General features: G+C 37.7%; 1 long non-coding RNA gene across 1 annotated transcript; it reads left to right on the top strand.

Moving 5' to 3' along the window:
- The first annotated feature begins 23,971 nt into the window (after positions 1–23,971).
- On the top strand, positions 23,972–35,700 carry LOC142164314 (uncharacterized). The gene is made up of 2 exons (XR_012695096.1): positions 23,972–24,666; positions 35,409–35,700. It is a non-coding gene; the product is annotated as an uncharacterized LOC142164314 (long non-coding RNA).
- Positions 35,701–72,089: the final 36,389 nt, after the last annotated feature.

A 72,089-nucleotide genomic window follows, 5' to 3' on the forward strand; every position in this document is an offset into this window, starting at 1 on the left:
TAGACAGCTTTCTTGAGGGAAGTAAGTCTAGAGAAATATTTTTGGTATTTTGTAGGTAGTGTAGTAATTCCCCCTTGGTTTTTCTTTGGGCCGCGGTTCTTTTCCAAGGGCTTTTAGTTGAACTGGGTGTAATTAGTTTTAAATTTTAGGAGTAGGAACCACAGGGCTATGCATTTAATTGCAGTAATATCTCTAAGGTTTGTTATGCCTTGAGAATAGTTATTACTATGGTTGTGACACTTAGGCTCGGTTTTTTACTTAAGTATAAGTACATTAAATCATAGATTTTTAATTTTTCTTAACTGCTTGGACTGGAGTGTCACGATGAAACCAATCCTGAGTGAGTTATGTGCCATGTCTGTGTGAGTTATTGTATGTATTCTGTGCATTGCATTTTATATCTATAACATGCCCCGTATGTGTGCAAAGCGAAAAAGTAGTCTTGTTCAGTCTAGAAAGTGATATAGGCGTTTCTTTGTTAAGCCAGATATATATTGTTTATCCACCTAAATGTTATATATCGTAGTTAACCCCTTTGAGCCCATAATCATGTTTCTTTGGTAACTACATTACAAGCCGTACCCTTTTGTTTGAATCAACCATATATTTAAACCTTGTCACCTCTCATGAGCACTTGAATTGTGATGAATTATGAAAAAGTTAAAGTGTGGGGTGGGGACTTGGTTTTTGAGTGGAACAATTGAAATAAGGAGAAATGTGCACCGTTTGAAAGAAAAAAAAAATATCAATAAAAGCCACTTGGATTAAGAGAAAAGAAAAAAAATATAAATAGCTGTATTGTAAGAAACTTAATGCTTGATGGTGGTGGCTAGTGATATACCGGTGCTTAAAGAAGTAGGGGATAATATAAAGTGAAGTTAAGGTGGAGTTTTGCTTTGGCATAAGTATGGGCTTGAATGTTAAAGTGTATGTATTAAAGTGCTTAAGGTAGGTGTAGTCACTTATATCCAAATGTATCCTACCCGACGCGCATCCTACATTACAACCAATCAAAGTTCTACTTGATCTTAGACTGGATGAGCTCGATTAGTAGAGTATTACACTACGAGCACGCCTATGGTGCATCATTTGTGGCATATGAATGTTATTTCTGAGAGCGAGTGAATATTTCCTATCTTGAGTTCCTACGTTCTTAAAATTCATTATGTGTGAAACTGAGCTCTTTGTTGGTGCTTAGACTATTTTAAATATTCTTGGTATAATGAGTTAAGGGAATTGCTTAGTGAGGTTGTGTTTGAAAGTGTAGTTTGATTGCGCGAGGACGCCCAATGTTTAAGTGTGGGGTATTGATGTGTGGCTATACTTCAATAGTTTCGTACAATATTTGCCTTGCATTTTATATGCTTTAACGATAAACTATACTGTAATTGTGTGTAACGGGGTTTATTTTTTATGTAGGTGAATTGGAGATGAAAATAGAGAAAAAGGAATACTTAAAGTATAAAGTGTGCTCGAAAACAGCTGAAAAAAAGAAAGAAAGAAGTGAGCAGCCTATGAATGGGGAAGCTGGCGAAACCAGGCCTAAAGTGGGCGTTAGAGCAGGCAATGCAAGGCCTTTAGCACGTGTTGGAGCAGGCCAGGCGAAGGGTAACGCGAGGTCCACCAGATTTTGGAGTTGGCGACGCCAGGCATGGGGTGAGCTCAAGCTGGAAGTAGACCTCGCGAGGCCAGGTCTGGGCGTGCACATTCCGAGTTTTAAAGACTTATTTCGTCTCCTGGTTTGACTAGGACTTGGCCTACACGTTTAGCTATTTTCCTACACATATAAATAGACCTAAAAATGCCGCTTTGGAGGATTTTTGCAACCGGAGGCAAGGATAGCTCGTGGAACAACCGTTGGAAGTTAGACTCATCGATTTCTACATCCCTTTATCCTTACTTTGTTATTTAATTATGTAAAATACTTTGGATATTGTGACTATGAGTATGAGTAGCTAAACTTATAATCTAGGGTTTTGATGGAACCTATTGGAGGATGATTTTCATGTTATGTTAATATAGATTTACCATAGTATTTTCTTTATTTGTTCAACTATATTATTATTGTTGTTGATTGAAGGGCCCTCAATCGACTGTGCCTATTTAGTATCTATTACTCGGGAGAGAGTACATATTTAGGTAGTGGTTGAACAACATCACTCCTAACGTATATGAGGGATCAATACGAAGGGTTTAAAAGTGGGATTAGACATAACGAAACCTTGGTGCGATCCGAGTGAGCCGTAATTAATGTCAGCTAGCATAATTCGGGAGAATATGTCTAGTAAATTATGGTAATTATTCGAGAGAGAGTTACGACAGTCAGAGTGCTCATGATCGATAGAGAAGACTTAGGCAAATTTATAGAAGACGCAGCGGAAAGGATTCCGACAATAGGGGAAATCATAACCTTAGATCATTCCAATTCGTGTCTATAAACCATAGTAGTTAGTTATTAATTGTTGCACTTTCATTACGTAATATTTAGTTCGTAAACATTCAAATTATTATTTAAATATTTCTGAAGATTGATGGCGTGAGTTCGTGCGAGTCTAATAGCTGTGTTTGATATGTTAATTCCCTGTGAAATTCGACTCCGAGCTTATTAGCTGGAATATATTTGTAACGACCACTTAATCCTTTTTATAAATCATAGTTGGGCGTGATCATTATCCTCGTTGAATAGTCAAGACGTCGAATATGACTAAACTTCGGCAATTGCCATCAATGATATATTTCCCCACTCCATTAATAAAGGAGAGTTCTTAAGTTCTAACTTCTAAATGACGTTAAGAATGACGCCTTCAAAGTGACATTCTTGTCCCCTTGCATTCACTTTTAACCACTTTCTTAGTCCACATTTATTGGTGGTTTCTTGTTCGGTGTCCTATACCCTTCTTGGAGCTATTTGGATTCGCGCCGTGCATGGTATTATTCGGGGAGAAGGGCTCCCTACTAAGGATTTTTTAATATACAGTCCTCGAACTCGAGACCTCTGATTGACGGAAGAGCAGCCCATCTGTTACAACACACACACACACGCATATTTATATATCATATCATATTATATTAAAAGTAGGAAGCTCCTACTTTCGAAGTTGGATTACAATTTTGCCCTTGTTGTAAATTAATTTTAAATATAATGTAATAAAATATTAAACATTTTTATATAATAAATAAATTACATGAAGGTTAATCACGTTCAGGGCATTTAATCCTAATTAAAAAGGATGAGTGAATAAGAAGCTCATAAGGCCTATTTTAATGTTCCACATTCACTTCTCTCTAAACATGTGCAACTAATTCCTAATTAAATATTTAATTTAGCCCATTTCACCTCCTTGGTTTAACGTAAATTGAATCTGAGCACACAAACTTACAATTTCAAGTATTCAAAACCGTATTAGAGATCAGTTATTATTTCAGTTTTCTAATCATTTAATTAAATTAAATGATGCAATAAAACCCAAAAAAAACTCATTGATCCTTTAGCTTTCATCTGTTACGAATTTTGACAGCTAATTCCTTTATATACATATATTGTGGATTGGTAATCATTTCTTTACCTCCTGACCTTTTGTAGTTCTCTTTCTTGCACTTGCTTTGCTCTAATATAGTATGGAATTTTCTTGACTTTTGTTTACTAACTAATTCTTATTTGTTTCATTTTATTTCAGATTTTACTTTGCAGTGGTGCAGTTTTCACTTCTCAATCACATCATCAGGTACATAATAATATGATGTTTACAGTATTCCTTTTCTTTTAAAAAATTTCATAGAAATATATGATGTATGAAACTTTTGAGAAATATAAAAGATATAGACTTAAGATGCAATACATAATTATTAGTTTTTTGAGCAATCGTTTGGATGCTTTTTTTAGATATTTACATCCATTATTTTTAAACAACTTTTACATATTTGAACAGTTTATATCAAGTTCTTGTATGCGTGTATAGGGATCGATTTTGTCATATTTCGTAATATAATTATATTTAAACAATTCAACTCATATTCTTCTATCAAAATCAGACGAAAGTATTCATAATCGAATCAAACAATGTATACTTGTACATGAAAATTTTATTTTTATAGATCGATTAAATTTTCTAATATCAATAGTATAATTATTAACTATCTTTATCACGAATAACTACTATTTTTTTCAAAGTGAACACCATGGAACTAATAATGATATACTAGACATCTCAAAGGAGACGTATGTAGGTCAAAGTTTTGTACAACCTTTACAAAATACTACGACTTTTATTTCGCAGCATCTTCTGATAGGTATGTGACCGTGAAAAGGAGGATGCTACAGTTTCTTAAAGACAAGATGGAAGCTTTAAGACATGAAGCATTTATAAACATAGATGACGTTATTCATATTCACATCTATACTATGTGTTGTTAAAATATCAAAAAAGAAAATGTCACACTGAATTTTTGATATATTTGAACTACATAAGAAAAAGGTTATACCAATTCAATTGATTGTGTGTGACTACATACTATTGTACTTTTCTTTCAAATTTCAGTTACTTTTTACTTACATATGTTTTGATAATATCTATATAGTATAAAAGTTATACAAATTTATATGGGACACACGTACAACGCACGTGTCCAGAGACTAGTTATACTAAAAGTGGGAAGCCACAAATGTCAAGATTGAATTACCAAAATAACCATGTAAAATTGATGGACCCATTTACCCTTTCAAAAATCAGATAACTCTTCTGCATTAAACTACAAATATGTAATTTGAGATGTTAGCTATTGGATTTTAAAGTCTTGACTTGACATGATAAGAAAATTTATTATGGTTACTTCAACATTAAAAGTATATTCATTGTATAAAGTGTTCTTTGGGAACGTTACTATCTTTCTCTATTGGAATTTATAACGTGAGATAATAAAATATTAATGTGGCAATTAATAGTTCCATTTTCAGCATAAGAAAATACAAGGGGAGCAAAGGGACAGAGGTTACGTTGAGGAAGAAAGGAAAAGAAAAGGCCAAGGATTGTTTTGATCAACTCATGGCTATAAAGTCTTTCGTTCATGTGAGTTCATTCATTCCCATAATTAGTTTTGCAATGACATTTTTAATTTTTTCTTTTTGTCGGTCTCGATTTTGTTGCATGCATTTGACTGTTTGATGTGCGTCAACGTCAAATTAACCACTTTGGGATCTGGAATATAAATAGCTGACAAGTCATAGAAAGAAACATTCGCGGTGTAGACAGGTAAATGCAATTAGGAGTTTCATCTGAGTAAGTTAAGGGCAATTATTGTTTTTTTATTTCATATTATTCGTCTTCTTTTTGGTAATTTTTGTGTATTTGGAACCTATAAAATTACATCTTGGCCGCTTCAATTGTCTCTATTTAGCTTTCTTTTGTTATCTTCCTCACTGTCGTAAAAGTTTATTTGGTTCTTCAAAGAATTTATCCGCTAAGTGCAGGGAAGCGTTAGTTGTTTAGGGAAAGAATATGTTCATGATATAATTAACTTGAACTTAAGAAGTCTAGCACAACGTTAGATTTTTAAGGCCAATAATCGTTGTTGTTTTATTTCATATTATTTGTTTAGTATTTTCTGTGTATTTGGAGAACCTATTAAATTATATCTTGGCGTTTTAATTGTTTCTATTTAGCTATCTTTTGTTATCTTCGTCAACATCATGTTAGAAGTTTGTTTGGTTCCTTTAAGGATTTATCCGCTAAGTGCAGGAGAATGTTAACTGTTTAGGGGAAGAAAATATTCATGATATAATTTTTTTTCTTCTAACTAGAACTTAAGAAGTCTAGCACAACATTAGTTTTAAGGCCAAAAATCTTTATATTGTTTAAACGTACATATTACATTATTATAGCACATAATAGTATTTTTGTTTTTTCATTCAAATATTTTTTTGTGCTTTAATCGATTATTTCTACTTTAAAAAAATAATTTCTACTTTATATTAAGAGAACATTATATTGGTAAATCTTATTTTATTTTTTAAGTGGGAAGGTGTTTTTTATTCCTTAAAAGTTTTATTTCACAAGATTGGTACTTATTGTCACTTTTTAATGAGGGAAAGAATAGGATTTTATATACCAACAATTTGCTCTAAAGATATACAATCTTTTAATTAATAATTGACTGGTTTAGATTTTATTTTTGTTAAAGAAAAAAAACAATTAGATTTTATCATATCAACAACAACAATAACAACATACCCAGTGCAGTCCCACAAGTCAAAAATTTTATCATATCATATACAATATTTTGTATCTGATAAGATAACAATTACTCTCATGACACATTGTATATTTGTATCCACTATAACTAAATGTAATTGTTCAAATTTACACATTCAGACGATATCTAATTATTTTAGAGTCAATTGTCAAATTGGTCGAATACACTCACTATTCATGAGCTCGTATTTTTTCCTTCAAATTTCATGTTGATCACACATGTATTTCAATAACGTATGTGCCATTTAAAGAAGTTTGTTCTAATTATATTGGGAAACTGTGCTTAGAAACTAGTATATTAAAATACTTGTGTGAGGTATTACACAAAATTTGAAGGGACAAAAATGCAAGTTCAAAATGTTTTACTTGTTTAAGTGAAATCGTAATCTTACATAATAATTTTTTATAATTTATGTAATAAAAAAACATAGTTTCTTAATTTAACCAAACTTTATATAAAGCTCAAAGAAGAAATGCGGAAAATAATCGAATACCAAGAGGCCTTTGTGGTACCAAAATATCTCAAGATTAGGTGTTTCTACTTAGTCAACTGATATTGAAGTCCTAAAATGTCTCGCCACAGAAGGTTATCACTGAAATATTGGTCGCTATTACAATGACGACATATAGCACAACATTTGGTGGCGACGTTTGAAGTCGCCACTAATTCAGTCACCAAAAACTTTATTTCATCTTGTTCTCTAACAGTAATAATCATGAAAGTGAGTAGATTTCTTTAAAGTATTACTTTTCTCATAATAAAATATTTGGCTAATCCAAATTATTTTAATTTTAAATTTTTTTACATATAATATTTGTAAATGTTTTCCGCTAAGGCTTGGATGTGAATGTGCTCTCGCTCCTATTGCACTATCATTAATTTTTTTATTATCTTTTGTGGTGACCATGATCATCACAAATAGCATTAAAATGCACCACAAAATAAATTTTAGGCATTGTGGGAAAGGTCGCCATTAATGTTGTCGACAAAAACATTATTTCATGTAGTGCTCTATCTAACAGTAAATACTATAATGGACGACATTACGGAAGCTTTAGTGGCGACAAAAGGTTATCAGTGAAATGTAGCGTTACTACAATTGGCGACATACATAACCTTTAGTGGTGACTACAGAAGTCGCGCAAAAGGTTTTCAGTAAAATGTAGGCTGCTAATACAATTGGCGACAATAGGACCTTTAGTCGCGATTGTAGTAGGCACAAACAGTTGTCAGTGAAATTTAGGTCCCTACTACAATTGTCGAAACACGGCACTCTTTTTGGGTCGATTGTAGAAGTCGCTACGAAAGTCACTGAAATATTGGTTGGCAACATATGGTATAACAATTGGGGGCGACTATATGTCACGATCCAAAATCCGCATATCGTGATAGCGCTTATCTCAAAACTAGGCAAGCCGACAACCTCAATAAACCACAATTTCTTTTAAATTTAAAAACATAATATTTAAATTCAATATAAAAATCTCACAAATATATATATAAATACCCTCCCAAAACCTGGCATCACTGAGTACATGAGCATAAAAATAATAACAAAGTCTGACTGATACAAACACTGTCTGGAAATGTAGAACAGTACAAATAACTGAAAGGAAAGAGAGTCAAGGTCTGAGGACGCCAACCAACTACCTCGATAGTCTCCAACAGATAAAACTCTGAAATCTAGCAGTCGTCGTATCCAGAAGTACCTGGATCTGCACAAAAATTGCAGAGTGTAGTATGAGTACAACCAACCGCATATACTCAATAAGTAACAAAGACTAACCTTTGGGATAAAAGTAGTGAGGAGCTCCAAAGGTAAAGTCCAATAAGAAAATAACAATACAGAAATGTAGGCATGCTTTCAAGTTCAACAGTTAAACTCAATACAAGAAAAATAGATCAAATCTGAATGATATGAGGAATATAACATCTCTATGTCTACATGCCAATGTACATGCCATAGGTGATACAACATAATGAAAATCTCACGTACTCACACTCTCAGAGTACTCAACCACTCAGTACCGTATGACAAATCCAGTCCAGGGAAGATCCATCCCTCATATAAGTAAATAAATAAGGCAACTACGTGCCATGGGAAGTCCATTCCAAATATAAACATCAACTGCGCTCACTATGGGGGTTGCAGACTCCAGAGGGGCTCCTTCAACCCAAGCACTATATAAAACCAATATGGTCTAATGCGGCGTGCAGTCCGATCCCATAATAATAAAGCCTATGAGGCCTGCTGCGACGTGCAGCCCCGATCCATATAATAACATATATAAAGCCAATATGTCATGTTGTGACATGCAGTCCGATCCCATAAATATTCTCACAATTAGGCCCTCGGTCTAACTCAGCCATCAATCTCTCCAGTCTCTTAGGCTCAAAATGTATAAAAATCAGCCCAAAATGATAATATGATAATATATATATATATATATATATATATATATATATATATATATATATATATATAATAGAAACAGAGACTGAGATATGATATGAAATGAATGAACATGATTGAGTATGAAATTATAATTTAAAATAATTAATTCAACAACAACACGACCCTGTGGGTCCCAAAATATCGGTACGTAGCCTAAACATGATCTTTAATACGAGCCCTGGCTCAATTTCTCTAACACGTGGGGAACATGTGAATAATGACATGATTCTTTGATTATGCAACTCTACGGAATTTATTTAAGTCACAATTTCTATGGTGCACGCCCACACGCCCGTCACCTAGCATGTGCGTCACCTCCAAATAATTCATATAACACGAAATTCAGTGATTCATACCCTTAGAACCAAGTTTAGAAGTATTACTTACCTCAAACCGTAAAAGTTTTTTATTCCAATATGTCTTTGCCTCGCAAATTGGCCTCTGAATGGCTCGAATCTAGTCACAATTAATTTGATACAATCAACACAAATTATAGGAATTAATTCCATATAAAAATACTAAATTTCCAACAAAATCTAAAATTCAACTCAAAAATCGTCAACGGGGCCCATGTATTGGAACCCGACAAAAATTATAAAATATGAACGCTCATTCAACCACGAGTCCAACCATACCAAATTTACCAGATTCTAACATCAACTCGACCTCAGAATCTTAAATTCTTATTTTGAAATCCCTAGGCCCAAATCCTCAAATTACACCTGAAAAATACGTAATCTAGTAGAAATAATCAATGATAATTCAATATTATTAACTAACAATGATCACAAGTGACTTACCTCAAGGTTTTCCGTGAAATGCCTCTGAAAGATCGCCTCAACCCGTGTTGGAAATGTTCAAAAATGCCAAAATCCTACAACCCCTCTGATTTTATTTTGTCCAAGGCTTTTCGCATCTGCGACTCACTAAGCAGCATATGCGGTCACGCAGATGCGAGGGCTTCAACGCTTCACGACTTAGGGCACTTCTGCGGACTCGCTTCTACAACGAGGCTGCACCTTCCCCTTTTCCGCTTACGCGATGGATGTGTCGCTTCTGCGGACTTGCTTCTGTGAGGTCTCGTCCACTTCTGCGGACCACATGCTTCTGCAATTCCAAGCTTGTTTCTGCGAGTTTGCACTTGTGAGAAAACGTCTGTAGGTGCGATTGCACCAGAAGGCCAAATTTTCAGATTTTCCTAAGTCCAAATTTGATCCGTTATCCATCTGAAACTCACCCGAGTCCTTCCGGACCTCAACCAAATATACCAACAAGTCCTAAAACATCATACGAACTTTATCGAGGCCTCAAATTACATCAAACAACACTGAAAACACGAATCATACCCCAATTCAAGCTTAATGAAACTAAAAAAATTCTAACTTCTATATTCGATGTCGCAACCTATCAAATCAAGTCCGATTAACCTCAAATTTTGCACACAAGTCATAAATGATATAGCAGACCTATAAAAATTTTCAGAAGTGGATTCCGACCCCGATATCAAAAAGTCAACCCCCCTGTCAAACTTCCAAACTTTCAATTTTCTATTTTTTCCATTTCAAAGCCTAGTTTAACTACAGACTTCCAAATAATTATCTGGATACACTCCTAAGTCCAAAATCACCATACAGAGCTATTGGAATCATCAAATCTCTATTCCGGGGTCCTTTACATATATGTCAACATTCGGTCAACTATTTGAACTTAAGCTTTCATCCTTGAGACTAAGTGTCTCAATTCATTCCGAAACCTCACCGGACCCAAACCAATTATCCCAGCAAATCACGTAACAACTGTAAAGCACAAATTGAGTAGTAAATAGGGGAACTGGGAGGTACTACTCAAAATGACAGGTCGGCTCGTTACATTCTCCCCCTCTTAAACAATCGTCCGTCTTCGAACGGGTTTAGAGTCATACCTGGAGTCTCAAATAGGTGTGGATATTTGCTCCGCATCTCCCCGCTCAATCTCCCAGGTAGCTTCTCCGACTGACTAGCCTCTCCACTGCACTTTCACTAAAGTTATGTTCTTTGACTTCAACTTTTGAACATACCAATCCAAAATGGCCACCAGCTCCACATCATAAGTCAATTTACCATCCAACTACACTGTACTAAAATCTAAAATATGAGACGGATCTCCCACATACTTTCGGAGCATAGATACATGAAACAAGGGATGAACACCCGATAGACTAGGCGACAATGCAAGTTCATAAGCCACTTCTCCAATCATTTTAAATATTTTTAAAGGCCCGGTATACCGAGGATTCAACTTGCCCTTATTCTCGAATCTCATAACACCCTTCAAAGGCAAAAATCGGAGTAGTACCTTCTCTCCTACCATGTAAGCAACATCGCGAACCTTCCGGCTGGTATAATGGGGGAACGGGGATGTACTACTCAAAATAATAGACCGGATCGTTACATTCTCCCCCTGTTAAATAATCGTTCGTACTCGAACGGGTTTAGAGTCATACCTGGAGTCTCAAATAGGTGTGGATATTTGCTCCGCATCTCCCCGCTCAATCTCCCAGGTAGCTTCTTCGACTGACTAGCCTCTCCACTGCACTTTCACTAAAGTTATGTTCTTTGACCTTAACCTTTGAACCTATCGAATCTCCCACATACTTTCGGAGCATAGATACATGAAACACGGGATGAACACCTGATAGACTAGGCGACAATGCAAGTTCATAAGCCACCTCTCCAATTTTTTTAAATATTTCGAAAGGCCCGGTATACCGAGGATTCAACTTGCCTTTATTCTCGAATCTCATAACACCCTTCAAAGGCGAAACTCGGAGTAGTACCTTCTATCCTACCATGTAAGCAACATCGCGAACCTTCCAGCTGGCATAACTCTTCTATCTAGATTGTGCCGTGCAAAGTCGATCTTGGATCAATTTAACCCTTTCTAATGCATCTTGAACTAAATTAGTACCCAATAGCCTAGCCTCACCCGGCTCAAACCAACCCACCGAAGACCGACACCGTCTCCCATATAAAGCCTCATATGGAGCCATCCGAATACTCGAATTGGTAGCTGTTGTTATAGGCAAACTCTACAAGCGGCAGAACCTGATCACAAGAACCCCTAAAATCTATAACACAAGTGTGTAGCATATCTTCAAATTTCTTAATAGTGCTCTTGGACTGTCTTTCTGTCTGAGGGTGAAATGTTGTACTCAACTGAACCTGTGTGCCTAATTCTCATTGCACTCCTCTCCAAAACTGTGATGTAAACTACGTCCCCCGATCTGAAATGATGGACATTGGCACACCCTGTAGGAAGACAATCTCGTGGATATAAATCTCAGCTAATCGCTCCGAAGAATAAGTAGTACATACTAGAATAAAATGGGCGGACTTGGTCAACCGATCAACAATCACCCAATTAGCATCAAACTTCCTCAAAGTCCGTGGGAGTCCAACTACGAAGTCCATGGTAATACGCTCCCATTTCTATTCTGGCATTTCAAGTCTCTGAAGCAATCTGCCCAATCTCTGTTGCTCGTACTTCACCTGTTGACAAATTAAACATTGAGCTACAAATCCCACTATATCGTTCTTCATTATTCTCCACCAATAGTGTCATCTCAAGTAGTGATACATCTTTGCGGCACTCGGATGAATAGAGTACCGCGAACGGTGGGCCTCCTCAAGAATCAACTCCCGTAGTCCATCTACATTTCGCACACAAATCCGATCGTGCATTCCTAATATCCCATCGATCTCTGATGCGGTCATATAAGAAAGACCGAGAAACCACACAAGCTAGAACCCGTCTGGCTTTGAAATATCTAATCTCACAAACTGATTGACGAAGGCCTGAACATCAACTCCAAGAAGCCTCTCACCAACAGGAATGAATGCAAGGCTACCCATACTCACCGCCTTTCTACTCAAGGCACTGGCCACCACTTTGGCCTTCCCGTGAAAGTTCCTGAAGTTGTTCTTTCAATTCCTTCAACTCAGATGGTGCCATACGATACAAAGAAATAGAAATGGGCTAAGTACCCGACACCAAGTCAGTACCAAAGTCAATATCCCTGTCGGGTGGCATACCCGACAGGTCTGCAGAAAATACATCCGGAAAGTCTCGCACTACTGGTACAGAATCAATAGTAGGAGTGTCTGCACCAACATCTCTCACAAAGGCCAAATATGACAAATACCCCTTTCCAACCATCCGTTGGGCCTTCAAGTAAGAAATTACCCTATTGGGAACATAATCTAGAGAACCTCTCCACTCGACCTTCGGCAATTCCGGTATAGCCAACGTCATGGTTTTTGCATGACAAACCAGAATAACATGACATGGAGACAACCAATCCATACCCAAGATTACATCGAAATCAACCATACTAAGCAATAAGAGATCAATTCTAGTCTGTAATTCCCCAATAGTTACCACACACAACCGATACACACGGTCCACAATAATAGTATCACCCACCGACGTAGATACACAAACATGTGAAACTAAGGACTCACAGGACATATCCAAATAACAAAAAAAATATGATGATACATACGAATATGTAGAATCAGAGCCAAATAATATAGAAGCTTCCCTGTGGCATACGGAAGCAATACCTGTGATTACTGCATCTTAAGCAACGACATATGTGTCACGACCCAAAATCCAAATAGTCATGATGACACTTAACCTCACCTGCTAGATAAGCCAAATAACAACAATCCGATTCAATTAATATTTAACTGACTCTAATACACTCCCCAAGGATTAGTAGTACAAATCATGAGCTTCTAAATTTTAGAATTTGCAAAGCTGATATGAGATAAAATATATCATCTGTTTGAAATATACATGAATAGATTAATAATTCTAAAGTTAGGAAAAGCAATTGAGTAGTACAACCGACCCCATGTACTCAGTAAGTATTTTGTCTAACCTCGTCAAAGTACTAACGTGGATTTTTAGTAAAATGATACTCACTGTTATAACCTATGCAGTATACTAACAATAGAAACAATTATAGAACATAACAGATAAGGGTACAATGAAACAACTATGTGAGGCAGAAAATGATTACTAGGAGAAATCACTATAGCAAATTCGTAATTTTTCTGGTGTGAGAAATATATTCATGATATAACATTGAATGGCACGGTGATACCTTCGTGCACTTGTCTCATTCTCACCCTATATATATATATATATATATATATATATATATATATATGAAATAAATTAGCACGACAACACCCTTTGTGCATTTATCTCTTTCTCATCGGAGCATACATATAACAATACCGACTAGGTGGGAGAAATGCCAATAATAATAAAAAAATAAAGTGGGAGGCACACAGGAAGCAACAACGAACAAAGCTATACATATAGACCACGGAAACAGGCTAGGAAAAAGGGGCATAGAAATTATGACAGCAATTAGGAAGGAAAAATATAAATTTCACTAATTAGCATGGTAGAAGGCTTAGATGCAAATATAACAAACAAGAAGAAAATTATAATATTTGCAAGTTAAACAGATAGAAGGCATGGATAACACAACAACACTTGGGGTAAAGGACGCAGAAAGAACAACGACTACAAGTCACATAGAAAATATAAGTTCACAATAACAGCTCAAAATAAAGGCATGAATGTATACACAATGAAACGATATCACAATATAATGTATGTCTATTGTCCTCGCCTGCGGGGACAATATTTCCTCACATGACCCAGCTCTCCACACTCATAGCAATCCCTATCGAAAAATGGTGGCAAGTTCAGAGGTAGACCTCGAGAACTAGAATAACTACCAGAAGAACATGGTACAGATGAACCCTGAACTGATGGTGCACGAGATGAACTCTGAGCTGAAAGTGCACTAAGAGAAGACTGGCTCGGTCAAGCACTGTATGAACCATGGCTGGCTGATGTGCCACGATGAGATGGACGGACCATCTGAGCGGGCCTATAAGATCGACCCCTGTTGTGATAGGACTGTCCCCCAGAAGGAACATCGCCGGAATTACCCAGACCACGAGACCTCTTAGCCTCCCTCTCCTCACGCTCCTGAGTATGGACTATTTCTAGCCGTCGAGCACTTTCAACCACCTCGTCGAATTTAGCACCTACTACATTTCCCACAGTCATAACAAAACGGAACTCCTGGTAAAGGTTATTAATGAACCTCCTGATCTTCTCCCTCTTAGTGGAAACCAACCAAACTACATGACGAGCTAATTCTGAAAACTGCATCTCATACTGGGTCACAGACAGGTCCTCCTGACGTAAATACTCCAACTTCCTGCGCAGTTCCTCTCTGTGGGTCTGTGGAACAAACTTCTCCAGAAATAATATGGAGAACTCATGCCATGAAAGTGGTGTTTCACCAACTGGTATGCTCCTCTCATAAGACTCCCACCATCTGAAGGTTGCTCCGGTGAGCTGAAAAGTAGTAAATGAGACCCCACTGATCTCCAGAATACCCAATGTACGAAGCATCCACTGACATCTGTTCAAGAAATCTTGAGCATCCTCTGACTCAGTTCCACTAAAAGTTGGAGGATGAAGTCTCCCAACAATGAACTCAAGACATGTCATCTTCTTCATATATTTGGTGGCAACGGTGGAAGTCACCACTAATACGATCACCAAAAACTTTATTTCATCTTGTGCTCTAACAGTTATAAACATGAAAGTGACTAGATTATTCTTTAAAGTATTACTTTTCTCGTAAGAAAATATTTGCCTAATCCATACTATTTTATTTATATTTATTTTTACATATAAATTTTGTGAATATTTTCCGCTAAAGCTTGGATGTGAATGTGCGTCCGCTCCTGTTGCATCACTGTTAAAAAAATTATTATATTTTACAGCGATCGTGATCATCATAAATAGTAAACAAATCCGCCACAAAATGAATTTTAGGCATATATAGTACCACTTTTGGTGACGACTACTAAGGCTGCCACAAATGAGATTGAGATGAACCATTGGTCAGAATATGTAGGTATTAACTTTTATTTTTCTTCTCTATTTTCTTTGTAAGTCTTTTCCCTTTAATAACGATCACTTTTGTTGGATGTAACGTTCTAAGACTTGTACTAGCATAACATTCCAAGCCATTACTATGGAAATTGAAGGCAATTCCAAGTCTCACCTATTCAAACTAGTCATTGATATGTTTAAGACGGGAAAATAAAGACCTTTAGAGCCAAAAATTAGTACTGGTTATACAAATATTCAGCAGAAGTTATTGCAATAAGAGTCGACTTGTTAATTCAATAAAGATGCCATAACACAAAAAAGGCAGTTGAAAATGCCCCGCTCTCTACACTAGTTTATACGGAAAAGGGTCAAAACAGCCTCTGAACAATAGGCTTAGGTCTAAATATACCCTCCATCCACCTATTGCGCTAAAATTTTCCTCGACGTTTTCATTTCGGCTCAAGCCTACCCTTCAGACTAACAACCATTTCCACCAAAAAAAAATATTTATTTAATAATGACGTGGCAGCTTCTCATTGGCTGAATTTAAAACACATGTTCCCATTAACAAGACCCATCCATATGTATCTATTTTCGGACTAACCCGCCCCAAACTGCAGTTACCCAACATGAAATGTCTAATATTTTATTATCAAATCCAAAACAAAACAAAAAATCAGAAAATTAAAATATAGTATCACTATTTGATCAAATACACTTGAGTTCATGCTTTGTTTCTGAGTTTACGAATTTCATTGGCATGAGCATTTGAAAAAACAACTGAGTTCTTTGGTGGAATTGAGAAAGGATGATTCTTTACTGAAGTGAAGAGTTTTAGTGCTTAAAAATTTCCTTGATCACTCTACTGATTATGATGGCCAAATTCGTGCCTTGAAATTGTCAAAAGTTGTTGAGAGAGTTTAGTTTTGAAAGTCGAGATTGTTGCTTGGAACCTGCTGATTGTTATTATTTGAAGCTAAAATCAAGTTTATCTGCTGTCTTAGTTGCTCGAAAATGCAAGGAACAAAGTTGTTCGCCATTGAAGCTAGTCAAAATTTTCAGATCTGAAATTTTAGAGGGTATTTAGTGATTTGTGGATGTTTGTTTATGTCCAAAATTTGTTGTTCTCTACAGATTTGAACTGATTTTCTTGTCAAATAAGCTAAAAGTTTTATTGCAGCCATTGACACGACTCTTCTTTCTTTGAAGAGCCCTAATTTGAAGAAAAGACACTTAGAAAAGAAAGAAGAAGAGTCCTGTGGGGGTGGTTATTCCCTTTTATCTGTTAGAGTTTTGGTTCGGGGCGGGTTATTTTGAAAATCGTAGATATTGGTAGGTCATTTCAATGGGGACAAGTGTTTTAAATTCGACAAATGAGAAGCTGCCACATCATTATAATTTTTTTTTTTTTGGAAATTGTCGTTAGTCATAAGGTTATACTTGAGCTAAAAAGAAAACGTCAGGGGCAAATTTAGCACAATAGGTGGACGGAGGTTATATTTGACCCTAAGCCTATAGTTCGAGGGTAGTTTTGACCCTTTTTCCGTAGTTTATATCTTGCATCAAATGTAATGAATTGGAGGTTTGAGTAATTCAAAAAAGAAAAGAGAAAGGAAAAGGTCAAACCACTCTATGGTACACTCTTAAACTCAGTAATTTTTTTTTATATATATATATAACGCGTTGAGAATGAGATTGTTCTTATGCTTGTTTTCGTTAATCAGAGAGGAATTCTTGCCTAAGTTTTATTAATTTGGAAGATAAAAATTCATAAAGATGCTTTGCTCATATTAAAAAATTCATACTCTCAAGAGGACAACTACTTGCATTCAAGAGGTTTGTGTCAAGTTGCTAATAAAGGATAACACATCAAGTTGCTAATAAAGGATAACACATCAAGTTGGTCAATACCATTTGTAAAGCACTACATACCACTTATTCAGTGATTGTGTACAAGTTATAATTTCACATTTTGAAGCTGTTGTAATGAAACATTCACAGTAACCACCACACAATAAGTATCTGTTTAATCACTAAAATTATACAATATTAACCACAAGACAATTTGGAGTGAAATGTTTTGCTTTAATGGCCACAAATTTGCATCCTGGACTCAAGGCCAATAATCAGATATTGCAACATGCAGATATGAACGAAGTAAATGTGGAAAGCAAATATTTATTACATCCTTGGTGTTAAGAGTCCACAAGCTGATGATGAGCAGTGGCGTAACCACATACAATGAAGGGTGGTCAATTGAAAACTCCGAATCGAAAAAGTATTCTGTGATATTATACTGGGTATATAAATAAAAAATTATTTTTTATACATATATATTAATTCTTGAACATCCTTAGTGTAATTCCTGACTTCACCACTGATGATGAGACTACTATAATGAGGGAACTAGCTAGCTTTCATGCTTATCCAGGTTCGACAAGAGTCTGAATATGGGTTTTGATATAATATTTCTTGAAATTTCAGTGTATTGCGGCAATTATATATCTTATTCTGAAAATTCGGAAAACTATAAAGATGATAAATCTGATCAAAATTTGTTCTTCCGGTTCAAGTTTTTACAATTCTGATACAAGATCTGTTACTTTAATGTGAAAAGAAATAGTTTTATAGTTGCGTTATTATAGTGAATAAAGTTCAGTTACTTTAATGAGATATAAAGTAGTTTTGTGACTTTGCCGTTAAAAATGATAAAATTCAATGGCCATTTTTGAAGATGACCCTATTATTTTTAATGTATTATTCTAGATAAATGCATTTTAAATGAATAAAATAAAAACCATGAATTTTAGGAGTTGACCCTCAAAAAATGATTTTTTTCTATTTCCTTATGAGTACTTGCGGGATCATACAACCTTGTTACATGAAATGCATCAAACCGAAGCAAGCCAATCATGAGAGAAATAAATGAATTTCAAATATCTTTGGCAAATTCAAATAGGATTTTTTGTCCCTCGAGCCCAACAAATACTAGACGATTCACTTTCCCTTAATTGACTACGCTTTTCAACATGATCTTAAGTGGTATTCGTTCATTCTGTTAATTCCAAAGAAAATTAATAATTCAAGGGTATGAAGATTATTTTTTAAATTTTCGAGTGAATTCGATATCAAGTTCTTTTGCTCTTAAAATAAAACTTACAAATCTAAAAAGATTATACGAAAATGCAATAAATCACAATTTATTGTTTAAGTGTCTCAAAATACGATTTTAAATCTTAACATAAAATTACTTCTAGATATGAAGGGACACACATCACATTATGAAAAGGTTGGGGGGCCAATTTAATTCCAGGAAGCTCACCTAGTCATTTTCATTCAAATTTAGAGTTGTCAATTACATTCTGTGGTGAAGCTTTAATGGGAAGAATTTTTTAGAGCGCTAAGACTTATTCAGTGATAGTGTATATATTTTTCCATGGTGAAGTTGTTCTAATGAAAAAAAACATAATTAATTGTTCATCATATTATGCCATATTAACTGCAAGAACAAATACTGAAATGTAATGGCCTCGTCAACAGTCAAGATTCATACAGCTGGCTCGAACTACCTTGGGACTGAAACATAGTCATTATTATAAATGTATTGAATTAAATCCTATATTGTAGAACTATCTACTATGGAGAATATTAACTTTATCTAACGGTGGTCAAGTAAGAAGCAGTTATTTATTCAACATACATTCAATTTAGAGGAAAAAGAAAAGTCTACAAGCGTATTAATTGGTGTATAGACCCTGGCAAAAACATTTTAAGTCGAAAATTCAAAAAGAGTTTGATTAGTTAGAATAACGTATTACTTGGTGTGTAGACCTTGACAAAAACATTTCAAGTCAATATTCCATTTTATTTTTGATTGGTTAGGATAAGAGTGTTACTTGGTGTATAGACCTTGACTTAAAGGTTAAAAATTATATTCATAATAATTGATGTTGATTATAATAAAAGATGTAGTTATTTGGGTTACTTTCTAATAGTTGTAATGAATTTACATATTCTAATTTTTTTTTAATAACTTAGAATGTCCTGCAGAAGTTGAGTTCGGTGATTTAGTGTTATAGAGTCGTGAGTCTTTAACATTTTCAATAACTTAGGATATGTTGTTGATATTATGGCAGATTTTGATATTATCTGGAGTGACGAATTTTTACTGCCATCTTTGGTGTTAGTCCACAAGCTAAAATGGTATAACTCTAAGCAGCAATGAACACAACAAATGTCATCTTCTTCATATATTCAGTAGCACTGAGCTAGGAAGGGATATCAATTAAAGCTAGGAAGGAATTGCAGAAAAAAGTGAAATGCTTTAGAAAAAAGAAGATAAAAATGAAAATTTTCATGACTTTATTAAGCTGAACATGAAAAAGAATTGTTTCTACTGTATCATTTATGATACATTTGAGATCGCACAAGCCTGTACATGAAATGTAACAAAACCAAATCAAGCTACCCTTGAGAAAATAATAAATGAATTCCAAAGATCTTTGGAAAATTCAAAGAGGATTTTCCGTGGTTGGGACCAGTGATTTAAAAGGCGTTTTCGGGGCTTGCCCCGGGAAGGCGTACCAAAAACGCTCCGGAACGATGGTGAGGGGCGAAAATTTCAAAAGACGTACACTCCGGGGCGATGGTTGGGTAGTACAGCAATAGTCACTTGTCCATTAACTACAAACTCAGCATGATCTTAGGCCAGCTCTATTCATTCTGCCTCGTTCCAGAGAAAATTAATAATTCGAAGTATGAAGTTTACTTTACTTTTTTTAGTTCCAAAAGCATAGTAGAGAAACCCCATTTGGCTAAAATTCAACCATCTGCAACTTAAAGGTAACTTCTTTTTTGAAAGTGTATCTAGTCACAAATGAGCCAACTGTATGTCTTTCTTTGACTTGTATAATGAGTTGTTTTTTTAAAATTCTTTAATTTGAAAGTGAAAGGGCTGAATCTTGATACTCAATACTAGCCTCTTTTATTTTCTTGCAAATTTTTGTGGGAAAAAGTTCGTTTGAACTTTAATTAGAAAGATTTGATTCTTGCTTCAAGTTAGAAACTTTTTTGCATTCGATGAAATTGGAGGATTTGCAGCCGTATCCTATATTTGTGTCACCTTTTAACATGTACCCTATTTTTAAAAATTATTAATTTAGTAGCCAGTTGACAAAAAATTCGTAATAATATGACAATTACACCCCTGATGATCGCGTGATTTGCAATCTTCCTCCTCTTCTCTCATCAGCTTTATCAAATAACCAGAAACTTGTCCAGATTCATTTTCAGAATCACACTTGCATGAAGTTGTTTCACCTTGAAGCTAAAAACTTCATGCTAATGTAGCATGCAGTTGTTTCATGTTGAAGCTAAAACTTCATGCTAATATAGCATGAATTTATTTTACATTGAATCCAAAACCTCATGCTAATGCATGCTGAAGTTATTTATCCTGCAGTCTACAGTTTTGTCATGAGTTTTATCTGAAACTTCAGTCTAAACATGCTGAAGTTATTTAGTTAATTTACGAAAACTTCAGACTAAACATGCTTAAGTTTTTGTCTTGCGGTATGTAATTTTCTAATGAGTTTTTGCTAATGCATGCTGAAGTTATTTAGTTCATTTGCTAAAACTTCAGACTAAACATCCTTAAGTTATTTAGTTCATTTGCTAAATTTTCATACTAAACATGCTTAAGTTATTTAGTTCATTTGCTAAAATTTCATACTAAACATGCTTAAGTTATTTAGTTCATTTGCTAAAATTTCTGACTAAACATGCTTAAGTTATTTAGTTTATTTGCTAAAACTTCATGCCAAAATATGCTGAACTTTTGTCCTGCAGTCTACAGTTTTGTCAATAGTCCTAAAGGGCAAAATCGTCTTTTTAAAACACTATTAACAAAAAAATGTGTACGGATGCAAATGAAAAAACAAAAAGGGTATAAGTTAAAAGGGGGCGACCAAATAGGGAGCCCCATGCAATTTGTACGATGAAATTCTATGGTTTTATATGCTTGTTTTCTTTGCTAATATCATCTTTAACAAACAGAGTAGCTGTATATCAACTGATATGCCCTCAGAGATAGTTAACTAATAAATAGGTTGAATATATTCATTTCTACATAGTATTGATAAGTGAAAACAAAATCTTGTTGAATCGCAAAGGAGAAAGCTCATGTATTTTTTCATAGGGTAACAAACACCTTAAGAAACATTACAAACTAGGAAAGTAAAGGCTCGTATTTGCAGCCCCAGCAACTTATTAGGGACTCGAGACCTGCAATTTCCAAAAATCAAGAACTTAAGTTAAGAGCATTAAGGATGAAGGATACAGATCTATACAAAATAATCTTCTCAACTATAAGATGGATAGATTATAAAACATCTACAACCTTTAAATAGCACAGTGGTTTACGTTTAGCTCAAAGCTTCAATAAGTCAACAAGAATTTAAAAATGCCTTAAAGCTGCTCTCAATTGATAGTGTAACAAAAAATGGTAAATGAAAATGCTAAAACAGCTAAGTCAACTAATAAAGATCAAGTTAAATACCTGTACACACTAATATCTTGTCTTGTGCCGTCAATTGGCGACATACAACACCGCTTTTAGTGGCGAGCGTATTAAGTCACCACAAGAAGATTTTCAGGAAATGCAAGGCGCTACTACAATTAGTGACCTCTTTAGTACAGAAGTTCGCCACTAAAATTGGCGCCTACAACTCCTTTAGTGGCGACTGTACAAAGTTGCCACAGAAGGTCGTAACTGAAATAACAAATGGCGACATAGAGCATAAGTGAGTGAAACGTAGCGGCGGAGGTCGCCACGAAAGGTTGTCAGTGAAATGTGGGTTGCTAACACTGTACCTCTTGTAGTGGCGACCTTGGTAGTCGCCATGGAAGGTTGTCACTGAAATATTGGTCGCTATCGCCACGAATGCCGTCACCAAAGACTTTATTTCACCTTGTGCTCTATCAGTAATAAACATGCAAGTGAGTAAATTACTCTTTAAAGTACTCCCTCCGTATTTATGTGAACCTGTTTGACTGGGCACGAAGTTTAAGAAAAAATGAAGACTTTTGGAATTTGTGGTCCTAAACAATTCAAAAAGCGGTCCAGAGTATTTGTGTGGTTATAAAAGCTTCTCATTAAGGGTAGAATTGTAAGTTTAAGCAAAAATGTTTCCAAATTTAGAAAGAGGTCATTCTTTTTGGAATAGACTAAAAAGGAAATAGGTTTACATAAACCGGAACGGAGGGAGTATTACTTTGCTCATAAGAAATATTTGGCTAATCCAAACTATTTCTATTTTATTTCAGGGAAAAGGTCCAAAAATGACATTGTGGTATTTGAAATGGATCAATTATAACCTCCGTTTAAATTTGAATCCAAAAATGACCCTGCCATTATAAAATGGGTCTAATAATGCCCTTGTGTTATTCAAAATTGATCAATAATGCCTTGAATATTTTTTTTTTAAAAAAATACTTTTAAAAACTGAAAAATATATATTCTGTAAAAACTAGAAAAAGAAAGGAATTTGCAAAATATATATTTTTAAATCTTTTCAGTTTTTTTAAAGTATTTGTTTTGTAAAAACTGAAGAAAAAAAAATTAAAAAAAACTGGAAATTTATTGAAAAACAATTTAAAAACTGGAAATTTATTATAAAAAAACCCGACATATAACTGTAAATGAATATTTAAAAACCGACTAAACCGACATAATCGTACCGTGCCGAGCCGATTTTTAGGTTTTTTTTAATAAAACCGTATATTTTTATATAAATCTATAACTGTACCGATAATTATGGTAGATTTTTTATTTTATAAAAATAAACCGAAAAAATATTGAACCGTCAAATTGAAAAAAAAAGATTTTGTAAAATATTTTTATTTTTTTAAAACTAATGCATATGTAGTCCACTGCTTTAGGAGAGTTTTTTTTTTCCAGTTTTTTAATTTTTTTTTCCCGTTTTTACAAAATAAATACTTAAAAAAAACTGAAATGACTTAAAAATATATATTTTGCAAATTTCTTTCTTTTTCTAGTTTTTACAGAATATATATTTTTCAGTTTTTAAAAGTATTTTTTTTAAAAAAAAATTCAGGGCATTATTGATCCATTTTGAATAACACAAGGACATTATTAGACCCATTTTATAACGACAGAGTCATTTTTGGATTCAAATTTAAACGGGGGTTATAATTGATCCATTTCGAATACCACAAGGTCATTTTTGGGCCTTTTCCCTTTATTTTATTACATATAATTTTTGTGAAAGGAAATATATTTAATACGGAAGTGTCAAATTTCGCTCGTCTTCTACGGCAAAGTTGATACTACTTGCTGCCCCTTTTTTTCATCGGCAGTTTTTCTCCGGCGTAATGGAGTTCTGCCATACCACATGTTTTTTCGGTGAATCGTGAAATATCTCAAACGCTAAATCATAATTAAGCTTCTTGATCTTGGAAATTGTGATAATTCTGAACCAAAAATAGACTCGCTAATTCGGCTTTTCTTTGGCGGCGAAAGATGTGATCTTGCTTCTTTCCTTCTTTTTCTCCGGCGAACCAATCGCCGTCCATTCCTTTCTTCGGCAAAATCCAGTTGTTCCATTGTTAGAGGTAAAGTTGCAAGTATTGCCAAATCGTACCAACGTCTTTGGTCTAATTACGACAAATACTTTCCCGTCGATGCTGTTACCGGTACAGAAGGTACAATACAACAAAGCACTGCAACTCGCTCAGAATCAAAGAAGTGGGGTTCCTTCGATTCATAGCAATCAGTTTCAATTTCGACTCAGAAACTTTTTCAATCACATTGGGAAAAGATTTCTTGGTTGGTCTAAACTCCAGAGAAAGCACAAAAATATTCGATGTTTCTACGTCCTATTTGAACAAGGAATACATAGAGTATTGCTCCAGCTCGTCGCAATCCATCACCGCCGGCCAGAGTTTTGTTAATTTCAAGGGCGACAATCCAGGTTCTATTGTTCCGCTCTTGTCTGGATATTTTAATAGTTTGATATTTTAGCATAATTGTATCTCCTTGCCCCCCCATTTTGTTCTTGAATCTTTACTTAGTATTTTCCCCAGCATTGTAAAAATTAATTTCATTAGTGATAGCTTTGCCTACTTGTTTATACTGTTATCTACCTGTTTACATTTTTATTTTGAATCTTTATTTCAAATATCCCCTAGTAGTACTGTTCTAGTTCTGCACATGTTCTTTGTGACCTTTAGTTGTAGATTATAGCCCCCTTTAGCTTTTGTATTGTATTTCTTCACCTATTTTTCTATCCTTTAGTGTAGATTATAGTTTCTTTAGTTCCTTTGTTTTATTTCTTCATCTATCTTTCTATCCTTTAGTTGTAGATTATACTTCCTCTAGTTCATTTGTTTTATTTCTTCACCTGCTTTTCTGACCTCTAGTTGTAGATTATAGTTCCCGTTAGTTCCTTTATTTTATTTCTTCACCTGTTTTACAACCTTTAATGGTAGATTATATTTTGATAGTTCATTTTATTTTTGTCGCTTGATTTCGGGTTTGTGCTTGCATAGTGACTCCTAGATTATAGTGGCTTTGGTGAACCATGGTAGGGTAAGGTCTTATCCTCGGAGGTGTCAGCGAGGGGGAGGGGGAGGGGGGTAAGAGGGCTAAGGGAGCTACTAGGCTGAGAGTGGAGTTTTGGAACATAGGAACTTTGACTGAAAAATCTGTAGAGTGTTATATCAATCTGTATTACTGTAATAAATAATAAAAACAGTAAACCTTATGAAATAGAAATAGAAACAGAAAGTTAGTAACACATAATGTTGAAATAATATCTGAAAATAATTTTGAAATAAATCGAGTCCACTGAATGCACAGTGTGTCCTTAAGGAAATTATTCCCATCAAGTACCCGAGGTGCTGGAATATTATCCTCCCAGGATAAAACGATTTTACTCACCAGTGTATTGGCACCAAAACTCTGATGAACTGCGACCCACTTAATGGCTATAAATCACATTGGAATAGATTTGTGCAGAAGAAGAAGAAGAAATCTTGAAGTTCAGAAAATTCGTAAGGAAAAATCTGAGGAATCAAATGAATTTATAGCCAATGGAATACTGTTTCTGAAAATTCACAACTCTTCAGAACTGTCACTTAAAAACATGAGGGAAATTTAAATAAAAATTCGGGAATAAAGTGAATCGGGTCGCGCACGGATCCGGTTCGGGTTGGATATCTAATTAATATTTTATTAAATATTAAAGAAATTTTGTCCAAAATAATTAATCAATTAAGCGTTGACCAAATCCGAAGCCGAAGACGAGTCGAGCGAGCGACGCCGTTGACGATGCGAGGCATGCGTTCTTCTTAACTCTTTAAGAGATAGAAGAAGAGCAATTGTAAATATACCCATCAAAAGTCATATCTTCCTCCAATATGGGACAATGTCCCTTTGACAAGGAGGGAAATTCAAATATTTTATTTTTCCTCCATTTCCCATTCACTCTTTATTTTAAGCTACCCAAGCTTAAACCCAACAATCCCCCACATGAATGGGGAACGGCTATAAGACAAAGGAATGCACAAACGAGTGTGTGATTTACATGCAAGAATTAATTGCATCTAGATAAGTAGGTTTTTCTTTGAACTTTCCGTAGTGAACTTATTTCGGATATACTCGGTCAATCGGTAGATTTGATATCTTTGAACCGTCGAGCTTTGTTGTATACCTAGACAACATAAGTCACACAATCAATCCTTAACCATCTATGGTTCTCACGGTTGTGTTCGTTTCAGCCATGAACACCGCCTGGTTTCATGAGTGCTTAGAGAATGGGCCTTTACTTTCATTTCCCTTGAAGCGGCTTACACTTCACACTCACATAGGTGATTTCTAAACGTGTAATCCTATAGACACACTATCTGGTCATATCCTGCCAGACTTAGCAAATCATTAAAAATCTTTAAGTTTTATTGACTCATCAAAAAAACTTTAATGTTTTACCTTGATTCCGAACATTGTCTTCATCACGAGAATGAGTTGAGTTATTTGATAATGTTGAACCGTCATTCATAACTTTGTTTGATCTCTTTGAACCTAACTCTTGGGATCTTCAGTCTATAAGTAGAGTTACCGCCATGATGACTTGTCCTGGGCCTTAACCCCATTCCATTCGATGATCTTTCAACTGCCTCTCTAGATAGGCGTTTTGTAAGTGGATCCAACATGTTATCTCTTGACTTTACATAGTCAATCGTGATAACACCACTAGAGAGTAGTTGTCTAACGGTATTGTGTTTTCATCGTATATGATGAGATTTTCCGTTATATATAATGCTCCCTGCCTATAGACGCTTGACTATAATAATGTATACCTATAGGTGCCGAAGGTTTAGGCCAATATAGAATATCTTCTAAGAAATTCCAGAGCCATTCAGCTTCCTCACCGGCCTTATCTAAAGCTATGAATTCAGATTCAATTGTAGAATGGGCAATGCACGTTTGTTTGGATGATTTCCAAGACATTGCTCCACCTCCAATTGTGAAAACATATCCACTCGTGGATTTAACTTCAGATGATCCGGTGATCCAATTTGCATCACTATATCCTTCGATCACGGAAGGATATTTGATATAATGCAAAGTGTAATTTTGGGTCTATTTCAGTTACCCCAAAACTCGTTTCATTGCCATCCAATGTATTTGATTGAGATTACTTGTAAACCGACTCAGTTTGCTAATAGCACATGCTATATCTGGTCGCGTACAATTCATGATATACATCAAACTTCCCAATACTTTTGGATAGTCAAGTTGTGAGTCATTTTCACCTTCATTCTTTTGAAGTGCATAGCTCACGTCAATTATAGTCTTGGCAACTTTTAAATTCAAATACTTGAACTTGTCAAGTACCTTTTCAATGTAGTGAGACTGTGATTATGCTAGGCCTTGTGGAATCTTGTGAATTATGATTCCTAAGATCACATTAGCAACTCCTAAGTCTTTCATGTCGAATTTTCTAGCCAACATGCACTTAGTAGCATTTATATCTTCCATATTTTTGCTCATTATCAATATGTCATCAACCTATAAATAAACAATGACTTCATGTCCTAGAATGTTTTTAATGTAAACATATTTGTCACACTCGTTGATTTTAAACCCACTTGCCAACATTGTTTGGTAAAATTTGGCATGCCACTGTTTGGGTGCTTGTTTAAGTCCATAAATCGACTTAACAAGTTTGCACACTTTCGTTTCTTTACCCGGAACCACAAAACCCTCAGGTTGTTCCATGTAAATCTTTTCCTCCAATTCTCCATTTAAGAAAGTTGTTTTAACATCAATTTGATGGATTTTAAGACCATATATGGTCGCCAGTGCCACTAACACCCTAATAGATGTTATCCTCGTTACTTGTGAGTAAGTGTCAAAGTAATCAAGGCCTTCCTTTTGTCTATAACCTTTGACAACAAGTCTTGCCTAATATTTGTCAATAGTGCCATCAACTTTAATTTTTCGTTTAAATATCCATTTCGAACCTAAAGGCTTATTTCCTGGAGGAAGATTAACTAATTCTCATGTATGGTTATCCAAAATTGATTGAATCTCGATATTGACTGCCTCTTTCCAAAATGCTGAATCAGAAGATGACATAGCTGCTTTGAATATTTGAGGCTCATTTTCAAGCAAGAATGTCACAAAATTAGGTCCAAAGGAAGTAGATGTTCTCTGACGTTTACTACGCCTTGGATCTTCATTACTTGGAGGATTTTCCTTTGGTTCTTCCCGTGGTCGTTTAGGTGTTTTACTTAACGACTCGCATTCAGTTTTATACGGATAAATGCTTTCAAAGAATTCAGCATTATTTGATTCCATTACCGTATTAACATGAATTTCAGGATTATCAGATTTATGAACCACAAACCGGCATGCTTTACTGTTTGTAGCATATCCAATGAAAACGCAATCCACGATTTTTGGTCCGATTTTTACCCTTTTGGGTAAAGGTACTTGTACCTTTGCTAAACACCCCCACACTGAAATATTTCAAGTTGAGTTTTCTTCCTTTCCATTTTTCATATGGAATAGATTGCGTTTTGCTGAGGGGTACTCTATTGAGTATTCGGTTAGTTGTAAGGATAGCTTCCCCCATAAACTCTGCGATAATACGAAACTTATTAATAAAGAATTTATTATTTCCTTTAATGTCCGATTTTTCCTTTCCGCAATTCCATTGGATTGAGGTGTGTAGGGGCAGTAGTTTGATGGATAATTCTATATTCCGAACATATTTTCGCAAACGGAGATTCATATTCTCCACCCCTATCACTTCTAATCATTTTAATATTTTTATTCAATTGATTATCCACTTCATTTTTGTATTGCTTAAATGTTTCAATTGCTTCATCCTTACTATTAAGCAAATAAACATAACAATATCGAGTTCAATTGTCAATAAAAGTTATAAAATACTTTTTTCCACCTCGAGATGGTGTCGACTTCATATCACAAATGTCAGTATGATTTAAGTCTAAAGGATTTGAATTCCTTTCAACAAACTTATAAGGATGTTTTACAAACTTAGATTCAACACATATTTATTTGATTTATTACACTCGAATTTAGGCAATACTTCTAAATTAATTAACTTCCGCAAGGTTTTATAATTGACATGTCCTAAACGAATATGCCATAAATCATTTGACTCCAATAAATAAGAAGCTGAAATTTTATTCATACTGTCAACAACCATTACATTGAGTTTGAAAAGTCCCTTTGTGAGATAGCCCTTTCAAACATACATTTCATTCTTGCTTACATCAACTTTGTCAAAAACAAATGCACATTTGAAACCATTCTTAACAAGTAAAGAAGTAGACACTAAATTCTTCCTAATAGTAGGAAATGAAGAACATTGTTGAGCGTTAACACCTTGCCGGAAGTCATCTTCATGAATATCTTCCCATAACCTTCAATCTTGGTTGTTGCAGTATTTCCCATGGAAAGCTCTTCTTCGGGACCATCAGTAGAGTAAGTCGCAAATGCTTCTTTGACAGCACAAACAAGTCGAGTGGCTCCAGAGTCAATCCGCCACTCCTTCGGATTTCCAACTAGGTTGCATTCCGAAAGCATTGCACACAGATCATCAATGTCGTCATTCTTATCCACTATGTTGGCCTGTCCCTTCTTCTTATCCTTTTTTGGGAGACGACAATCAGGGGCTTTGTGACTAGCTTTTCCACAATTGTAGCAGTTGCCCTTGAATTTCTTTTTATTCTGCTCCTTAGTCTGTCCAGAAGACCTCTTTCGCTTCTTACTTTTTGGAGCAGTCTCCTCAACAATATTAGCTCCCATAATTGTTGAATTTTCACGAGACTTCTTCTCAGATGTTTTGTTGTCTTCCTCAATCTTGAGACGAATCACAAGATCTTCCAACTTCTTTTCTTTGTGCTTATGCTTAATATAATTTTTGAAATCTCTCTACGAAAGAGGTAATTTTTCAATCATTGCAGCCACTTAAAATGCTTCATTCATGACCATACCTTCAGCAATAAGGTCGTGAAAAATAAGTTAAAGCTTTTGCACTTGGGTTCCAACGGTTTTGCTGTCTATCATTTTATAATCTAGAAACTTGGCAACCACAAACTTCTTCAAGCATGTATCTTCAGTCTTGTACTTCTTCTCAAGTGCGTCTCATAATTATTTCGAATTATTCATAGCACTGTAGACATTGTACAAGTCATCCTCTAAAGTACTTAAGATATAGCCTTTGCAAAGAAAATCTGCCTATTTCCACGCCTCAACAATCATAAATTTCTTGTTATCCAGCATGTCCGCGGTAGGCAATAGAGGTTCTTTATTGGTGAATTTCTGCATACCAAGTATGGTATTCTAGAAGAACACCCTTTGCTATCATCCTTTGAAGTTGGCTCTAGAAAATTTACCTGGTTTGTCGGCCGATGGAACAACAGTTCGTCTTGACGAGGCTATCGTTGTTGCCGCAACAGTCGTAGAAGAATTTTCATTATCAATTGCCATTTCTCACTGTCAACAACAGAAGAGTTCAATTAATGGCAAAAATAGAACAATAAACAGTATTGTAATTAATGATAAACAATATGTTTAATAAATAAAAACCGAAATTTTTATATATATTGTTTCACAGTAAACAAAGAAGTTTTTATGTTTTTCAAATTATTTCTGAATTTTAATACTCCGATGAAGTTTTTATATCTTCAAATCAGAATAGAAAAATTCAGAAGTAGTAGAAAACCACACAGGTTTTAACTCCAAAAAGCAGAATAGAGGATACAATAAACTAATTTCCTTAAGATTGTTATATCAATCTGTATTACTGTAATAAATAATAAAAAATAATAAACTTTCTGAAATAGAAACAGAAACAGAAAGTTAGTAGCACAAAATGTCGAAATAATATCTAAAAATAATTTCGGAATAAATCGAGCCCACTGAATGCACAGTGTGTCCTTAAGGAAATTATTTACCTCAAGTACCCGAGATGCTGGAATATTATCCTCCTAGGATAGAACGATTTTACTCACCAGTGTATTGGTACCAAAAATTCTAATGAACTGTGAACCATTTAATGGTTGTAAATCACACTGGAATAGATTTGTGCAGAAGAAGAAGAAGTCTTGAAGTTCAGAAAATTCGTAAGGAAAAATCTGAGGAATCAAACAAATTTATAGCCAATGGAAGTACTATTTCTGAAAGTTCACAACTCTTCAGAACAGTCACTTAAAAATAGGAGGGAAATTTAAATAAAAATTCGGGAAGAAAGTGAATCGGGTCGCGCATGGATCCGGTTCGGGTTGGATATCTAATTAATATTTTATTAAATATTAAAGAAATTTTGTCCAAAAGGATTAATCAATCAATCAATCTTTGATCAAATTTGAATCCAAATACGAAGCCGAAGCCGAGGCGAGCGAGCGACGACGATGACGATGCGAGGCTTGCCTTCTCCTTAACTCTTTAAGATCTAGAAGAAGAACAATTATATATATATCCATGAAAAGTCTTTTTTTCCTCCAATATGGGACAATGTCCCTTTGACAAGGAGGGAAATTCAAATATTTTAATTTTCCTACATTTCCCACTCACCCACTACCCAAGCTTAAACCTAACGTAGAGTTAGCAAAGATTCTCGAGAAAAGGAAGATTAATATAGCTTGTGTACATGAGACTAGGTGGATAGGAGATAAGGTGCGGGATGCGGGCAGTTTTAAACTTTGGTATTCTGGGAGAGTGGGGGGCAGGAACGGGGCAGGTATCTTGGTTGATAAAGACCTCCGTGAACTAGTGGTGGAGGTTAGGAGGGTGAATGACAGACTGATGACTATTAAGCTAGTTGTTGGAGGTTTTATTTTGAACATAATCAATGCGTACACACTCCAAGCAGGCTTGGATGAGGAAGTCAAGAGGCATTTCTGGGAGGATTTGAATGAGATAGTGTGTGCTATCCTGCATACCGAGAAGCTTTTTATATGAGGAGATTTCAACGGCCACATTGGAGCGACGTCTGGGGGGGTATGATGATGTGCATGGTGGCTTTGGTTTTGGAGAAAGAAACGGAGGAGGAACGTCTCTACTGGATATTGCTAGATCATATGATTTGGTGATAACAAACTCGACTTTCCCGAAGAAGAGAGAGCACTTGGTCACCTTTCGGAGTTCGGTGACCGAGGTTCAGATTGGTTATTTACTCTACATGAAGTCTAATAGAGGACTTTGCACGGATTTCCAGGTCATCCCGAGTGAGAACCTCTCGACCCTTCATAGACTCCTTATCATGGACCTTGAGATCACAAGGAAGAGAAGGAAGAGGGAAATATATAGTCAACATAGGGTCAAGTGGGGAGCCTTGACGGAAACTAAAGCGCAGGAATTGCGGGTCAAGCTGGTGACTATGGGGGCTTGGAGGAGTAGTGGGGACGCATGCGCTATGTGGACCACGACTGTGCAGTGCATTAGGGAAGCCGCGAGAGAGGTATTAGGGGTATTAAAGGCTTACTCTGGTGGTCACAAGGGATACTGGTGGTAGAATGGAGAGGTACAAGGAAAAGTGGAATCCAAGAATTCATTGTATTTGAGGCTAGTGGAAAGTGTAGACGAGGAGGAGAAGAGAGCGAGTAGGGAGCATTATAAGTTGGCTAAGAAAGATGCAAAGCTAGCAGTTACGGCGGCCATGACTATAACTTTTAGTCGTTTATATGAGGAACTCGAGGACCGAGGTAGGGATAATAGGTTGTTCAGGTTAGCCAAGGCGCGAGAAAGGAAGGCGCGTGACTTGGACTAAGTAAAGCGCATTAAGGACGAAGAAGGTAGAGTTGTGTTGGATGAGGGGCTTATCCATTGGAGATGGCAGACCTACTTCTATAGTCTCTTGAACGAGGAGGGGACAGAAGCATTGTACTAGGTGATTTAAAACTATTCGGGAGTCGTTGTGACTTTGGGTATTGTAAGCGGATTAGAATTGATGAAGTTGAGAGGGCTATGTATAAGATGAGTAGGGGCAAAGCGACCGGGACGGATGAAATCCCGGTGGAGTTTTGGAAGAGTGCGGGTGAGGCAGGCTTGAGTGGCTCAGTAGGATATTTAATGTCATTTTTAGAATGGAGAAGATGCTCGAAGAGTGGAGGTGGAGCACGATGGTTCATGTATACAAGAACAAGGGTGATATCCAAAATTGCAATAACTATCGGGGTATCAAGCTGCTTAGCCATACTATGAAAGTCTGGGAGAGAGTGGCAGAGCTAAGGAAGAGAGGGAGTGTGTCTATTTCTGAGAACCAGTTTGGGTCTATGCCAGGGCGTTCGACTACAAAAGCTATCCACCTTGTTAGGCTATTGATCGAATAGTATAGGGAGAGAAAGGACAAATCGAGGTCCTGAAAATTGAGGTCCGAAAAAATCGAGGTCATGAAAAATCGAGGTCATGAACAATTGAGATCTTGAAAAATCAAGTCCATGTAATCGAGGTCAGGTCTGGGCAGAAACTTTAAGTTACCAAACGGGGGTTTCGTCCCATTGTTTTCCATTTTTGACAAATTGGAGCTTCGGGAGAGGCGATGTTTGAGAGATTCTTAAGGAAAAACATCGGGATAAGTGATTTTAACTCGAATTTAGTCAATATACACAAATATATCATTGTTTTCATCATTTAATTAGTGTTTTGAGATGAAAATTTGGTGAAAATAAGAAAGAGTTGTTGGACGAGAATTTTGAAATTTCGAATGGGATTTTGTTATCGAATTTGAGTAAAATTGGTATGGTCGCAGCTTCGCACTTGCGATCAAAAGCTTCGCAGGTGCGATCACACTAGTAGGCAGCAGTTCCATCATTTCCTTAAGTCCGAATTGTATCTGCTACCGTCCGAAACTCACCCGAGGCCCCCGGGACCTCAACCAAATATATCAACAAGTCCCATAACCTAATACGGAACTACTCGAGGACTCAAAACATACTTAACAACATCAAAAAGACGAATCACACCTAAATTCTAAATCATTAAACTTTGAAACTTCAAATTCTATATATTGTGCCGAAACACATCAAATCCATCCGTAATGACTTCAAATCTTGCATACAAGTTACATTTCACATTATGGTCCTTTTCCAATTTCCAAAATCGGATTTCGACCCCGATACAAAAAAGTCAACCCCTCGGTCATACTTTCCAAAAATTTAACTTTCGGCATTTCTAGCCAAATTCCACAATGTACCTCCATATAATTTTTCGGACACGCTCCTAAGTTGAAAATTACCATATGGATCTATTGGAATCATCAAAACTCCATTCCGGCGTGGTTTACACATAAGTCGACATCTGGTCACTATTTTAACTTAAGCTTTAAACCTTGGAACTAAGTGCTCCAATTCATTCCAAAACCTCACCGGACCTGAACCATTTACCCCTGCAATTTACACAACAACTGTTAAGTACAATTTGAGCAGTAAATGGGGAAGCGAGATTGTAATACTCAAAACGACCTGCCCGGTCGTTACCGTCGTGTACATGTTGAACTATCTTCTTAATTGTTGTTTTGTACTCAGTCACAATTTACTTGTTTATTCTATCCAGTGTCTGTTATTATTATTGATACATCATATCATTGTTATTTGGGTTGATTTCATGATTACGGAGAGCCCAAGAGAGTGAAGAGATTTATGACTGAGTGAGGCCGAGGTCCTGATTGTGAGATATTATACTATAGCACATGAGTTATCCGTACGGATCCAGATATTGATATTATAGCACGTGAGTTGTCCGTGCAGCACATGAGTTATTCGTGCGGATTATAGCGCTTGGGCTGTAGGAGCCCCTTCGGAGTCTGTACACCACCAGTGAGCGCAGGTACCTACTGAATGCGAAGGGCCGAGAGCCTAGTGATTTAGTTATTGTGACAAGTCGAGTAACTATTGTCCGGAAAGGTTGTACTTGCTTTTCATTTGTTGTCGCACATAGGTTCTATCTGTCATTGTTGTGAAATCTCTAAACAATTTTTATATCCGGATTACATGAAATTGAACTGTATAAAAATTAATTTGACTTAAACTGCTAGATTTGAAAGCATGTCTATTCTTTCCTGGGATTATTGATAGTGAACTATAATTGTGTAGCTCGTCACTATCTTCAGCTCTTTATTTATTATTGTTACTTGCTGAGTTGGTTGTACTCATACTACACCCTGCACTTCGTGAGCAGATCTAGGTGCTCCCAGACATAGCGGGTATTGATTCTCTAGCACAGTTGATTTTCAAAGATTACGAGGTAGATGTCGTATTTTGCAGACCTTGCCTCTCCTTCCCTGTCTCCTTATTTACTGTATTTGGTCTCACACTATTATAGACTGTATTTTTCAGACTTGTATTCATATTAGATGCTAATGTACTCTAAGACACCAGGTTTTGGGAGTGTTTATATCTGTAATTATGAGGTCTTTTATTAGACTCAAATTATTATGTTTTTCAAACTTTAAGAAAATATGGTTTTATTACGGTTGTCGGCTTGCCTAGTATTGAGATAGGTGCCATTGCGACAGGTGAGATATTTGGGTCGTGACCTTTATGCTTTTTTCTGTTGAGGCAAGTCATCCACTGATATAAGAGGAAATGGTTCAGATAAATCTTCTTTTCCCAAGTAATGTGATCTATTCGTTGCAATGTCACTTATTTACTCATAAAATGTAGTAGTGTTTAGTAACAATGGTATCATTATAGCAAATGAGTGCAATACTTTACGAACTACAACATCATGTCTTGGGGATCTCATTGAGTCATATACATATATGCAGCCATCATGCAAAGATAGAACGCCCAACACCCAATGCCATGCATCTTTTACATTAATTGGCATAAAAACATAATCAACAAAAAGCCAAGGGGTGTTACAAAGAATGTAAAACCCAAGAAGATACTCTTTTAATTTCTTTATCAACTCAAATATCTGTTTTTTACATTCATGTCATCTATGGTTGATTTATTGTACACCTCTTCAATGGAAGAACTGAAATAGTTGTCAGTAGTTGTCATCCTTATGTTTCATATTTTTTCTGTTGAGGCAAGTCATCCACTGATATAAGAGGAAATGGTTCAGATAAATCCTCTTTTCCCAATTAATGTGATCTATTCATTGCAATGTCACTTATTTACTCATAAAATGTAGTAGTGTTAAGTAACAATGGTATCATTACAGCAAATGAGTGCAATACTTTACGAACTACAACATCATGTCTTGGGGATCTCATTGAGTCATATACATATATGCAGCCATCATGCAAAGATAGAACGCCCAACACCCAATGCCATGCATCTTTTACATTGATTGGCATAAAAACATAATCAACAAAAAGCCAGGGGATGTTACAAAGAATGTAAAACCCAAGAAGATACTCTTTTAATTTCTTTATCAACTCAAATATCTGTTTTTTACATTCATGTTATCTATGGTTGATTTATTGTACACCTCTTCAATGAAAGAACTAAAATAGTTGTCAGTAGTTGTCATCCTTATGTTTCATATTTTTCTTTCTTTCGGAGGTAATAGAATATAACATCAATATGCTACTGTAACGATCCGTCTGGTCATTTTGAGAGTAATATCCCTGATCCACTAGTTACTGCTTCTCCCATATCTATTTCTGCTATTGTGACTTGCTGGGAGGTTTCGTGTTGGTTTGTGGAGTGATTTGGGACATTTAGTCCCTAAATGAAAGATTGAGTTTTAGGATTTTGACCGTAGTCGGAACTATGTGAAGACGACTCCAGAATAGAGTTTCGTCAGTTCTGTTAGCTCCGTTAGGTGATTTCGGACTTAGGAGCGTGTCCAAATTATGTTTTGGAGGTCCGTAGCTTATTTAGGCTTGAAATGGCGAAAGTCGAATTTTTGGAGATTTGGACCGGTAGTGGAAATTTTGATATGACTTGTGTGCAAATATTGGGGACAATCGAATGTGATTTGGTTGGTTTCAGCATCGGTTGTCGAGTTTGAAAGTTTCAAGTTCTTTAAGCTTGAATCCGAGGATGATTTGTGATTTTAGTGTTTCTTGATGTGGTTTAAAGGCTCGACTAAGTTCGTATGATGTTTTAGGACTTGTTGGTCTATTTGGTTGAGATCCCGGGGGGGGGGGGGGGAGCTCGGGTGAGTTTCAGATGGTTATCAGATAATTTTTGGACTTGGAAGATTTTTCTGGTGCTGGTTCTGCTGTAATCACACCTGCGCAAGGCTGCCCGTATGTGCGAGCAAATTGGTGTAAAAGCAGATTTGGGCATCCTAAATTAGGATAGCAGGTGCGCACGCACAAGTGCGGCCCTTTATCGCAGGTGTAGAGGCAGAGGGGAGGTAAGGGATTTGCGTAGATGTGCACATTTTCCGCACAAGCGCACCCGCAGGTGCGAGCCCGGGCTCTGCAGGTGCGGAAATACCTGGGTAGTGGTTAAAATCGAAGGGCTTCGTGATTTTTGTCATTTTGGAATTTGCAAACTCGGTTTAGGGCGATATTCGAGAGCATTATTGAGAGATTTCTTGAGGTAAGTCCCTTGTGCTTATTTTGATCAATAATCCTGCTTCCCCTTTTATTTTCCCACCTAGTTAGTGTGTATTTAAGGTGGAAATTGGGAGTTGGAGGTTAGGGATTTGGAAAGTTTGATTTATGGATTTGAAGGACCATTTGGTGTTGGATTTTAGTAAAATTTGATATGGTTAGACTCGTAAGTGAATGGGCTTTCTGATTTTCTGACTTCTACCCAATTCCAAGATGTGGGACCGGGTCGACTTTTTAGGACAGATTTCAGAATTTTTATTAAAAACTTTATTTTTTTAATTAGACTAGTCTATTGTAGTTGTATTTATGATATGCAATTGTGTTTGCCTAGATTTGGGCCATTCGTAGTCGGACAATCGAGGAAAGGGCATTCTTACAGATTGATTAAGCTTGCCTCGAGGTAAGTGGCTTGTCTAACTTTGTGTGGGGAAAATCCACCTTAAGATTTGGAACTATTGTGATACGTGAGCGCTGTGTACATGAGGTGACTAGTACGTGCCATGGTCTAGTTGTGGAAAAACCCGATTTTCTTACTGAGTAACAACATATTTTCCTTTTATTTTGAATTATACCACTTTAATGAGTATTAATATATTTTTATTCTTAATTGAGTTATTCCAACAAGTGTAGCTATTATGTTTAGTCTAATACATCATGTCTACGTGTCTTAATTGCTCATGTGAACTCTGTGCAGCATGCTTAGTGAATTTCCTACTTCTTCCTTGACTGGTACTTAGTCTAAATTGTAAGTTTTCGTGATGTAGTGTCATTTCTATTGTTTGCGCTGCATATTTATTGTCCCTTGACTACGAAACGCTATTTTGGGAGATCCCTATGTACTGTATATTTACTTTGGGACTACAAAATAGTATTCTGGGGATCCCCCTGTCTTGCATATTTACTTTGGGACTACAAAATAGTATTCTGGGGTATCCCCCTGTCTTGCATATTTACTTTGGGACTACATAACGGTATTCCGGGAGATCCCCCTATCTTGCACATTTACTTTGGGACTACGGAACGGTATTCTGGGAAATCCCCACTGCACATTTACATTTGGGACTACGAGACGGTATCTCGAGAGATCCCCTGTTGTGTTTCTGTATACTGAGCTGTTAACTTTTATGATTTCATTATTGGTAAATTTCAGCCTTTATTGTATTACGGTATTACACCCTATCTTGTTTTATTATATATTTACCAGTAGGGCCCTGACCTGACCTCATCACTACTCGACCGAGGTTAGGCCTGGCACTTACTTGGTACCGATTGTGGTGTACTCATGCTACTCTCTGCACATGTTTTTCGTATATAGATCTAGGTGCTCCTTATCAGCCGCACTATCAGTGAGCCGGGACAACTTTGGAGACTTCAAGGTATATTTGCCGTGTCCGCAGACCTCGGAGTCCCCTTTTACTCTTCCCCATGTCTATTATCTTCTGTATTTTTCTTTTGATAGACTCTGATGTATTCAGACACTAGATTTTAATCATATAGTTTGTGATTCACGATGTTTCGGGTTTTGGGATTGTTGTGTATTTTTTAATAGTTGGTTAAATTTATATTTTTATTTTATTATTCTGCAAAATGTTAGGCTTACCTAGTTATAGAGACTTGGTGTTGTCACGACGTCACACAGAGGGGAAATTGGGTCATGACAGCTACAAAAAGAAAACAGACATCAATCGAATATACACACAGATACCGATACTAAAACAAAACAAAAATAAATAATGTATGTTAACATACCGTCTCAATGATACCTATACCAGCATAATTAAGTTAAATAAACCATGTCCTCTCGGCTATAAATGCAGTTCCACGATCAAATTGTTCCTCCAGTATATCATCCTTCTTTTCGTACCATCTTCCTAAAAAGATTTAATAAATATATAAATATAATAGTCCAAACTATCATTACAAAGAAAATACAATAAAAAACATAAAGAAATATGTAACATTGAGTTTGAATTAACTTTGTTTGAACAAACTTACTAAACTCATCACTAATTGATACATGAATTTCTTTAGTAATTAATGTTTTAAAAGGGTGATCCCCTTTCACAATAACAAGAGGTACAACAGGTTTTCTTATTCTTATTGTATCTTCTTGACTAGAGTCGTCCAAAACCTCATAAGCTTGGACACCTTCAAAACCTTACTGAATAGGCAAGGAAGAAGTTGCAACATCTTCAGGTGTAGAGCATTTTGGAATAGATGAAATTACATGAGCAAAACCTATGGACTCATTAACAAACTCGGAAGTTAATTTATGAATCAGACAATCAATCTGAGAGTTAGTCATCTCAATTTCATGATCTGGAATCATTTCGGTTGATGATTTTTTATAAACATCTACAGCTGGAACATCTTCATTGCATGACTGTTTAGTCATCTTACCAGACGGGATATCTTCATTTGTTGTTTGTTTACAAAGCGCAGCTGTTAATTTATGAGTCTCTAAATCACACATTTCTAACCATTTAATTTCATCCGAAATTCCAACATCAACAAAACCAGACGCTACATAAAATACGCATTAATATGTTAGAAAATATAAATTAAAATTGAATATACAACTTTACGTTTCAATACCATAAGTCCCTACCTTTATCGCTTCTAAATTAAAATCATCTAATTTCCCATGTTCATTATTGACATCATGTTCTTTGATATCATGTGAATCCTCTGCAGAGCAAGAAATTGAAGAACTAAAAACAATATATTTTATAGTCATCCTCTAAATAATACTGATCCGGTATATAAAACTCAACAACATTCCTTTGGACATCACACTTCAAGTATAATATACAGTATACTAGTATACCTTCTTTGTTTTCATTAACTGCATCCCGGTTCCCATCACCATCACCTTCTACATCATTTTTCACATCTCTGTTCTATTGATGCTACATCAAAAAGTTTAAATAAAATGATATTAGCTTTAAAACTACCCAAAAACAGAAAACAATGCAGACAATAAGTACTAGTATACCTCTAACGTGCTCTTCTTAATTGAATCAATTGCATCGAACACCTCAAGAATTTCTCAGCGAGATAATTTTTTAACCACTAGTTCATCCTTGTATTCCTTCTTTAACAATGATACTTCTTTCTTCAATTCCAGTTGGCTATCTTGCAAAGTATTTAACAGGTGTAACGACTCGACCAGTCGTTTTGGGCATTTATGCTCCTTTCTACTATTTAAATTCTTGAATACCTTCATATGATGTATTATGACTTGTGTGAATTGTCGGTTGTGGTTTTCAGGTATTTTGGAGTTAGTTTGGAAGAATGAAATCCAAGGCTTTAAAGCTTAGGTTAAAATAGTGACCGGATGTTTGATGATTCCAATAGCTCAGTATGGTGATTTTGAATTTAGGAGCGTGTTCGAAAAATTATTTGGAAGCCTGTAGCTAAATTAAGCTTGAAATGGCTAAAATAAAAATTTTAGTTTGGAAGTTTGACCGGGGAGTTGACTTTTTAATATCGGGGTCGGAATCCGATTCTGGAAATTGGAATAGCTTCGTCATGTCAATTATGAGGTCAATGGGACTTGATTTGATAAGTTTTGGCATCGAATGTAGAAGTTGGAATTTTTTAGTTTCATTAAGCTCGAATTGGGGCAAGTTTCGTTATTTTAGCATTGCTTGATGTGGTTTGAGTCTTCAACTAAGTTCGTATGATGTTTTAGGACTTGTTGGTATATTTGGTTGAGGTCCCGAGGGGCTCAGGTGAGTTTCAGGATGGTTTCGAACCATTTCTAGGCCATTCTTAATTGCTGTTTTTTTGTCTACAGAGGTGTGCATCGCGATCGCAAACATTTGGCTGCGTTTGTTAAGAGAAAACAGGAGTTTAGGGCTTTGTGAATCGCGATCGCGGAAGCTCTTTCGCGATCGCGTAGAATAAAATCTCTATTGCACTGACCTGACTTTGGAAGCTCATATCTCGCAATCTATAAGGAATTTGGAGATGATCCAAAAATAAAAGTTGTAACCCTGGATGTCTAGTTTTCAGAAAGTCAAACCATTTGTCATTTGGAATTTGGTACAAAACGTTATGACCATTGTACTAGAGGCTATATGAAAGAATTTGGAAGTTTGTTCTTCGCGATCGCGAGTGGTTTTCCGCGATCGCGAAGGGCAAATTTTGAGCTAGAAATTTTTGAGCTTCGCGATCGAGGATAACTATTGTAATCACCCTCGTTAACCAAGTTCAAGTACTTCCTATCAACTAGTTTTGTGTTCATAGTAGAAAAGAGGAACAAATTTATAAGAAATAGCACTGCCATCTTAATAGCCTCTTCATCAGAGTCAAATGTTTTTTGTAAGAAAACAATGCATAAGGTGTTGTTTAGAAACATAAGGGTAATCCACAAAGTACTTTCCAATTGAACGAATATCCTTTTGCCTAGCTTCACTAGAAAGCTGTACATCACCGGTACATTTTAATCCACTCACACATGCAAACTCAACCAAACCAAAACGTAGCTTAACCCCATTGACAAGAAACACCATTTCATTCTCATTCCCTTTTTCAACCTCCTTGGTTAACAAATAGTATATCAACTGTGTTTGCAGTTTTATACTAGGTAAATCCAACAAATAGCCAAAACAAGTTGACTTAAAAAGTTCAAGTTGTGTTGTTGATAATTTTATTTTCAAATTGCTAACAATCTCATAATTGAAGTCACTGCCAAGTTTTGGTCTATCACTTGCACTAAGCTGCAATATAATACACACACATATATAATTATATCACATGGGTATACATTATACAAACTATCTATTAATAAATAAGGTGTAATATAATTTACCTTCGAATATGATTTGGAATGTTTTCTCTGATGAATAGTTGATTCAGAAACCTTCCTTTTTTTGTAGGCTTTATATTATTTTAAGAAACATCAACTTATGGTTCCGTTGCACTTTGAGAACCACTAATTTCGCATTCCTTAGCACTTTCAGAATGCGTTATTCTAAGACTACCTGATCCAAAGGCATTCGAAGCTAATCCAGAGGTATTTCGTGCCTTAGCCCTTTCTAAACGCATCCGTCCCAAACTAACAGCTTTTGTTCCACTTGCTGAAGATGATTCTTCAAGTGCAAGCACACTTGGAGCATCTTTCATATAAGATTCTTCCATTATAAGAGAATGATTTTCAACATCCATAAGAAAATCAGAAAATTGTGATGATGCTGAGATTGGATGAATAGGTTTTCTACGCTCGAGAGAGTGCTTTCTACCCATAAAACTTCAACACTTTTTCTCGAAATTAAAGTTGACATTTAAAAAATTAAAGTTTGAGAATATCCAATTAAACCCTAACGATTGTGTATTTTGAAATTGGATGTTAATATGTGGGGCACACGTGGTATAAACGTACACTTTAGAGAATAGCGCATCATTTGGAAACGAGACACACCATACACTTTTTACAGTGAAGTTATTTTTTTACTATATAAAAACTGTTGACTTATTAATCTGAAGTTACATTTCTATTTGCATTTATCACCTACTTGTTGTCTTTTACCACCTACTCTTCTAGGAATGTGCAAAAAGTTACATTCCTCTAAACGCAAATGTAACGCCCCGACCGGTCATTTTGAGAATTTAAGTCTCGATTGGCGACATAAGGCCCTGAACAGCTTCGTATTATTTGTATAGACTTGGGTTCATGGTTGAGTTCAGTTACCGGATGATTCGAAGTTATTTGGGACACTTAGTCCCAAAAATGGAAGCTTAAGTCTTAAAATTTTGACTGTAGTCGGAACTGTGTGAAGACGACTCCGGAATGGAGTTTCGTTACCTCTGTTGGGTGATTTTGGACTTAGGGGTGTGTCTGGATTATTTTTTGGAGGTCTGTAGCTCATTTAGGCTTGAAATGACGAAAGTCAAATTTTTGGAGATTTTGACCGGAAGTGGACTTTTTGATATCGGGATCGGAATGCGATTCCAAGAGTTGGAACATCTCCGTTATGTTATTTGAGACTTACCTGCAAAATTTGACATCATTTCGGGTTGGTTACATTAGTTTCAGCACGATTATTTGCAGTTGGAAGTTTTGGAAGTTCATAAGTTCGATTCATGGTGCGATGTGTATTTCCGGCATTATTTGATATGATTTGAGACCTCTAACGAGTCCGTGATAGGTTATGGAACTTGTTTGTGTGTTTAGACGGGGCCCCGGGGGCCTCGGGTATGTTTCGGATGGGCTAGGGGCCATTTTCCTTCTATTTTTGAACTACTATTTACCGTAATATGGTTTCCTTAATCACGTTCGCGTCCCTTCCTTTGCGTTCGCGAAGAGTAATTTTGGAGGAGGAATTCATTGTTCTTCGCGTTCGCATGATCACGAAAGTATGCTTTCTACTTCTTCGTGTTCGCATATGTTCCCTCGCGTTCGCGTAATAGAAATTGGGTGCTGGGGGTTGTTGGCTATTTCTTCTTTGCGTTCGCGTCATTCTTCCCGCGTTCGCGTAAGTTTTGTTTCTTACCCTTTGTGTTCGTGTCCCTTAGCCCGCGTTCGCGTAAGGTTATCCTGGCAGCCTACATTGTTTTTCTTCGCGAACGCGACCATTTCTCCGCGTTCGCGATGCTTTGACGCCTGGGCAGAATATAAGATCTTCAAATCTAGGGTTAGGCCATTTTCATCATATCTTGACTTGTAGAGCTCGGTTTTGAGCGATGCTTTGTGGGTTTTTCAAGAAAATCGATTGGGTAAGTGTTCTTCACCTAGAATTTATTATATTCCATTATTTTATCTTTATTTTTATCATTTAATATGTGTTTTGAGTTGAGGAAAATGGATGTTTTTGAAAAAAATGTTCAAAATAAAAAATCATGATTTGAGGGACGAATTGGTATCGGAATTTGATAATTTTAGTATGTTTAAACTCGTATCGAAATTGGTGTTCGGGTTTTGTGAAATTTGTTGGGTTCCGAGGTGCGGGCCCTGGGGTCGACTTTTGGGTCGGTTTTTAGATTGAGGCTTTATGATTCGGAATAGTTTCTTATGAGTTTTATTTGTGCTTTGAAGTTAATTTGGTTATATTTGAGCCGCTCGAAGGTCATTTCATCCGAGAAGTTCATTTTGAGTCTTCTATGCTATTTGTAGTTTGTGTACGCGAGGTGATGAGTACGTGCTCAGACTTATTTGTGGAAAATTGGCCTTTTAGGGTTCTTAGGTCCTTGTATGCACTGATTATATAGTTGTTATGTTACGAATACGTCTCTTAATTACTAGTTTTACCTCTACATGTTTTAATTCAAATTAATTGCTTCATGATCCGTCCTTGATACTTATTTGAGTCATCTGTGCCTTAATTAAAATTGTGTCTTCTATTTTCATGTTATCTTTCCCCTAACTGCTTATCGTTATTTGAAGTTATAATTATCTCTTTTATAATTGTTCATTCCTAAAGGAGGCTATGATTATCTTTCTGCTGCTTATCCCTAATTGAGTTTATTGTATATCTTTCTTAATTGCCAACCTTAAAAGAAGCTAGATATCCTATATTTTAGTTGACTTGTCCTTATTTAGAATTATTTGCCTTGTGTTAGCTCCCTCGTTGTCGAATTGTACATTGTGGACCGTTGTTACATAATATTTCTTTTCTTGTTGAGATGTTCTTATTATGTCTAGAATTATCTATTATGGACACTCCTTGTGAATTAATTTCCTTTATTCCTTTGAGTTATGGAATGTCTGAGTTGATTTATTTGTCGTACCCTTGAAATAGCATTATTGCTGCTGTTGTACTTGATGTTCTTGCATATTTACTTTGGAACTACGAGGCGGTACCTCGGGATATCCCCATATATTATATTTACTTTTGGGACTACGAGGCGGTACCTCGGGAGATCCCCTGTTGAGCATTTACTTTTGGGACTACGAGACAGTATCTCAGGAGTGCCCTTTGTTGATATATCTTTGTTATGGGGTTGCACGAGGTTTCTACCGTGCTATGGTTATTATTGATATTTACACATGCGGCGTGACAAGGCGGGATATATATATGTGGGTTGCGCATGTGGCGAGACATATATATATATATATATATATATATATGTGGGTTTGGCATGTGGCGAGACAAGGTGGGAACATTATTATGCATGTGTGGCAAGACAAGGCGGGCATTTACTTTACTATTGCACACGTGGCGAGACAAGGTGGGCTGTGTCAGGGATTGATTTGTGATGAATTGTGATGGCCTGGGGCCATTATTGTTGTTGATATTTTTGTAGTGGTACACTTACTTGTGTGAGTTTATCTTGTGAAAATTGGGAGAAAACATTCTATGTGTTGTCTGTTCTTTTCCCTTATGCTCTCTAGATGGAATGAACTATGTTAGGACACTTGCACAAGCATACACGTAGTTAAGTACTCTTATCAGATAAGATATTTTCTTGATATTGTTGAGTATAGATGTGCACCCTTGCTTATTTGCCTTCTATGTGAGAATGGCTCTATTTGGCATGCGAGTCGTCAGTGCGGTTATGAGGTGTAATGAGGGCACACGATGTCAAGTGATAGGGTTTAGGTATTGAGACCCGTGAGTTGAGATTTGTCTGAGGTTCAGAACCTCGTGGAGTTTGTTGACTAAAACCTATTCCGCTGATACTTGTTGTTCTCCTTTCCTATTACAATTACTGTATTCTTAGTCATATCGCGTAGTCTTTATGTAGATATTATACTCTGTTGTTTCTATACTTATACCTTGTTTAGGTTATTTAGTCTAATAGGTGTCTTGACTGTTCCTTGTCATTACTCCACTGAGGTTAGTCTTGATACTTGCTGGGTACCGCAGGGGTGTACTCATACTATACTTCTGCACATGTTTGTGTATATCCAGGTACTTCGAAGTCAGTTGATCATTAGCTAGCTGTGCAGACTGTTGCGATGGAGACTCAAGGTAAACCTGCTACTGCGTTCGCAGGATTCAGAATCACCTTCCTATTTTGACTTGTACTACTAGTTTTAGTAATTGTAAATTATGAGATTTCTATCTCAAAAGTTGTTAAATGTTATTTCTTATTATTTTTATTCAGTAAATATTAGGCTCACCTAGTCTCTAAGACTAGCTGCCATCACGATACCCAACGGAGGGGAAATTGGGCTGTGACAACTTTGTATCAGAGCTCTAGGTTCATAAGTGCTACGAGTCATAAGCGAGTTTAGTAGAGTTTTGCAGATCGGTACAGAGACGTCTGTACTTATCTTCGAGAGGCTACGAAACTATTAGGATAGTTTCACTTCCTTCATTCCTATCGTGCAAGTTCATTGATCTCAAAGTTTGAACTTTTATCCTTCCATTCTCTCATAGATGGTGAGGACATGAGCTGCAGTTGCTGATGATGTTACCCCCATAGCATATGCTGCTAGGGGCTGAGGCAGAGGTCGACGAGTAGCACGTGCCGCAGTTAAGGCACCATCCAGAGAAACAATTGAGGAGCTACCAGTACTTCTAGCTGGGGGCAGGTACCGGAGGCATTTATTGTTACTCCCAGACTTCAGGAGACTTTAGCACAGTTCCTGAGCATGTTTGGTACATTGGATCAGGCGGGGTTGATTCCGTTTGCACCAGCTATTTCATTGACCGGGGGAGGAGCTAAGACTCCATGATTTGGCTAGATATGCACCTCCTTTGGTCGCTACAGTTAGAGACCGTGTCCGTAGATTCATTGAGGTGCTCAAGCATGACATTCGGTTCATCATGGCTCGGGAGTTAGAGTCGGATGTTTCATTTCAGTAGGTAGTAGGGATCGCTTGCCGAGTAGAGAGCATGTGGGATCAGGAGAGAGAGGACATGCGATTCTAGGAGAGAGAGGACATGCGAGGTCAGGAGAGAGAGGACAAGGAGGCGAGGAGGCCTCGTAGACTGAAGAGATCTACTGGTCCTTATTTTGGAGGCAAGGTATGATATGGTAGAGGTTTTCTGGGTCAACCAATTCATTTTGCACTTCAGTCTTCACACAGTATATCAGATGCTCATGAGTCTCAGAGTACCCATACCGCACAGTTCCCATAGCCACGTCAGTAGAGATGTTGCTTCGAGTGTGGAGATACCAGCCACAGGGTGAGAGATTGTCCTAGACTCCGGACAAGTGTGTCACAACGAAGTATTCAAGCGAGTAGAGGGCTCCAAAGGGGGAAGGCACTGTCCGTTGATGTGTTTCATATAGTAGGCTTGAGGATGCCACACCAGATGATGTCATACCTGTATGCTTTTGATTTGTTACAGAGAGGCGCCAATCGTATTTTGATTTGGTTCTACTTATTGGGGTGAGTCCCCTAATTGTTGCTCCACCTATGGGTGAGTTCATGACTTAGTATTATGTATATGTGTTTGCCTATGTTGGTAGACTCTATGAGTGGTAACCTGTGTCTATCGTTTGTTTCTATTCATTATTGAGAGTTTCGAGACTAGAAGTGAATTCATGTTATCCATCACGGTAGGTTTGATGTGATTCCTGAGTAATTTGGTTACGATTTGTGATTTGATACTCTACCGGGATGAGAGTTTAGTAAGTGTTGTGATTTTATTGGAAGAATTGAGTTAGTGGAAGATTTCCATTGGTATGATGTGTATTCGACTTGTGATTTAGAGTTTAGGGTGAGACCCTCGCGATTCCATGTGATTTGATATATTTGAGCCGGGCTATGTGCCGCAGTGGAAGTTATATCAGGATGAGATCCTTGTGATTTATTCACATACCTTGATTCTTTCTTTTAAATCGATTTGTAGGATGGTGCTGATAGAGAGTTGTTCCTATCGGGCTTGTTTGATATTTCTCTTATGTGTTTCTCTTTACATATTCAGTCATTTTCGTTATGTGCTTCTTGAGTTTTAGCTTGCGGGATGTGTGCCCGGTGGTGTTAGTTATGACTTAGTGATTCGGGTGTGTAGTTAAGAGGTCTCTATGTTTCTTGCATCGTTATCAGTGTTGTGGAGGTTTGAATAGGGTTCCTATCGGATATGAGGTTAATTGCCAATGCTGGTTTTGCTTGTGGGCAACTATTGTGATCAGAAATGTCATTATGGGCCTATGTGTGGTGTGTCATGTTGAGTGGTCGTACCTTGTGGGTGTAGGCATGAGTTATTATAGCTGGTTGATTCTGATATCGGGTGTGGATTGAGAATCTGGTCTTTTGGATATGAATGGAAGGTGAGAAATTTATCTCTAAGGCTTATCGGTGTTGGTAGGAAGGATAAATTACAGTTGAGATGGTGTCGTCAGGATTATGTGGATTGGGGTGACCTAGGGTCACCCGCGGGTGTATATTGCATATGTGCTTTCAGTAATTTGCAGACTTCGAGGTGATTCTTAGCATATTCGAGGAAGAACGTCTGTTTAAGAGGAGAAGGATGTAACGACCTGGCCAGTCATTTTGAGAATTTAAGTCCCAATCGGCGACATAAGGCTCTGAACATCTTTGTATTATATGTATTGACTTGCGTGCATGGTCGAGTTCAGTTACCGGATGATTCAGAGTGATTTGGGACACTTAGTCCCTAAAATGGAAGCTTAAGTCTTAGGATTTTGACCGTAGTCGGAACTGTGTGAAGAAGACTCCGAAATGATGTTTCGTTGGTTCCGTTAGCTCTGTTGGGTGATTTTGTACTTAGGGACGTGTCCGGATTGTGTTTTGGAGGTCGGTAGCTCATTTAGGCTTGAAATGGCAAAAGCCAAAATTTTGGAGATTTTGATCGGAAGTGGATTTTTTTTATATCGGGGTCGGATTGTGATTTCAAGAGTTGGAACAGCTCCGTTATGGTATTTGGGACTTGCTTGCAAAATTTGACATCATTCCGGGTTGGTTAGATTGGTTTCAGCACAAGTTTTCGTGGTGCGATTTATATTTTCGGCGTTGTTTGATGTGATTTGACTCCTCGAGCGAGTCCGTGATAGGTTATGGAACTTGTTTGTGTGTTTAGACGGGATTCCGGGGGCCTCGGGTGTGTTTCAGATGGGCTACGGGCCATTTCCTTCTATTGTTGAACTGCTGTTTTCTGTCATCTGGTTTCCTTAATCGCGTTCGTGTCGCATCCTTCACGAGGAGGAATTCATTGTTCTTCACGTTTGCATGATCACATTCACGACCGCTAAAGTCTGCTTTCTCTTTTTTCGCGTTCGCATCTGTTCCCTCACATTCGCGTAGTAGAAATTGGGAGCTAGGGGTTGTTGGCTATTTCTTCTTCGCGTTCGCGTTATTCTTCCCGCGTTCGCGTGAGTTCTGTTTCTTACCCTTCGCGTTCGCGCCCCTTAGCTTGCATTCGTGTAGAGTTATCCTGGCAGCCTACATTTTTCTTCTTCTCGAACACGATCCTTTCTTCGCGTTCGCGATGCTTTGACACCTGGGCAAAATATAAGATCTTCAAATCGAGGGTTAGGCCATTTTCATCATATCTTGACTTGTAGAGCTCGGTTTGAGCGATTCTTTGTGTGTTTTTCAAGAAAATCGATTGGATAAGTGTTCTTCACCTAGAATTTATAATATTACATGATTTTATCTTTATTATTATCATTTAATTTGTGTTTTGAGTTGAGGAAAATGGAGGTTTTTGAAGAAAAGTTTCAATATGAAAAATCATGATTTGAGAGACGAATTGGTATCGAAATTTGATAATTATAGTATGGGTGAACTCATATCGGAATGGGTGTTCGGGTTTTGTGAAATTTGTCGGGTTCCGAGGTGCGGGCCCGGGGTCGACTTTTGAGGAGATTTTTAGATTTTTATAAAGATTGAGGCTTTATGATCCGTAATAGTTTCTTATGAGTTTTATTTGTGCTTTGAAATTAATTTGGTTATATTTGAGCTGCCCGGAGGTCATTTCACCCGAGAAGTTCATTTTATAGTATATGTTTGTCTTTTTGAGGTAAGTATCTTGCCTAACTTCGTGTGGGAGAACTACCCCTTAGGATTTGAGTCTTCTATGATATTTGTAGTCCAAGTACGCGAGGTGACGAGTACGTGCTCGGACTTATTTGTGGAAAATTAGACTTTTAGGATTCTTAGGTCCTTGTATACACCGATTATGCAGTTGTTATGTTATAAATATGTCTCTTAATTACTTATTTCACCTCTACCCATTTTAATTAGAATTAATTGCTTCATGATCCGCCCTTGATGCTTATTTGAGTCATCTGTGCCTTAACTAAAATTTTTATCTTTTCTATTTCCATGCTATCTTTCCCCTAACTTCTTATCTTTATTTGAAGTTATAATTATCTATTTTATAATCGTTCATTCTTAATGGAGGCTATGATTATCTTTCTACTGCTTATCCCTAATTGAAGTTTTTGTATCTCTTTCTTAATTTCCAACCTTAAAAGAAGCTAGATATCCTATATTTTAGTTTACTTGTCCTTATTTGGAATTATTCGCCTTGTGTTAGCTCCCTCGTTGTCGAACTGTACATTGCGGACCGTTGTTACTAGTATTTCCTTTCTTGTTAAGATGTTCTTATTGTGACTAGCATTCTCTATTGTGGCCACTCCTTGTGAATTAATTTCCTCAGTTCCTTTGAGTTCTGGAATTTCTGAGTTGATTTATTTGTCGTACCCTTGTATTAGTGTTATTGTTGCTATTGTACTTGTTGTTCTTCCATATTTACTTTGGGACTACGAGGCGGTACCTCAGGAGATCCCCCTGTCTTATATTTACTTTTGGGACTACGAGGCGATAATTCGGGAGATCCCCTATTGAGAATTTACTTTTGGGACTATGAGACTGTATCTCGGGAGTGCCCTTTGTTGATATCTCTTTGTTATAGGGTTTCACGAGGTTTCTGTCGTGCTATGGTTATTATTGATAATTGCACATGCGGCGTGACAAGGCGGGATTCATATATGTGGGTTGTGCATGGGGCGAGACAAGGCGGGAACATTATTATGCACGTGTGGCTAGACAAGGCGGGCATTTACTTTACTATTGCACACGTGGCGAGACAAGGTGGGTTGTGTTAGGGATTGATTTGTGATGGCCTATGTAACGACACGGTCAGTAGGTTTGACAATTTAAGTCCTGTTCGGAGGCATAAGGCCCTGAGCGGCTTTGTATTATTTGTATTGACTAGCGTGCGTTGTTGAATTCAGTTACCAGATGTTTCAAAGTGATTTGGGACACTTACTCCCTAAAACAGAAGCTTAAGTCTTAGGACTTTAACCGTAGTCAGAAGTGTGTGAAGACGACTCCGGAATGGAGTTTCGTCAGTTTCGATAGCTCCGTTGGGTGATTTTCGACTTAGGGGCGTGTCCGGGTAGTGTTTCAGAGGTCTGTAGCTCATTTAGGCTTGAAATGGCAAAAGTCGAATTTTTGTAGATTTGGACTAGAAGTGGATTTTGATATCGGGGTCATAATGCAATTCTGAGAGTTGGAACAACTCTGTAATGTTATTTGGGACTTGTCTGTAACATTTGACGTCATTCTGGGTTTGTCACAACCCAACTCCATGTCAGGTCGAGATGGCGTCCAGCACCGTGGCTGGACAAGCCGATAGTGAACAACTTCGTGATTTCAATTTTTTTTAATTAAGAAATTCTAACATTTAGCTTTACTTACATCTGAAGCAATTGATAAATAAAGGATTTTAAGGCAACAAACGGAAAAAAAGATCTAAAAGCAATTATAACTATTGAATTACAACCCAAAAATCAAAGTTTCCTAATACGTGCCAAGATCTGGTGTCACAAGTGTGTGAAAAACTAGTAGAATATACAAGAGATGACTATTCTACTGTCTGAAACATAATAGACAGATAAAACAAAAGAGAAACTCCATCATGCTGATGAATGGCTCAGAAGGGGGAAGCTCACTGTGAAGTCTCGGTCCAAGATCAGGTATGCGCGTCGGGAGGGTAACTAGATGCACCAGCCTCAGATCCTGTACAATTAAGTACTGAAGCATTGTATGAGTACATAAACAATATGTACCCAATAGGTATCCCGCCTAACCTCGAAGAAGTAGTGACGAGTGGTCGACTTGACAGTAGGCCAATAATAATGTAATTAATGTATTACACTAAGCATGGATATCGGGAATGATACTGTCAGTTCAACAACTGGAAGAGATAAGTCCTTCTTTCATAATTATAACTTAAATTTCAGTGATACCATTTAGCAACTTACATTTCAAGGCCTTTAAGAAGAATAAACCATGGAAAATCTCCAAATAATTAGCATGTGCAATTATGCCGAGGTCGTACGGCCCGATCCAACAAAAATATTTAAACTGTGCACTGCCGGAGGGTCGAACGGAACAAACCATAAATACATCTATTTACTACCGAGGCGCTCGACCCGATCGACAAATAACAATTATTTTCAAGAAAAACACAAGTTTCTCATTTACAGTCAAGTATCTCATACAAACCCTCAAATAAGGGAATTTAACCTTATACAATTCTTTTATCAATTTATATCATGACTAAGTGATTATATTAGCATGTAAGGGCACAAACATTCCAAGTATAGCATGATACGGATCCTAGACTACCCGGACAATAGCATAATAGTAGCTGCGTACGGACTCTCGTTACCTCATACGTACGTAGCCCCCACAATTAGGTACAAATATTTATTTAATTCACCTATGGGTTAATTCCCTCTTATAAGGTTAGAAAGGAGACTTACCTTATTTCAAAGCCTACTTCCCAATTCAAGAACACACTCAAACCTCCAAATTTGACGCCAAATGGCTCGAAGCTAGTTAAACATTACATAAACTAATCATTCTATGCTCAAAAGTTCATAATTCCACCATTTATGTAATTACCCAACCTAAATTGCAAGATTCCTAAAATTCACCATCGGGCCCACATACTCGGGTTCCAAAATTATTTAAAGAAGGTGGTTACCCATAACCTCAGGAACATGAATATATGATTTTTACTGAATTCCATAACAAAGTTCGTGGTTAAATCTCATTTTTATCAAAAACCTAGGTTTTCACCTAAACCCGTGATTCTCCCTAATGTACATGTTATAATCTCCCCATAAACTATGTATTTAACTCACATTAAGTGGAAATTACGTACCTCACAAAGCTATGTCGAAATCCCCTCCTTCAAAGCTCTCAAATCTCCCAAGAGTGAGAGAAAATGTGATACAAATGGCCTAAGACCGTATTAAATGAGCCCTCAATGCCCAGTAACTTTCGCACGTGCAGTGCTCCGGGCCGCACCTACGGTCCCGCACCTGCGGCTAATGCCTCGCAAGTGCGATTTTCCCTCATCTGGTCAAGTTCCGCATCTGCGAAGAAGAAGGTCCACTTCATCGAGACTAGCCGCACCTTCGACCATGTATCTCACACCTGCGCTCACGCAGGTGCGCCAAATATCCCGCATCCACGGATTCTGGGCTTCCCTCCATATCTCGCTTCCGTGGCTCGTGGCTCGCACCTACGAGCCCGCACCTATGGCTGACCAAGCGCAGGTGCGATTATGACAGATCTGGGAGCTTCAGCTGTTGCTCCAAGCTCCCAACTTGGTTCGACCCTCATCCGATTGACACTCGGGGCCCCCGGGGTACCGCCCGAACATACCAACAAGTTTAGAATCATAAAACGGACTCGATCAAACTCTCAGAATGCCCGAAACGACATTAAAACTAAGAATCACCCCCTAAAACCAATTGAATCAAACTTAAGAACTTCAAGTTCTTTAATCTATTATTAATGCGCCGAAACATACTTATACTACTCGGAATGACACCAAATTTTACGTGCAAGTCTTAAATGAAACTATGGAACTATTACCAGTCTCAAAATTTCATTTGGACCTCGATATCACCAAAACCTGCTCCAAACCAAATTTAAAGATCTTCAAAAATCTTAAAGAACCAACTTTCACTATTAGGCACCGAAACACTTCCTGGCCACCCAAAACCCGATCCGGTCATACGCCTAAATCCGAAATCATCATACCAACCTACTGGAACCATCAAATCCCGAATCCGAGGTCGTTTACTAAAAATGTTGACCAAAGTCAAACTTGGCCTTTTAAACCAACTTTAAGGAACTAAGTGTTCCGATTTCAACCCAAACTCTTCTACATCCCGAACCAACCATCCCCGCATGTCATAAATCAGTAAAAGGAAGTACAGGAAGTCTTATTTAGGGAAACGGGGTTCTAGAAAGCAAGACGACCGGTCGGGTCGTTACATTCTCCACCTCTTAAACAAACGTTCATCCTCGAACGGGTTTAGATTCATACCCGATGTGCTGAACAAGTGTGGATATCTACTCCGCATGTTCTCCTCGGACTCCCAGGATGCCTCCTCGAATGGTTGTCCCCTCCACTGAACCTTTACTGTGGAAATCCTCTTGGATCTCAACTGGCGATCCTGTCTAGCAACAATGGCAACTGGATCCTCCTCATAATACAAGCTCTCATCAAGGTGGATAGTGCTGAAGTCTAACACATGTGACAGGTCGGCATGATACCTCCGGAGCATAGACACGTGAAAAACTGGATGAACCCCTGATAGGCTGGGAGGTAAACAAGCTCATAAGCAACCTTCCCAACTCGCCTCAACACCTCAAATAGGCCTATAAACCTTGGGCTCAACTTTTTCTTCATTCCGAATCTCATAATACCTTTCAGCGGCGAGAATTTCAAGAGAACCTTCTCGCCTACCATAAATGATACATCACGCGCCTTTTGATCCGCGTAACTCTTCTATTTGGACTGTGCTGTGCGAAGTCCCTCCTGAATCATGTTTACATTTTCCAAGGCATCCTTCACCAAATCAGTACCATATAACCTAGCCTCGCTGGGCTCAAACCACCCGATGGGAGAACGATATCACTGACCATATAAAGCCTAAAATGGGGCCATCTCGATGCTGGACTGATAACTGTTGTTGTAAGCAAACTCGGCCAATGGCAAGAACTGATCTCACTATCCTCCAAAGTCAATCACACATGCTCTCAGCATGTCCTCCAATATCTGAACTGTCCGCTCTGACTGCCCGTTGGTCTGTGGATAAAACGCTGTGCTGAGCTGTACATGGGTCCCCAACTCACTTTGTACGGCTCTCCAGAAATGTGAAGTGACTTGAAGGCCTCTATCTGATATAATGGAAATAGGCACACCGTGCAACCGAACTATCTCCCTAATATAAATCCAAGCCAATTTCTCTGAAGTATATGTAGTCACAACCGGAATGAAGTGTGCCGACTTAATCAATCTATCGATAATGACCCAAACTACATCAAACTTCCGCAAGGTCCGCCGCAATCCAACTACTAAGTCTATAGTGATGCACTCCCATTTCCACTCAGGTATAGTCATCTGTTGAAGTAGGCCACCTGGTCTTTGGTGCTCATACTTGACCTGCTGGCAATTTAGACATCTGGCTACATACTCCACTAAGTCTTTCTTCATCCGCCGCCACCAATAATGTTGTCTCAGGTCATGATACATCTTTGTAGCACCTGGGTGAATAGAATACCGAGAACTGTGTGCCTTCTCTAGAATCCTCTCCCTCAAGACAACAACATTAGGAACACATAGACTACCCTGGAGTCGCAGAACACCATCCTCACCAATAGAAACTTCCTTAGCGCCACCCTGCAGTACCGTCTCTCCAAGAACTGCCAAGTGCGGATCATCAAACTATCGGGTCTTGATCTGCCCCAATAATGAAGACTGAGAAACAACACATGCAAGAACTCGACTGGGCTCTCAAATATCCAACCTCACGAGTCAGTTAACCAAGGAATAAATGTTCAAAGCTAGTGGCCTCTCCTCTGCTGAAATAAATGCCAAGCTACCCATACTCTCTGCCTTCCTGCTTAAGGCATCTGTGACCACATTTGCCTTGCCCGGATGATAAAGAATGGTGATGTCATAATCCTTCAATAACTCGAGCCATCTACGCTGACTCAAATTGAGATCCCTTTGCTTGAATAAATGCTATAAGCTGCGATGATCAGTATAAACCTCAAATGACACCCCATAAAGATAATGCCTCCATATCTTAATAGTATGAATAATCGTGACTAACTCCAAATCGTGCAAAGGATAATTCTTCTCATGAATCTTCAGCTGATGCGAAGCATATGCAATAATTCGCCCTTCCTACATCAATACACAACCCAAGCCAATGCGTGAAGCGTCACAATATACCATATACATCCCCGAGCTGGAAGGCAACACTAGAACCAGTGTTGTAGTCAAAGCTGTCTTAAGCTTCTAGAAGCTCGCCTTACAATCCTCAGACCAATAGAACATAGCACCCTTCTGGGTCAATCTAGTCAAAGGTGCTGCAACGTATGAAAAGCCCTCCACAAACCGGCGATAATAGCCTACTATCCCCAAGAAACTCCTGATCTCAGTCGCGGAAGTGGGACGATACCAACTCTGAACTGCCTCAATCTTCTTGGGATCCACTTTAATACCCTCTCCTGATACAACATGCCCGAAGAATGCCACACACTCTAGCCAAAACTCACATTTCGAGAACTTAGCATATAACTCATGTTCTCGCAATGTCTGAAGTACCACTCTCACGTGTTGTTCGTGCTCCCCCAGGCTATATGAGTAAATCAAGATGTCATCAATGAAAATAATAACAAAGGAATCAATATAAGGCCTGAACACCCGGTTCATCAAATCCATAAATACCGCTAGGGCATTAGTGAAACCGAAGGACATCAGTAGAAACTCATAATGACCATATCGGTACGGAAGGCAATCTTCGGAATATCTGAGTCCCGAATCTTTAACTGATGGTACCCTGATCTCAAATCGATCTTAGAAAACACCCCAGCACCCTGGAACTGGTCAAACAAATCATCGATACGCGGCAATGACTACTTGTTCTTGATAGTAACCTTGTTCAACTGGCGGTAATCAATGCACATCCACATAGTCCCATCTTTCTTCTTCACAAATAACACTGGTGCACTCTAAGGTGACACACTGGGTCTCATAAACCCCTTTGCTAACAACTCCTCAAGCTACTCCTTCAACTCCTTCAATTCTTTCGGAGCCATACGGTATGGTGGGATAGATATAGGTTGGGTGCCTGGAGCCTAATCAATACGGAAATCAATATTACTATCTGGCGGCATGCCTGGAAGGTTAGAAGGAAACACATCGGCAAATTCCCGAACTACTGGCACTGAATCAATCGTCGGAGACTCTGCGGTGGTGTCCCTAACATAAGCTAGATAAGCCAAACAACCCTTCTCAACCATATGTCGACCCTTTAGAAAAGAGATGAGATGACTAGTTGTACTAACCGAGGAACCCTTCCACTCCAACCTCGGTAATTCTGGCATCGCTAAGGTAATAGTCTTGGCATGACAATCAAGGACGGTGTGGTATGGAGATAACCCGTCCATGCCTAGGATAACCTCAAAGTCGATCATATAAAGTCAGAGTAGGTCCGCCCTAGCCTCGTAACCGCACAATGTGACAACATAGGACCGATAGATACGATCCATGACCACAGAATCGCCCACAAGAGTGTACACATAAAAAGGAGTACCCAAGGACTCACGAGGAATATCCAGAAATTGAACAAACAGAGATGACACATATTAATATGTAGACCCTGGATCAAATAATACTGAAGCATCCCTACCGCTTACAGAAATAGTACCGTGATCACGGCATCTGAAGTCAATGTATCTGGTCTAGCCGGAAAAGCATAGAATTTGGCTGAAGCGCCGGTGGGCTGGCCCCCGCCTGACTGAACAGTAGCTGACTGGCCTCTCCCCGCCTGGCCTCCACCTCTAGGACGGCCCCTACCAGCATGCCCTCCGCCTCTGGGCGGCCGGACAGTCGGTGCTGAAATTATTGGTTGCTGACCCTGCTGCACTGCCTTGTCCCAAAGCTTGGGGAAGAATCTCCTCATGTGACCAGGATCTCCGCACTCAAAATATCCCCTCGGTGCGGTGATCTGCTGACCTGATGTCTGACACTGATGGCCTATTGACCCACTGGAAGGAGCCTGAATAGCTTGTGGGCGGTAATAACTCTCTGGCATGAAGCTGAAATAGGGGTGCACTGGAGCACCTTGAGGAGGTGGTGGTGATGAATATGGGGGCCTGCTAAGCTGACCCCTCCCAAATTGTCCTCTGCCCCTAGCCGGGACACCTCTAAACTCTCCATAGAACGGGCACTCTTGTCCTACTGCATCTGCTCTCTCCCCCTCTGACAGTAGCCCTCAATCCTCCGAGAAATCTCCACTGCTAGCTGTTAAGAAGTCCCCATGTCAACCTCTCAGGCCATATTGGCCCTAATGCAGGAGTGCAGCCCCGCAACAAACCTTTGCACTCTCTCTGCATTCGTAGGAAGTATCATAAGTGCACGGCGAGACAACTCAGAAAACCTCACCTCATAGTCGCTCACTGACATCTGACCCTACTCAAGCTGCTCAAACTGATACTGTAACTCTTCCCTCTCGGAGGGTGGAATATACCTATCTAGGAAACATTGTGTGAACTGGATCCAAGTTATGGGTGGATAACCTGCTTGTCTGCCAAGCACATAAGACTACCACCATCTACGGGCCCAGCCCTTTAGCTAGAAAGTAGTGAAGTCAACCCCATGAGACTTCAGCATCCTCATGTTGTGCAGTCTGTCCCTGCACCTATCAATAAAATCCTGGGCATCCTCATGACGCTCGCCTCCTAAGACAGGAGGGTGTAACCTAGTCCATCTGTCCAACAACTTCTGCGGATCGCCGTCCGCAGTCAGTCTAGGCTCAGGTGCAGCCGCCACAACTAGCTAGGCTCTGCCCACAGGTAGTGCACCCGGAGTCTGATATACCACAGTTGCGTGCCCAGGAGCCTGAGCAGTAGGGGCCTGTGCTCCCCCTCTTGCCTGAGATGTGGATAGATCCGCTGGAAAACCCCTAGCTTGATTCATGGTGTCCATGAACCACATCTCTAATGACCCGACCAGTCATTTTGAGAATTTAAGTCTTGTTCGGCGGTATAAGGACCTAAGCAGCTTCATATTATGTGTATTGACTTGCGTGCGTGGTTGAATTTGGTTACTGGATGTTTCAGAGTGATTTGGGACACTTAGTCCCTAAAATGAAGCTTAAGTTTTAGGATTTTGACTGTAGTCAGAACTATATGAAGACGACTCCGGAATGGAATTTCTTCGGTTCCATTAGCTCCGTTGGGTGTTTTTGGACTTAGGAGCATGTCCGGACTGTAAATCCAAGGTCTGTAGCTGATTTAGGCTTAAAATGGCGAAAGTCAAATTTTTGGAGATTTAGACCGGAAGTGGACTTTTGATATTGGGGTTGGAATGCAATTCCGAGAGTTGGAACAACTCCATTATGTTATTTTGGACTTCCCTGCAAATTTTGACGTCATTTCGAGTTGATTTGATAGTTTTCGGCACAGGTTTTAGAAGTTGAAAGATTTGAAAATTTATAAGTTCGATTCATGGTGCGATTCGTAGTTTTGACAATTTTTTATGTGATTTAAGACCTCGAGCGGGTCCATATTAGGGTATAGAACTTGTTGGTATGTTTGGACGGGGTCCCGAGGGCCCCGGGTGTTTTTCGGACGAGTTGCGGATGATTTCCATGGTTTGGGGGAGGTCTAAGTTCTAGTGTAATCGCACCTGCGGACCTTGGGCGCAGGTGCGAAGAATGAGGCACAGGTGTGGGAAGAGCTGGATTTGGCAGTCTCCGTAGGTGCAGAGAATTCTTGCGTATCAGCGGACTCGCACGTGCGGAGATGGAAGTGCAGATGCGAGAATTGAGAGTTGGCCTGGGGTCGCAGGTGCGGGGAAGTTCCACATCTGCGATGCACGCAGATGCGCGGAAGGCTCGCAGGTGCGGAGACTGTGGGAGTTAGTGACTTCCGCAGGTGCGACTGGTTAGACCGCAGGTGCGGTAGGTGCAGGTGCAAGAAATGGTCGCAGGTGCGAGGAACGCTGGGTAGAAAGGAGTTGGAATCGAGGGTTATATCATTTTCACTCCATTTTTGATTTTGAGCTCGGGAGAAGGCGATTCTTTAAGGGCTGTTCAGAGGAATCTTGTGGGTAACGATTTCTTACTCGAATTTGGTTTTATTGCATTAATCTATAGTTGTTTTCTCCATTTTGTTTCGTATTTTTGGGGTTGAAATTGGGAAATATTAGAAGAACTTCTTCAATAAAGATTTCGAGTTTTGAAAGGGGATTTGTAGTCGAATTTGAATAATTCTTATATGGTTAGACTCGTGAGTGAATGAGCTTTCGTATTTTATGACTTTGACTCGATTCTGAGAAGTGGGCCCTACGAACAATTTTGAGTTAATTTCGGAATTTTCGTTAAAAATGTTGATTTCGTTAATTAGATGAGACTATTATTGTTGTAATTATGATATGTAATTGCTTTTTGGCTAGATTTGGGCCATTCAGAGCTGAATATTCATGGAAAGGGCATTCTTACGGATTGTTTGAGCTTGACTCGAGGTAAGTATTTTGCCTAACCTTGTGTGGGGGACTTCCCCTTAGGATTTGAGTCTTCTATGTTGATTGTAGTCCGTGTACACGAGGTGACGAGTAAGTGCACGGACTTATTTGTGGAAAAGTTGGCCTTTTTGGGTTCTTAGGTCCTTGTATTCATTGAATATGTAGTTGTTCTTGTTATGATTATATATCTAAATTACTAGATTCACACCTACCTTCTTAATTAGAATCAATTGCTTCATGATCTACTATTATTGTTACTTGATTCATATGTGACTTAATTGAAATTGTTATATCTTTTATAGCCATACTATCTTTTCATGACTGCTTATCTTTATTTGGAATTAATAAAACCAATTGAATCAATAAAACGGCTTTTCATAACTGCTTATCTTTATCTTTTCATAACTGCTTATCTTTTCATAACCACTATTATCTTTTTCCATAACATCTTTATTTGGAATTAATAAGACTAAGAATCACCCCCCTAAAACCAATTGAATCAAACTTAAGAACTTCAAGTTCTTTAATTTACTTCCAATGTGCCGAAACTTACTTATACTACTCGGAATTATTCGAGTGTGTTTTGGATGGGCTACGGGCCAGTTCCTTCTATTTCTGAACTGCTAAATCTGTCATCTGGTTTCCTTCATCGCGTTCGCGACCTTGCCTTCGCATCCACGTAGTGTTATTTTGGAGGGTAAAATACTTCCTCTTCGCGTTCGCAGTCAAACTCTCGCGTTCGCGAAGTTTTGCCACCTCCTTCTTCGTGTTCGCGTGTCGCTTACGCGTTCACGTACTACTCCACGCATTCGCGTTGAGCAGTCGTTGGGCCATCAGATTTTTCCTCTCCGTGTTCGCGAACATGTTGTCTTCACAAACACAATTGCTCTTCCGTGTTCGCGATGCACAAATACCTCGGCAGAATAAATAGTACTTTATTCCGAGGGTTTTGCCATTTTCACCATTTTGGAGTTCTAGAGCTCTGTTTGGAGCGATTCCTTGTGGGTTTTTCAAGCAAAACGATTAAGTAAGTGTTCTTCACCTACAATTTATTATATTCCATGATTTTATCTTTATTTGTATCATTTGATTTGTGTTTTGGGTTGGGGAAAATGGTAGTTTTTGAAGAAAACTTTCAAAATAAAAAATCATTATTTGAGGGACGAAATGGTATCGGAATTTGATAATTTTTATATGGTTGGACTCATATCGAAATGGGTGTTCGGGTTTTGTAAAATTTGTCGGGTTCCGAGGTGTGGGCCCGGGGGTCGACTTTTGGACCGATTTTTAGATTTTGATAAAGATTGAGATTGTATGGTCCGGAATAGTTTCTTATGAGTTTTATTTGTGCTTTGAAGTTATTTTGGTTAGATTTGAACCATCCGGAGGTTATGAGGTGTCATGAGGGCACAGGATGCCAAGTGTTAGGGTTCAGGTATTGAGACTTGTGAATTGTGATTTGTCCGAGGTTCGGTAGCTCGTGGAGTTTTTTTTAACTACAACCTGATGTAAAAGCACATTTTTCATCCTTGCTGTATTTGTGATTCCGGATTTAGGTTGTGTTCCATTCATTTTTCTGAGTTATGTTTATGGTATTCCACTGATACTTGTTGTTTCCTTTCTTATTGCCATTTCTGTATTGTGAGCCATATTGCATAGTCTTTATGTAGATATCATATTTATGTTGTTCATATACTTATACTTGTTTAGTTTATTAGACCAGTGGGTGTCTGGACTGTTCCTCGTCACTACTCTACCGAGGTTAGTCTTGATACTTACTGGGCACCGTTGTGGTGTGCTCATTTTGCACTTCTGTATATTTTTGTGCAGATCCAGGTATTTGTTCGTTAGCAGATGTGCGGGTCGTTGTTGTGGAGACTCAAGGTAAACCTGTTGCTACGTTCGTAGGCTTCAGAGTCACCTTTAAGTTTTTTTTTTGCGCTGTTTATTCTTATTTTTGGACAATTGTATGTAGAAGTTTTCTAACAAACACTCTGTAGAGCTTATAACTTGTACTACCAGTTTTGAGAATTGTAAATATTATAGAGATTTATATCTCAAAAGTTGTTAGATGTTATTTCTTATTATTGTTATTCAGTAAATGTTAGGCTTACCTAGTCTCTAAGACTAGGTTCCATCACGATACCCGACAGACGAAAAACTGGGTCGTGACAGTAAAACAGCAAACATACCTAAAAAATTACCTTTTCATCTATACATATTAAATTGATTAGGTGTACACTTTGGCTATATTAACAATCGCTTCACTTGAAAATTTGATAGTCATCCATAGACTTCTATCATATTTCATTAAATTTATATTCATCAATAGCCTTTTAGGTTTTTAAAAAAAACCATGTCTGGTGCTAGGGGAAGCAGGAAGCTTACAATGGATGAATTTATTCAGAAGTGGGAGGAGTTTAAAGTCTGATTGGAACAGTAACGTATCAATGGATAATCTTATGCAAAAGTGGGAGCAAATAAAGGCTGATTGGGAAAGAATCAGACCTTAGATTTTTGCTGATGAATCATTCCAGAACAGGCTGAACGTGGAACACAGTTCTGAAGGTTATTCAACCTCGTTCGACAAGGTTGTCCAGCAGTTTGATTCTTTTAAGTATCCCATCAGGGACGACTATGCCAGGCTGGAATAGAGCTTGAAGAGTCTTCCTTATCTTATGGACAGAATAATAATTGAACAAAATCAGTTGCGTGATCAATTCAACAAGTTGAAGTTTGATCTGATGAGACTTTATGGTCTTTTTCCCGCGTATCCTATAATTATGTATGATGCGGATGATGATGAGATATATCGAGAAATTGAGGAGTATTGTTATGATGATGGAGATGATGCTTAGTTTTTTAAATCCTTTTTTTATGTTTTTCTTCTGTGTTTTTGTTTATGTTTTCTTTTATTTTGTGTGGATCTTCTTTTGTTTTGGGTACCTTTTATCTTGTACTATGTTTATGTTTGATCGTTCTTTTATCATATTTCTTTTATGTTTCTGATATTTACGGAATATGATCTACATAGAATCAAAAACTCTTTCCAAGAAAATTATATGAAAATAACAACTCCAAGATAGAACGATAAAAAATCATGAAATGCAACAGATTATACAGCTTGTAAAAATAATTGTGCATCAAATAATTGTCCAATATAAAATACTGGATAATATGCTTTTACATGATATATCTCCAGCATAATATACAGGAAGCAAAAATTTTGAAGTCTTTAATTCCAGCAAATTGTTATGGATACAACTTCTCCATTGTTTTACACTGCTCTATTTTTTATAATATACTAGCTTATATCGCTTCATAAGTAGCATTTCTAGTATAATATACAGGAAACATTAATCTTTATATACTAGAATAGCATCAACAAAAATTATGAAATCTAACTTATTATACATAAAAACACACCATGAAAAATATAAACTCCAATCCATTAATCTTTATTTCAATCAATAAATCGCTTGAACTCCATTAAAAGAATGGATTGTAGACATTTAGGATAAAATACTGGATAATATGCTTTCACATGATAGATTTCCAGTATAATATAAAGGAAGTATTTAATTCGAGCAAATTGTTATGGATACAACTTCTTCATTATTTTACACTGTTACATTATAATATATTGGCTTATATCGCTTCATAAGTAGTATTTCCAGCATAATACACATGAAGCAAACAAAAATAAAAACTCCAGCTAATTATACTAAAATAGAATCAACAAAAATTATGAAATCTAACTTATTATACATAAAAACACACCATAAAAAATATGAACTCCAATCCATATATCTTTATTTCAATCAATAAATCTCTCAAATTTAGCAACAAAAAAAAATTGGATTGTACACATCGAGGATATAATACTGATATGCTTTAAGATGATAGACCTCCCGCATAATATACAGGAAGAAAAAATTGAAAGTATTTAATTCCAACAAATTGTTCTAGATACTAATTTTCTATTGTTTTGCACTTCTCCATTATAATATACTCGCTTATTGTCACGACCCAAAATCCCACCACAGACGTCGTGATGGCACCTAGTCTTTAAGACTGGGTAAGCCAAATTCAATTATATTTTTATAGCTTTTTTTGAATTTAATAAGTAATCAAAACTAACAGCGGAACAATTATGAATATACAACCTCCCAAGATTGGTAGTACTGAGTTACGAACTCTAACTGAATACATGGGATGATCACGAGGATCGAATATACAATACTGTTTGATTACAAAATTATCAGTACAATAAAATGAAAAAACTCCAAGGGACTGCGACGACCAAGCAGCTCTGCCTTGAATCCTTACGATCCCTCTTAAACTCTGTCCAAGTCCGATATCTCCAACCTGAATCTGCACAAAAATATGCAGAAGTGTAGTATGAGTACACCACGGTCGGTACCCAGTAAGTATCAAGAATAACCTCATTAGAGTAGAGACGAGGCACACTCAAGACACTCACTAGTCTAATAACCTGTGCAATATAATATACAAAATAATATGAAACAAATAACAATAAGGGCAACATAAAATAACCAGTGATATGCACAGTAAGACAATAAAATTACCATTAATATCGCTCAATAATTAATAAATACAATTACACCCAGTTATAATTCTTCAATTAAATATCTTTCACATATAATTCTTACGAATAAAACTCTTTTTCAAATATAATTTCCTCAAATAAACATCTTTCGAATATAAAATTCATTCATATAATTCCTTTTGAATAAAATTCCTTCGAGATAAATATTTTGAATATAATTCTTTCAATTAAAAAGTCATTGTGTGACACCTCATTTCATAATCATAAAAATACGGGTCTCAGCCCATTTTCATATTTTCACGGCACTTCGTGCCCATAATTAAATCATCATATTTCCTCGGCACCTCGTGCTCACTTTTCATATCATAGCGGCACGGACAGTTCACGTGCTAATATTATTATCACGGCAACATAACAAAATCAATTCATATCACAATTTGCCCAATGGCCACAACCAAAATTCCAAAGATACAACCAAAATTCCAAAGATACAACCAAATCAATTAGTTTCACAACAAATAGCCGAAGGACCCACACAATGTGTATAACACCCTAAAAATAATTAACAGAGATAGAAATTACTCAGCATAAAGAAAATCCTTCATTAATCCAAACTTAGATAATTATATTAACACTTCTTTTTTTAAACATGCTTAATTAATTATTTGCATAGGAAAAATTCATATTGAAATTAAATTCCAAGAAATATCACACCAACAATACTCACGAAATTACATAAATTTTGAAGTAACAATCACATCAAATTGTCCTATAAAAACAAATTCAACAACAAGGATTTAGGCATGGCAAATAGATGATTTAATAAATACTAACAATTATCCAAATTACTACACAATTTTCCCAAGACTTTAACTCAATGAATTTTGCACATATAAGCCCGAGTATTTACTCGTCACCTCGCGTACACGGCTTTTCACATTTCACAAATGACATATAAGACTCGATGCCTAAGGGGCAATTCCCCCACTCGAGGTTAAGGAAGACACTTACCTTTTTGGAATTATGCCAATATTCCTAAATCGTCTTCTTGCTTGAATTGACCTCCTGACAGCTTAAATCTATCCAATTAAATTGTATAACTTCATTAAAATTCATCTGAAACAATTCAGGATAATAATACGTCGACTTAAAAATGTATTCCAAAAAGTCAACAAAAGTCAACGTGGGGCCCACCCCTCAGAACCCGACATAATTTTTATGAAATCCGAACACCCATTCCGAAATAAGTTCAACCATACCAATTTTATCGAATTCCAATAACAACTCGACCTCCAAATCTTAAATTTTCGTTTTTGGAAGATTTTACAAAAATCTTGATTTTCCTCCATTTAAATCCGAATTAAATGATGGATTCAAAGGCATAATCATGGAAGTTAATCAAAACTGGATAAGAATCACTTACCCCAAACACCGACGTAAGAATCTCTCCAAAAATCGCTTTCTACCGAGCTCCCAATTTGATTTTATGTTATTAACTCAAACCCCTCTTTTTGGGACCTTTAATTCTGCCCAGATAGTCCCCAGCTGCCTCAAATACTTCTTCGCGTTTGCATGACCAGCATCGCGTTCGCGAAGACCTGACATGCATAGCATCGCGTTCGCGTTCAAGCTCTCGTGTTCGCGATGCCCTCAAGTCCTACTGCTTCTCGTTCGCGATTGAAGCTTCGCGTTCGCGAAGGCTAATGACTCCAAGCCCAGTCCCCTCCTTCCTTCTACGCGTTCGCGACTGGCCCTTCTACACATTCGTGCCTGGCCCCTCGCGTTCGCGTAAGTTCTTTAGACATCCCTTCACGTTCGCGAGTCCTCCTTCGCGTTCGCGAAGGCCAAATCCAGCGGCATCAAAACTCCTCTTCGCGTTCGCGTGGCTCTCTTCGCGTTCGCGAAGAAGGAAATCAGATACCAGATACAACAGTTACGAAACACACCCGAGGCCCCCGGGACCTCAATCAAATATACCAACAAGTCCTAAAATATCATACACACTTAGTCAAATTCTCACATCACCTCAAACAACATCAAAACGATGAATTCCACCCCAAACCAAAAACTATGAACTTTGAATATTCAAATTCTATATCTTGTGCCAAAATACAGCAAATCAATCCAGAATGACTTCAAATGTTTCACACAAGTCATAATTGACATAAGGAAGCTATTCAAATCTCCAGAATCAGATTCTGACCCCGATATCAAAAAGTGAACCCCCCGGTCAAACTTCCCAAAAATTCATCTTTCGCCATTTCAAGAAAAATTCCTTGACATACCTCCAAATAATTTTTCGGACACGGTCCTAAGTCCAAAATAACCATAAGGAGCTATTGACATCATAAAAATTCCATTCCGGAGTCGTTTACTCAAAAGTCGACTCTCTCCGGTCAACTCTTCTCATTTAAGTTTCTAAATAAGGATTGTTCTTTTAATTTAATTCTGAATCTTCAATAAATCAAACTCGACCACACCCACGGGTCATAATACATATTGCAAAGATGCTCGAGACCTTAAGTCACTGAACGGGGCGTTAATTCTTAAAATGACAAGTCGGGTCGTTACACTTAAAGCGCTTCATATATAGCAATTCTAGCATAATTTACAGGAACCAGCGTAAATAATAAACTCTAGCTAATTTATGAGATCCAACTTATTATTAATAAAAACATACCATAAAAAGATAAACTCCAATCCATATATTTTATTTCAATCAATAAATCGCTCAAATCTACCCAAACAAAACTGGATTGTACACATCCAGGATAAAAAACAGGAGAATATACTATAAGATGATTGACCTCTAGTATAATATACATGAAGCAAAATTTTAAAGCATTTAAATCCAGCAAACTGTTCTAGATACAAAGTTTCCATTGTTTTACACTTCTCCATCATAATATACTGGCTTATAGCGCTTCATAAGTAGCAATTACAGCATAATTGTGATGACCCAAAATGTCATCTTTAAATTTAATAAGTAATTATGTGTTCTAAAACCTCGAAAAGCACCATTTATCATTCCTCGACTTACGTGCGCAATCCGTACAATTTTCCAAAAAAATTTTTATGTGAAAAATGGATTAAAATGTGAAATAGAGCTTTAAAAACTCAACTGAGTTGACTTTGGTCAACATTTTTAACAAACAGAATCGGATAAGTGTTTTGACAGTTCCGGTAGTTCCGTATCATGATTTGGGACTTGGGCGTATGCTTGAAAGTTAATTTGGAGGTTCCTAGATCAAGTTATGATCATTTAACGGAACTAGCAAATTAAAGGCTAAAGATTTCCAAGTTTGACCACGTGGTTGACTTTTTGATATCGGAGGCAGAATCCGATTCTGAAAATTTGAACAGCTCCGTTATGTCATTTATGACTTGTGTGCCAAATTTTAAGTCATTCCGGATTCATTTAATATGTTTTGGCACGAGATTTGCAAATTTAAAAGTTTAAAACTCAAAGTTTGAATCAGCGTGTGAATTATAATTTCAGCGTTGTTTGATGTGATACGAGACCCCGAGTAAGTCCGTATTATGTTATTGGACTTGTTGGTATATTCGTACGGGGTCTCTAGTACCCCGAGAGTGATACAGATTGAAAACTGATCAAGAATTGGACTTAAGCAAAATCTGAATTTTTCCTTCTGTTGTAATCGCACCTGCTGATTTTTGCTCGCAGGTGCGAGTTCGCAGAAGCGAGCCTTACATCGCAGATGCACCCAGGCGTGTCCAGGCTTCGATCGTAGAAGCGGACAACTTCTCGCAGAAGCGTGTCCGTAGATGCGCACCAAATCATGTAGATGCGGGACTGGGCTGGCATGGGGTCTTCGCAGGTGCGGCCATTTTGCGCAGAAGAGGATGTCGCAGGTGTGACAGGGGTGTCCGCAGATACGAAACTTCACCTGGTAGCCTGGAATCGCAAATGTGAGCTTTTTCTCGCAAATGCGAGTCTGCAAATGCTGAACCTTTATCCGCAGATGCGAAAATGACTGGACAGAGCCCATAAATTTGGAAGTCGCCATTTTTACTCATTTTTGAGTTTCAAGTCTCGGATTTGGGTGAATATTTAACGAACTGGCCGATCGCTTTGATAATTAGAGCCCCAATCCCCTAATAATTGTTTTCCCCACGTTTGTTTCTGCTATTGGGACTTGCCGGAGTGATTGGTTATGGAATTCAGAGAGTTTTGATACACTTAGTCCCTAGTTGTGAGTTTAAACCTAAGAGTTTGGACTGTAGTCGGAACTATGTGAAGACAGATCCGAAATGGAATTCCGTCGACTCCGTTAGCTCTGTTGAGTGAATTTGGGGTTAGGAGCGCGTCCGTAATATGTTTTGGAGGCCTGTAGTAGATTTAAGCTTGAATTGGTGAAAGTTAGTTTTTCGGCGATTTCATCCAATAGTGGAAATTTTGATATTGAGCTCAGAATGGAATTCCGAAAGTGGATGTAGGTTCGTAATGTCATTTGTGACATGTGTGTAAAATTTGAGGTCATTCGGACTAGATTTGATGTGGTTCGGCGTCGTTTGTAGAATTTGGAAAATTTTAAATTCTTAGGCTTGAATCCGTGCTTAATTCATGATTTTGGTGTTGTTCGATGTGGTTTGAAAGCTCGACTAAGTTTGTATGGGTTTTTAGGATTGGTTGGTATGTTTGGTTGAGATCCCGGGGGCCTTGGGTGTGTTTTAGATGCTTAACGAAATGAATTTGGACTTAGGAAAAATCTGGTGCTTTTGCTGGTTCTGCTGTAATCGCACCTGCGCAAGGCTGCCCGCAGGTTCGAAAAATTGGCGCATAAGCAGAGTTGAGTGGATTGGTTAGGGGTCGCAGGTGCATGGAAAAAGTCCGCATCTGCGATGCCCGCAAATGCGCAAGACTGTTCGCAAGTGCGCAAGTTACGCAGAAGCGGAAGGGATTTCCGCAGGTGCGGCCCTTTCGTCGCAGGTGCGAAGGGAGAGGGGGAAAGTGAATTGCTCAAATGCGCACTTTTTCCGCACAAGCGCACCCGCAGATGCGAGCCTAGGTTCCGCATGTGCGGAAATAGCTGGGCAGTGGTTAAAACCGAAGGGCTTCGCGATTTTTGTCATTTTAACTTTGCAAACTCGGTTTAAGGCGATGTTTGAGAGCAATTTCGAGGAATTTCTTGAGGTAAGTCCCTTGTGCTTATTTTTGATCAATAATCTTGCTTTGCCATGTATTTTCCCACCTAGTTAGTGTGTATTTTAGGTGGAAATTCGAAGTTGGAGGCTAGGGATTTGGAAGTTTAATTTGTGGATTTGGAGGACCATTTGGTGTTGGATTTTAGTAAATTTGATATGGTTAGACTCGTGAGTGAATGGGTGTTCAAAATTTGTATTTTTTACCCAATTCCGAGACGTAGGCCCGGGGAGACTTCTTTTGGGTGTTTTTCCTAATTTCACGCTTTAGCTTCGAATTAATTAGCTAAATTAATTACTTGTAGTTATATTTACATTATGCAATTAATTTGAATAGATTCGGGCCATTTGGAGTCGGATACTTACGGCAACAATGTGATATCGAGTTGATTTGAGCGGTTCGAGCTAAGTGGCTTGCCTAACCTTGTGTTGGGGACTTTTCCCTTAGGATATTTTGATATTATTTCGTGTGTGGGCGCCGTGTACGTGAGGTGACGAGTACGTACACGGGCTGTTATTGCAAAAATTCCGTTTATCCTTTTTAAATCATAAATTGTTTCTCTTATTAAATTACACTAATATGTTTAATTGTTTAGTTTAGACTTGAAAAACATGCTTACGTGTTTTAACTGCCTATTTGACATTTTGTGCGCCATGCTTAGTTAAATCCCTATTTTCCTTATCTGTGATTAGTGTAAACTGTATAATTCGAGGCCATACCTGTCATTTTATCTTGCATTGCATATTTAAATTGGGACTACGGACGTATTTCGGGAGATCTCCCAGCACTACATATTTACTTTGGGACTACGGACCTATTTCGGGAGATCCCCCAGCACTGCATATTTACTTTGGGACTACAGACGTATTCCGGGAGATCCCCCAGCACTGCATATTCATTTGGAATTACGGGACGGTATCCCGGGAGATTCCCCATTGTGTTTACTTTGTTCTGAGCCGAGAGCTCCCTTAACTGTTATATTTTCGAGAATTTCTTTAATAGTGTTACCGTAAATTTTACTTATATCTTTTACTATTTAATTTATTATATTTACTCCGATAGGTCCTTGACCTGACCTCATAATTACTCGACCGAGGTTAGGCTTGGCACTTACATTGTGGTGTACTCATGCCCTTTCCTGCACATGTTTTCGTGTGCAGATCCAGGTACGAGCTAT

The sequence above is a fragment of the Nicotiana tabacum genome, chromosome 9, assembly GCF_000715075.1.
Source record: "Nicotiana tabacum cultivar K326 chromosome 9, ASM71507v2, whole genome shotgun sequence".
Taxonomy (NCBI): Eukaryota; Viridiplantae; Streptophyta; class Magnoliopsida; order Solanales; family Solanaceae; genus Nicotiana; species Nicotiana tabacum.